The 72,089-nt window shown below is 44.6% G+C and overlaps 3 protein-coding genes across 11 annotated transcripts in view; 2 read left to right on the forward strand and 1 right to left on the reverse strand.

The window, feature by feature from the left end:
* The first annotated feature begins 21,727 nt into the window (after positions 1 to 21,727).
* LOC137541077 (E3 ubiquitin-protein ligase TRIM7-like) lies at positions 21,728 to 23,164 on the forward strand. Its single transcript, XM_068262219.1, has one exon. It carries the CDS (start codon positions 21,728 to 21,730, stop codon positions 23,162 to 23,164), a length of 1,437 nt encoding a protein of 478 aa, XP_068118320.1.
* Positions 23,165 to 27,230: 4,066 nt separating this feature from the next.
* Positions 27,231 to 30,455, forward strand: LOC137541078 (trichohyalin-like). Its single transcript, XM_068262220.1, has one exon. It carries the CDS (start codon positions 27,231 to 27,233, stop codon positions 30,453 to 30,455), a length of 3,225 nt encoding a protein of 1,074 aa, XP_068118321.1.
* Positions 30,456 to 55,341: 24,886 nt separating this feature from the next.
* SHISA6 (shisa family member 6) overlaps positions 55,342 to 72,089 on the reverse strand; it is a 434,141-nt gene continuing 417,393 nt past the window's right edge. For 7 of the 9 annotated variants that reach the window (XM_068261893.1, XM_068261890.1, XM_068261887.1 and 4 more), the window contains 2 exons: positions 63,444 to 63,596; positions 55,342 to 59,863 (listed from right to left, as the gene is read on the reverse strand). In XM_068261893.1, coding sequence (XP_068117994.1) covers positions 59,286 to 59,863; positions 63,444 to 63,596 — 731 coding nt within the window. In that variant the 3' untranslated portion in view covers positions 55,342 to 59,285. The remainder of the gene's footprint in view (positions 59,864 to 63,443; positions 63,597 to 72,089) is intronic. The other 2 variants (XM_068261891.1, XM_068261888.1) reach the window with 1 other exon arrangement.

Consider the following 72,089-nt stretch of genomic DNA (forward strand, 5'->3'; position numbering starts at 1 on the left):
GCGCATCGCATCGGTAAGAGCTCCCCATGATGACATGCGGTTACGTCATCACAGGGGGCGCGGTTACCATAGCGACAGACGCCGGGACAGGAAGTAGATAGAAGCTGTCAGGATCAAAGAAGGTACGTTGAAACTTTTCTCTCCGCGCCGCTCCGCCTGGTGCCCGCACGCCTGCCGCCAGCAGCAGAGCGAGGCCCCCGCAGTGTGAGGCCCCAAGCGGGGGCGTGGCTTGCTTGTATGCTGGCGGCGCCCCTGGTTTTCGTCGACTTCTAGGTACTTTTTCAATTAAAAAGTGCTGAAACATTATTTTAAAGAGAAGATGACCAATGATCTCCTAGGAGAAAACTCTGGAGAAAAAGTTAATTGCATATGGGATCCTTTTTTTGAAGCTATAACACAAAGCAGAAATAATGAACTTTCCTGCAGTAAGAGACGCCGAGTCAGTTCACAGCGGCAGCCCAAAGCAGCAGAGCAGGGCTACGGTAAGATGGCTTACAAAAGCCCTACTCTGCAGACTTGGCGTCTGCAGTGCAGGGCTTCGGGCGGCCATTTTCCCGTAGCCCTGCTCTCAGCGCAGGCAGGAAGTCACGTGACGTCGGGAAGGAAGAGGATCGTGGGAGCTGCGCGCCACAAGGAGGTCGGGACAGGAGGTCTTCTGACTGTAGGTGAGTAAATGGGTTTTTCTTTTTCAACAGGTGGTGCTGCTGATTGGGGTCATATCTGCTGAGGATTGTGCATATTGTGGTCAGATCTGCTGAGGATTGTGCATATTGTGGTCAGATCTGCTGAGGATTGTGCATATTGTGGTCAGAACTGCTGAGAATTGTGCATATTGTGGTCAGATCTGCTGAGGATTGTGCATATTGGGGTCAGATCTGCTGAGGATTGTGCATATTGGGGTCAGATCTGCTGAGGATTGTGCATATTGTGGTCACAACTGCTGAGTATTGTGCATATTGGGGTCATATCTGCTAACGATTGTGCATATTGGGGTCAGATCTGCTGAGGATTGTGCATATTGGGGTCATATCTGGTAACGATTGTGCATACTGGGGTCATATCTGGTAACGATTGTGCATACTGGGGTCATATCTGGTAACGATTGTGCATATTGGGGTCATATCTGGTAACGATTGTGCATATTGGGGTCATATCTGCTAACGATTGTGCATATTGGGGTCATATCTGCTACCGATTGTGCATATTGGGGTCATATCTGCTACCGATTGTGCATATTGGGGTCAGATCTGCTGAGGATTGTGCATATTGGGGTCATATCTGCTAACGATTGTGCATATTGGGGTCATATCTGCTAACGATTGTGCATATTGGGGTCATATCTGCTAACGATTGTGCATATTGGGGTCATATCTGCTAACGATTGTGCATATTGGGGTCATATCTGCTAACAATTGTGCATATTGGGGTCATATCTGCCAACGATTGCGCATATTGGGGTCATATCTGCCAACGATTGCGCATATTGTGGTCAGATCTGCCAACGATTGTCCATATTGTGGTCAGATCTGCCAAATTATTGAACGTGTTTTTTGTTCAAATCTGCTCACATTACGTGTATTTTCTTGAGAAAATCTGCACAATTATGTGAATTTTCTCGGGAAAGGGTCACCAAAACTTGGGCCCTCTGTCTTTGGGTTTCACTTTTAAAGGGAACCTGAGGTGAGAATAATATTGAGGCTGCCATATTTATCTCCTTTTAAGCAATACCAGTTGCCTGGCTGCTGTGCTGATCCTCTGCCTCTAATTCTTTCAACCATAGACCCTGAACAAGCATGCAGCAGGTCAGGGGTTTCTGACAATATTGTCAGAACTGACAAGATTAGCTGCATGCTTAATTCTGGTATAATTCAGTTCACTACTACAGCCAAATAGATCAGCAGGGCTGCCAGGCAACTAGAATTGTTTAAAAGGAAATAAATATGGCAACCTCCATATCACTCTCACCCTGGGTTCACTTTAAATTACAGTTAGCCCCGCCCTCATCCGGGCATGACCACGCCCATTTTTTTGCAGGTTGTAGCCACACCCAGGTCATCAGCTACCCCGGAAATTGGTCCAGCACCTGCATAGCACCCCCTAAAAAAAAATTCCTGGAGCCGCCACTGTTTGCAACTGAAGTTTTTAAACTCTTCCTGTACTGGAAAACAATAGGAGACTCTTTTCTTTGCTGCTGATGGTGTATTTGTTATCTGTAGTACACACACAATTCATGGTATCATAGGCTTATTTTCCCTTCAGTTTTGCTTTAAGGCAATAAGATTCACAAACAGAAGAAAAGACGTAGAGGCAATAAAGTGGAAAGCGAGGAAACGCGGCAGTAAATTAGGAGGTTTGGTAATTGGGAAGTCAGAGCAGCAAGGAATAAATCACTAGCAGGAGGAAGCTGCATTGGCAGAAGAGGCACAACATACAGCACAGGGAATACAACTCTTATTATAAGCAAACTATTTATTGTTTTCAGGAAGAATGACCTACTTACCTACAAACTGCGGCAGACCGTCCTCCGGAGACACCAGAAGAGCGAGAACCCCCCCGTAATACTGAAACATCAGGAGTGAGACAACACACCCCTCCCCGCAATACTGAAACATCAGGAGTGAGACAACACACCCCTCCCCGCAATACTGAAACATCAGGAGTGAGACAACACACCCCTCCCCGATATACTGAAACATCAGGAGTGAGACAACACACCCTTCCCCCGCAATACTGAAACATCAGGATTAAGACAACTCCCTATCCTCCCCCCCCCCCCAACAATAATACTGAAACATCAGGAGCGAGACAATCCTCACCTCTACTATCGGTTCCAGATACTTAAGTTATAAGCAAATATCTTGTTGTGTGTCTTTTTCATTTTTACTTTTGTTTTTTTTTAATATTGCTATGTATATTCTTTCTGCATTTGTTCCACTGTTTCGGTTATTAAATCTGTAATAAGTTGGTCTTGTGTGCACTAAGCAGAGAACGGACATCTCCTGGAGAGAGACTGCAGTGTATTGTGTTACAGATCAGTGCCAGATTGTATGCCCGGTTGTTTATTGCTACCGTGTGAGATTGCATTGTGAAGCCCGCAGCTGATCCAAGATGAGTAACGCAAGCCTGAGTGTGAGCAGCGTGACGGCAGTGCATGAAGTTGTCATATGTGCCATAGACATGGACAGATCACCTCCGGTACAGGAATCTGTGTGTGTGGATGGGGTCTGGCAGTATCGTCACAGACAACTGCTAGTGGTGGCTGAGTCCTGCAGAGTGTGGCTGAGAGCAACAGCCTTGTTTTATTTTAAATAAGGCTGCTCCTCCTCCCGATATGGTCACAACCGCCAGGACAGTATCAGTTACTTATTGGGGTGTGTTATAAACCTCCACAAATAAAGCAGAGGAAGTGCAATTACTGCCAAAGACGGAAACACTGAAAGGGAACACTGCAAGCCAACATTGCAGGCAAACAATGCAAGCAAAAACTACAGGCAAACCCTGCAAGCAAACACTACAGACAAACCCTACAAGCAAACTACAGGCAAACCCTGCAAGCAAACACTACAGGCAAACCCTGCAAGCAAACCCTACAAGCAAACACCACAGGCAAACCCTGCAAGCAAACACTACAGGCAAACCCTGCAAGCAAACACTACAGGCAAACCCTGCAAGCAAACACTACAGGCAAACCCTGCAAGCCAACATTGCACGCAAACAATGCAAGCAAAAACTACAGGGAAACACTACAGGCAAACCCTGCAAGCAAACACTACAGGCAAACCCTGCAAGCAAACCCTACAAGCAAACACCACAGGCAAACCCTGCAAGCAAACACTACAGGCAAACCCTGCAAGCAAACACTACAGGCAAACCCTGCAAGCAAACACTACATGCAAACCCTGCAAGCAAACACTACAGGCAAACCCTGCAAGCAAACACTACAGGCAAACCCTGCAAGCAAACACTACAGGCAAACCCTGCAAGCCAACATTGCACGCAAACAATGCAAGCAAAAACTACAGGGAAACACTACAGGCAAACCCTGCAAGCAAACACTACAGACAAACCCTACAAGCAAACACCACAGGCAAACCCTGCAAGCAAACACTACAGGCAAGCCCTGCAAGCAAACACTACAGACACACCCTGCAAGCAAACACTACAGGCAAACCCTGCAAGCAAACACTACAGACACACCCTACAAGCAAACACTACAGACAAACCCTGCAAGCAAACACTACAGGCAAACCCTGCAAGCAAACACTACAGGAAAACCCTGCAAGCAAACACTACAGACAAACCCTACAAGCAAACACCACAGGCAAACCCTGCAAGCAAACACTACAGACAAACCCTACAAGCAAACACTACAGGCAAACCCTGCAAGCAAACACTACAGGCAAACCCTGCAAGCAAACACTACAGGCGAACCCTGCAAGCAAACACTACAGGCGAACCCTGCAAGCAAACACTACAGACACACCCTACAAGCAAACACTACAGACACACCCTACAAGCAAACACTACAGACAAACCCTGCAAGCAAACACTACAGGCAAACCCTGCAAGCAAACACTACAGGAAAACCCTGTAAGCAAACACCACAGGCACACCCTACAGGCAAACCCTGCAAGCAGACACTGCAGGCACACCCTACAAGCAAACACTACAGGCACACCCTGCAAGCAAACCCTACAGGCACACCCTACAGGCAAACCCTGCAAGCAAACACTACAGGCACACCCTACACGCAAACCCTGCAAGCAAACACTATAGGCAAACCCTGCAAGCAAACACTACAGGCACACCCTACAAGCAAACACTACAGGCAAACCCTGCAAGCAAATACTATAAGCAAACCCTGCAAGCAAACCCTACAGGCACACCCTGCAAGCAAATACTATAGGCAAAACTGCAGGCAAACCCTACAAGCAAACCTTGCAAGCAAACTCTACAGGCAAATACTGCAAGCAAACACTACAGGCAAACACTACAGGCAAGCACTACAGGCAAACCCTACAGGCAAACACTGCAAGGAAACCCTGAAAGCAAATGCTACAGGCAAACACTGCAAGCAAACACTGCAAGCAAACACTACAGGCAAACCCTGCAAGCAAACACTGCAGGCAAACCCTGCAAGCAAACACTGCAGGCAAACCCTGCAAGCAAACTCTACAGGGAAATACTACAATCAAACACTACAGGCAAACACTGCAAGCAAACACTACAGGCAAACCCTGCAAGCAAACACTACAGGCAAACCCTGCAAGCCAACATTGCAGGCAAACAATGCAAGCAAAAACTACAGGCAAACACTACAGGCAAACCCTGCAAGCAAACACTACAGGCAAACCCTGTAAACAAACACCACAGGCACACCCTACAAGCAAACACTACAGGCAAACCCTGCAAGCAAACACTACAGGCACACCCTACAAGCAAAGCCGGCAAGCAAACACTACAGGCAAACCCTGCAAGCAAACACTACAGGCAAACCCTGCAAGCAAACACTGCAGGCAAACCCTGCAAGCAAACTCTACAGGCAAATACTGCAAGCAAACACTACAGGCAAACCCTGCAAGCAAACACTACAGGCAAACCCTGCAAGCAAACACTACAGGCAAACCCTGCAAGCAAACACTACAGACAAACCCTACAAGCAAACACCACAGGCAAACCCTGCAAGCAAACACTACAGGCAAACCCTGCAAGCAAACACTACAGACACACCCTACAAGCAAACACTACAGACAAACCCTGCAAGCAAACACTACAGGCAAACCCTGCAAGCAAACACTACAGGAAAACCCTGCAAGCAAACACTACAGACAAACCCTACAAGCAAACACCACAGGCAAACCCTGCAAGCAAACACTACAGACAAACCCTACAAGCAAACACCACAGGCAAACCCTGCAAGCAAACACTACAGGCAAACCCTGCAAGCAAACACTACAGGCGAACCCTGCAAGCAAACACTACAGGCAAACCCTGCAAGCAAACACTACAGACACACCCTACAAGCAAACACTACAGACACACCCTACAAGCAAACACTACAGACAAACCCTGCAAGCAAACACTACAGGCAAACCCTACAAGCAAACACTACAGACAAACCCTGCAAGCAAACACTACAGGCAAACCCTGCAAGCAAACACTACAGGAAACCCCTGTAAGCAAACACCACAGGCACACCCTACAGGCAAACCCTGCAAGCAGACACTGCAGGCACACCCTACAAGCAAACACTACAGGCAAACCCTACAAGCAAACACTACAGGCACACCCTACAAGCAAACACTACAGGCAAACCCTGCAAGCAAACCCTACAGGCACACCCTACAGGCAAACCCTGCAAGCAAACACTATAGGCAAACCCTGCAAGCAAACACTACAGGCACACCCTACAAGCAAACACTACAGGCAAACCCTGCAAGCAAACCCTACAGGCACACCCTGCAAGCAAATACTATAGGCAAACCCTGCAAGCAAACACTACAGGCACACCCTACACGCAAACCCTGCAAGCAAACACTATAGGCAAACCCTGCAAGCAAACACTACAGGCACACCCTACAAGCAAACACTACAGGCAAACCCTGCAAGCAAACCCTACAGGCACACCCTGCAAGCAAATACTATAGGCAAACCCTGCAAGCAAAACTGCAGGCAAACCCTGCAAGCAAACCTTGCAAGCAAACTCTACAGGCAAATACTGCAAGCAAACACTACAGGCAAACACTACAGGCAAACACTACAGGCAAACACTACAGGCAAACACTGCAAGGAAACCCTGAAAGCAAATGCTACAGGCAAACACTGCAAGCAAACACTGCAAGCAAACACTACAGGCAAACCCTGCAAGCAAACACTGCAGGCAAACCCTGCAAGCAAACACTGCAGGCAAACCCTGCAAGCAAACTCTACAGGGAAATACTACAATCAAACACTACAGGCAAACACTACAGGCAAACACTACAGGCAAACCCTGCAAGCAAACACTACAGGCAAACCCTGCAAGCCAACATTGCAGGCAAACAATGCAAGCAAAAACTACAGGCAAACACTACAGGCAAACCCTGCAAGCAAACACTACAGACAAACCCTACAAGCAAACACCACAGGCAAACCCAGCAAGCAAACACTACAGGCAAACCCTGCAAGCAAACACTACAGGCAAACCCTGCAAGCAAACACTACAGACACACCCTACAAGCAAACACTACAGACAAACCCTGCAAGCAAACACTACAGGCAAACCCTGCAAGCAAACACTACAGGCAAACCCTGCAAGCAGACACTGCAGGCACACCCTACAAGCAAACACTACAGGCACACCCTACAAGCAAACACTACAGGCAAACCCTGCAAGCAAACCCTACAGGCAAACCCTGCAAGCAAACACTACAGGCAAACACTACAGGCAAACCCTGCAAGCAAACACTACAGGCAAACCCTGCAAGCAAACACTGCAGGCAAACCCTGCAAGCAAACACTGCAGGCAAACCCTGCAAGCAAACACTGCAGGCAAACCCTGCAAGCAAACCCTGCAAGCAAACTCTACAGGCAAACACTACAGGCAAACCCTGCAGGCAAACCCTGCAAGGAAACCCTGAAAGCAAATGCTACAGGCAAACACTGCAAGCAAACACTGCAGGCAAACCCTGCAAGCAAACACTGCAGGCAAACCCTGCAAGCAAACACTGCAGGCAAACCCTGCAAGCAAACACTGCAGGCAAACCCTGCAAGCAAACACTGCAGGCAAACAAGCAAACTCTATAGGCAAACACTAAACACTGCAAGCAAACACTGCAAGCAAACCCTGCAAGCAAACACTACAGGCAAACCCTGCAAGCAAACACTACAGGCAAACCCTGCAAGCAAACACTGCAGGCAAACCCTGCAGGCAAACAAGCAAACACTGCAGGCAAACTCTACAGGAAAACTCTACAGGAAAACTCTACAGCCAAACACTAAACACTGCAAGCAAACATTGCAGGCAAACACTGCAGGCAAACACTAAACGCTGCAGGCAAACGCTGCAAGCAAACGTGGCATCACCGTTATGGGTAATTTAAATTATCCTAACAGTAACTCGGGTATATTGAAGTTTGTGGCCGCTTAAAGTGACAGATTTCTATCAACACTACGAAATAATGATTCCCCTTGCTGCCCATCTTTACTACAAAACTATGACTTTATTAAACATCGATCTGAACATGCATGAGAACATCCTCTGCTTGATGTAATCATTGTAGGTAGAACAGATATTGTAGTAACCGTGCAGGTTTAGGAGCACCCAGGGAATAGAGATCACAATATTGTACTCTTCATGTGGCATATAACAGTTTTAATCAAGTGGACAATTAACCTATAAATCTTTGAGAAATCAATTGTAAGCCACCTAAGTTCTCACTAATTCCTGTAGACCGGTATAGTCAATTACCAGCCAAGGGCACTAAAAATAAACAGCGAACTTTTAAACAGATTCCAAATGACTATCAGTATGTATCCAGCTTGTGGGGAAATTCTTTCTATGTACAGAAAAAAGGCCACTGTGGGAAAACAAATCTCATGAGTGTGACTAAGCATAAAAGGAATGTCTTTAGGGCTCTGGAGCATGAGGTGGTATGAAACAGTAAAAAGGTGATCAGATCTGCAAAGCTGAAAAACAGGTTGCTTCTGACATTTAACGGAATCTACAGAAAAGAGTTTATACATTTAAACAAAGTAACCAAGCAGCTTGGGGTGACCAAACCACTAGGAATGTATAGGGGGATAAAAGAGACTGAAAACCCGACCTACTAAAAAACAAAGCTTGGTGGAATTTGACTTCTTAAAACAGAAGGAAATTTGCAATGATTCAGCTATAAGGCCTAGTGCACACCGGAGCGTTTCCGCTGCGGTTTGCGATCCGCTTGCGGGTGCGGATCCGCTAGGGTAATGTATTTCAATGGGCTGGTGCACACCAGAGCGGGAGGCGTTTTGCAGAAACGCATACTCCCGTGCTGCTGCAGATTTTGGATTGCGGATGCGTTTCTGCCTCAATGTTAAGTATAGGAAAACCGCAAACCGCTCTGAAAAACGGCACTTCAGAGCGGTTTGCCAGGCGTTTTTTGTTACAGTAGCTGTTCAGTAAGGGCTCTTTCATATCAGAGCTTGCGTTGGAGAACGCTCAAAGCATACGTTTTGTTGTATCCGTTTTAATGCGTTTTGATATGCGTTGTATACTGCAGTGAGTGTGCGTTTTTAATCCGTTTTCAATGCGTTACAGCACATAGAAAAACGCAGGTAATTTTTTTTTCTTTTAGTTTTCAACTTTCTACATTGTTCCATTCTGGGACTGATTGCCTGCGTTAACGGATTAAAAACGCGCACAGTGTGCGTTTTACATTGACTAACATCGTAACGCATAAAGCTAGCGTAGACTGAAAAACTGGGCCTGGGTGCAGTGTAACGCAATGCACAAAAAGGCTGCGTTATATGTGAAAGCTAAAATGAAAGTCTATGGACTTTCATTTCACCTTGGTTAACGCAAATTTTCCCCTTTGCGTTGAAACGCAGAAAATCTGCCCTAATGTGAAAGAGCCCCACAGCTTTACTGTAACAATACATGAAATCTACTATACCAAAACCGCTACACAAAACCGCAAAACGCTAGCTGAAACGCTGCAGAAAAATAAGAAAAAGCGTTTCAAAATCTGCTAGCATTTTGCGGATCTGCTAGCGGTTTTTGGTGTGCACTAGGCCTAAGTGAACATTTGTGGTTACCCACAATGCTCCACTACTGTATATGCAAATTATCCCTTTTCGCCATTGTAAGCCAGACAAGCATCCAGAACCGCTGGTGTATAGCAAGCCTATAGCTTTAGATTTTACACAGCTATACCAACCCCACATGTAGACAACCTGTTTCGGGCTTTTGGCTCTCATCAGTGCATGGCAGGGATTGATGTGGTTGTATGGGATAGGGCTTGCTCCAGTACAACAGAGTAAGCAAGCAGCTCGGGGTGACCCAAACCACTAGGAATGTATAGGGGGATAAAAGAGACCGAAAAGCCCTCCTTCTATTACAGAGAATACAGAGAATATAGGACTTCCACAATATCAGGCAGGGAACTTGATTGTGGATAATCAAATTGTAATGATCTGCTCTGCTGTCTGCACAGGCAGACAGCTGTTTGACCATTCTTTAGGTCTGAATGCTACAGGTCTCTGGAAAAGAGACCTGTCTTCACTTTGCAAGTTTCAGAGTTGCTCTGCTGGTGAGGAATTTGCATACACTTGTCATGCAAATTGCTTAGCTGTTTCCTCTGATGGCTTGAAGTATAAAAACCATTTCTTCCCAGAATTCCTGGCTGGTCATGATGGTTTGTTCCTGCTAACTCTCCTGGAGTATCAGCCTTGCTATTGTTTGCTAAGATTATCTTAGAGTAATTCCTTGGGACTGCACTAGGCATCCCTTCTAGCGCAGTCAGGTTGTATTATCTGTTTTGCCTTGTTCTGTCTATCTGTTGCGATTGTCTTGTCACCAGCGGCGGTTGACAGAAAATCGTTCTGCCTGTACCCTGTCTTAGGGGTGCTTGCCAGAGCAGCGGTTGCTACTGGTAGCCCCATCTGTTTGTCTGTCTGGATCGCATCTGCTCTAGCGGCAGTAGCGGTGGGTCCTTCTGTGCTCTATCTGGGAGTGTAGGCCAGAGCTGCAGTTGCTGCTGGCTGCTCCTTCTGTCTGTCTTGTCTGATACGAACGCTTGCTGTAGGCTCGGTGAGGTAACCGTTTAGCAAGCGTTTGCATTCTCTATTTCGTGTTTGTGTTACATTGGTTAGTTAGGGTGGCACGCTTATCACTGGGCCCCTAACGTGCGGTGATCGTGTCTTAAACACGTTCGCTGTTTCGAATGAGTGCGGTGTTCGCGTTTAGCTAGCATTTGTTATTTCCCTTGATGTTCTGATCGTTGTTATTTGCTAGGTCTTTCTTGCTACACTTGTGCCCTGTCTAATTCGGTCTTGTGTCACTTTTGGCAATCGCCACTCTTGCAATTGCGTTCCCACTGCGTTTCCACTGTTGTGTGTTCACCGTCGCTGGGTGGCGACTAGATTGGTGGACACACATACATTCTGTCTCTGTGCTCTCTCTCTTTAAGGGCTATCTTGGCCTGCATTTGCTTCAAATCGTACAAGTCCCATCTGGCATCTGTGGCCGTGCAGAGGCTGTGTTCGTCTGCACTCCACAGCTCCATCTGCCGGTGGGAATTGTCCTCTACAGGTGCATTGCACCCAAGCTGGGTTCTGTCAAATTACACGCTTGTGGAGGATTTCCGCAGTGTCAGCGCGCATCTTGTGCGCTGACCACGGAAATAATTCCGCAATCATTACACAAATTAAGGCTGAGATATTAAAGGCATTCATGGCTTCTGTATTTACCAAAATGATTGTTGCATAATACAGATCTGGGTTCTTTGCAGTCTACCTCATTCAGCATAAATTGCCAGAAGCCTCCTTAACACGTCTGACTCGAGTCCCCAAGGCAGCTGATAACAACCACCTCAGCCGATAATCAGGTATGTGTACAGCGGCTCCTGACCACCAACCAGCAAGCGTTTTGCTTGGCGAATCTACCCATCTGCCCCCAGCGACGGCCAATTCTATTGTTCCTGCTGCTCCCCCGCCTGCTGCGTGACATCACACATGCACTGCTACGCCGTCCCTCCGCCCCCCAGCATGGCAATACAGCGCGTCCTCAGCTACACAGCTTATATGCGTCTGTGCAGCCCAGCCATGTCACCTAAGGGAACCAGTTCCTGATCCTCGATGGGGGGGCATCAATCACAGGTGTGTAAGCACCTTCACAAAGGAGGGTGTGCAGGGACATCTAAACTAAATCTAGATAATAAACCTGACCTAGTGGGATATTTTCCATGTTTTGTTGCCTCCCAACCTGGAATTAAAATGGATATGCACGTCAGCATGCATAACTACCTCCCCCCCCCCCCCCCCCCCCCAAGTCAGCACTTTGTGGAGCCACTTTTTGCAGCAAATACAGTGTCTGCAAGTCGGTTTGTATGAGTCTCTATGAGCTTGTCATATCTTGCCACTGGGATTTCTGCCCATTCCTCAAGGCAAAACTGCTCCAGCTCCTTCATGTTGGATGTTTTTTGCTTGTGAACAGCAATCTTCAAGTCTGGCCATAGATTTTCTGTTGGATTGTGGTCTGTAAATTGACTAGATCATTCCAACACATTTACAGTGTGTTGCAAAAGTATTCGGCCCCCTTAAAGTTTTCCACATTTTGTCACATTACAGCCACAAACATGAATCAATTTTATTGGAATTCCACATGAAAGACCAATACAAAGTGGTGTACACATAAGAAGTGGAAGAAAAATCATACATGATTCCAAACATTTTTTACAAATAAATAACTGCAAAGTGGGGTGTGCGTAATTATTCAGCCCCCTTTGGTCTGAGTACAGTCAGTTGCCCATAGACATTGCCTGATGAGTGCTAATGACTAAATAGAGTGTAACGGTGTGTAATCTAATGTCAGTACAAATACAGCTGCTCTGTGACGGCCTCAGAGGTTGTCTAAGAGAATCTTTGGAGCAACAACACCGTGAAGTCCAAAGAACACACAAGACAGGTCAGAGATAAAGTTATTGAGAAATTTAAAGCAGGCTTAGGCTACAAAAAGATTTCCAAAGCCTTGAACATCCCACGGAGCACTGTTCAAGCAATCATTCAGAAATGGAAGGAGTATGGCACAACTGTAAACCTACCAAGACAAGGCCGTCCACCTAAACTCACAGGCCGAACAAGGAGAGCGCTGATCAGAAATGCAGTCAAGAGGCCCATGGTGACTCTGGACGAGCTGCAGAGATTTACAGCTCAGGTGGGGGAATCTGTCCATAGGACAACAATTAGTTGTGCACTGCACAAAGTTGGCCTTTATGGAAGAGTGGCAAGAAGAAAGCCATTGTTAACAGAAAAGCATAAGAAGTTCCGTTTGCAGTTTGTCACAAGCCATGTGGGGGACACAGCAACCATGTGGAAGAAGGTGCTCTGGTCAGATGAGACCAAAATGGAACTTTTTGGTCAAAATGGAAAACGCTATGTGTAGCGGAAAACTAACACTGCACATCACTCTGAACACACCATCCCCACTGTCAAATATGGTGGTGGCAGCATCATGCTCTGGGGGTGCTTCTCTTCAGCAGGGACAGGGAAGCTTGTCAGAGTTGATGGGAAGATGGATGGAGCCAAATACAGGGCAATCTTGGAAAAAAAACCTCTTGGAGACTGCAAAAGACTTGAGACTGGGGCGGAGGTTCACCTTCCAGCAGGACAATGACCATAAACATAAAGCCAGGGAAACAACGGAATGGTTTAAAACAAAACATATCTATGTGTTAGAATGGCCCAGTCAAAGTCCAGATCTAAATCCAATTGAGAATCTGTGGCAAGATCTGAAAACTGCTGTTCACAAACGCTGTCCATCTAATCTGACTGAGCTGGAGCTGTTTTGCAAAGAAGAATGGGCAAGGATTTCAGTCTCTAGATGTGCAAAGCTGGTAGAGACATACCCTAAAAGACTGGCAGCTGTAATTGCAGCAAACGGTGGTTCTACAAAGTATTGACTCAGGGGGCTGAATAATTACGCACACTCAACTTTGCAGTTATGGATTTGTAAAAAAGGTTTGAAATCCTGTATGATTTTCGATCCACTTCTCACGTGTACACCACTTTGTATTGGTCTTTCACGTGGTAGTCCAATAAAATTGATTCATGTTTGTGGCAGTAATGTGACAAAATGTGGAAAACACCAAGGGGGCCGAATACTTTTGCAAACCACTGTAAATGTTTCCCATTCAACCTCTCAAGTGCTTTAGCAGTATGTTTGAGGCAATTTTCCTGCTGGAAGGTAACATTTTGTCCCAGTCTCAGGTCACTGTCAGACTGACACATGTGTTGCTTAGTGGTGTTTGGAGAGCTCCTTGGTCTTCATGGTGTGATGCCTCTTGCTTGGTGGTGTTTGGAGAGCTCCTTGGTCTTCATGGTGTGATGCCTCTTGCTTAGTGGTGTTTGTAGATCTCTTTGGTATTCATGGTGTGATGCCTCTTGTTTAGTGCTGTTTGGAGGTCTTCTTGCTGTGATGTCTCTTGCTTAGTGCAGTTTGGAGAGCTCCTTGGTCTTCATGGTATGATGCCTCTTGCTTGGTGGTGTTTGGAGAGCTCCTTGGTCTTCATGGTGTGATGCCTCTTGCTTGGTGGTGTTTGGAGAGCTCCTTGGTCTTCATGGTGTGATGCCTCTTGCTTAGTGGTGTTTGTAGATCTCTTTGGTATTCATGGTGTGATGCCTCTTGTTTAGTGCTGTTTGGAGGTCTTCTTGCTGTGATGTCTCTTGCTTAGTGCAGTTTGGAGAGCTCCTTGGTCTTCATGGTGTGACACCTCTTGCTTGGTGCTGTTTGGAGGTCTTCTTGGTGTGAGGTCTCTTGCTTAGTGGTGTTTGGAGAGCTCCTTGGTCTACATGGTGTGGTGCCTCTTGCTTAGTGGTGTTTGGAGAGCTCCTTGGTCTTCATGGTGTGATGCTTCTTGCTTAGTGCTGTTTGGAGGTCTTCTTGGTGTGATGTCTTTTGCTGCCTCAGCAATGGCAACATTCACACTGACATAGACAAGACTAACAGGTAGGAGCGTAACTAATGGCAACCGCTACTTTTGTTACATCCTCAAGAACAAGGCAAGAAGGAATACTACCAGTCACCAACATGGTGCTGGCAGAATCCAAGCCATCAAGATCAGAAGGACTTCACTGACCCCCGCAGGTCAGGAAACGTCCAGCAGGCATGAAAACACATAGCAAGGCATTATACAATTTACAATAACAACTTTCACAGCATGAACCCAACGACAACTTAGAGAGCTGAACGCTAAGTCAGGCGGGGTCTGAAATGGGAGGCAGACTTTTATGTCGGCATCAGCCAGTGGATGCAGGCATGCAAATCTCCACACAGCTGAATGTTAATTACGCCATCCTGAGCCAGCTTGATCACAAGCTGCCAGCTGAAAAACTTTCATAACAAATACATGCAATACTATGCAACGACATGCATGTAGGAAATCCATTCCAGGGATACCTGGCTGCAGTTCAACTGCAGCAAACAAAGGGAAGTGTTATGACAGCATCCTGAGCTGCTCTGAACTGCAGAGTGATTACAAATGACAATGAGACTCACTGCGAATGCGCAACTGAATGCAAGCAGATTAGTCAGAACTGCCCGGTTGCAGTCCCACTGCAACCGACAGAACATGCTACAGGAGAGATCCTGACACTTCTTATGCAGGGGCACCTATACCTGGCCACCTACCTACCTATACGGAGGTGGTTTCTTTTCTTGGTCACACTGCAGCTATAATGTGTAGTGCAAATGGTCAGGCACATCCTCCCAAGTTTGCCTCAGCCAAAAAAAAGTCTAGAACTGGCCCTGTACATGAATATTGATATATGTGAACACTGCTGTATGTGAAGATCGATATATATGTGAACTACAATATACGTGAACATTGCTATACAGTGCTGCCCATAATTATTCATACTCCTGGCAAACTTTGACTTAACCTGCTGAGCGGTCTGGACGAGCTCAGCTCGTCCAACACCGCCAGAGGCTGCCGCTCAGGCCCTGCTGGGCCGATTTGCACCAAATAAAAAGCAGCACACGCAGCCGGCACTTTGCCAGCCGCGTGTGCTGCCTGATCGCCGCTGCAGCGCGGCGATCCGCCGCGTGCAGCGGCGAAAGAGGGTCCCCCCAGCCGCCCGAGCCCAGCGTAGCCGGAACAAACAGTTCCGGCCAGCGCTAAGGGCTGGATCGGAGGCGGCTGACGTCAAGACGTCGGCTGACGTCCATGACGTCACTCCGCTCGTCGCCATGGCGACGAGGGAAGCGAAACACGGAGGGCCGCTCATTGCGGCCTTCCGTGTTATCTCTTGCCGCCGGAGGCGATCGGAAGATCGCCTCCGGAGCGCCCTCTAGTGGGCTTTCATGCAGCCAACTTTCAGTTGGCTGCATGAAATAGTTTTTTTTTTATTTAAAAAAAACCCTCCCGCAGCCACCCTGGCGATTTAATCAGAACGCCAGGGTGGTTAAAGGGAACCAGAGACGCCGGAATCTTAAAAAGAAAAAAAGATTTTATACATACCTGGGGCTTCTTCCAGCCCCATAAGCCTGCATCGCTCCCACGCCGCCATCCTGCGCTTCCTGGATCGCCGGTACCGGGTCCCGTCACTTCCGGCGGATGCGGCCAAATGTCAACATCACAGGGGCTCCCTCCATACCCTTACGCGTGCGGCTGCGCAGTATGCAGCTGCACGCATACGGGTATGCCGAGAGCCCCTGTGATGCGGACAATTGTCCGCATGCTGCCGCCGACTGGCCGAAACTACTGGACCCGGTACCATGGGATACAGGAAGCGGAGGAGGGCGGCGTGGGAGCGATCCGTGCGTATGGGGCTGGAGGAAGCCCCAGGTATGTATAAAATCTTCTTTCTGGGGCCTCTGGTTCCCTTTAAAGTTACTTTTATTCAACCAGCAAGTAATTTTTTGACAGGAAATGATATAGGGATCTCCCAAAAGATAATAAGACGATGTACAAGAGGCTGTATTGTGGAAAAAAAAAACATTTCTCAGCTTTTTATTTACATTTGAGCAAAAAGTATCCAGTCCAAAATTATTCATACCCTTCTCAATAATCAATAGAAAAGCCTTTATTGGACATTACATCAATCAAACGCTTCCTATAATTGCAGACCAGCTTTTTGCATGTCTCCGCAGGTATTTTTGCCCATTCATCTTTAGCAATGAGCTCCAAATCTTTCAGGTTGGAGTGTCTTCTTGCCATCAACCTAATCTTTAGATCCCCCCACAGATTCTCAATTAGATTCAAGTCAAGACTGTGGCTGGGCCACTTCAAAACGTTAATGTTGTTGTCTGCTAACCATTTCTTCACCACTTTCGCTGTGCGTTTCGAGTCATTGTCATGCTGAAAAATTCACTGGTGCCCAAGGCCAAGTTTCTCTGCAGACTGCCTGATGTTGTCGCTGAGAATCCTCATGTATTGCTCTTATTTCATGGTGCCATTTACTGTGATTAGGTTACCTGGTTCATTGGTTGAACCCCCCCCCCCCCCAAGCCATAGGTTCCTACCACCATGTTTGACAGTGGGGATGGTGTTCTTTGGGTTGAAGGCTTCTCCTTTTTTACGCCAAATGAAGGAAACATCATTGTGAGCAAACAATTCAATTTTTGTTTCATCTGACCATAACACAGAAGAGACCAGAAGTCTTCTTCTTTGTCCAGATGAGCATTTGCAAAGGCCAAGCAAGTTTTTGTATGCCTTATCTGGAGAAGTGGCGTCCTCCTTGGTCTGCATCCGTGGAACCCAACAGTGTGCAGTGTCCATTGGATTGTCTGCTTTGAGACATTGCCACCAGCAGAACAGCACAGTCAAAATGAACTTCCGCACATTCATGCAAATCCTCATGCGAATCCATTTACAAAAATCATGCAGCAATCAATGCTGTCCCTACAGCTAAGTTAAAAGCTGGGATCTTTGTTACAAGAATAAAGTCTCTTGCGTAGCCACCTACACCGCGTAGACCAGGGATGTCAAACTGCTCCTTCGAGGGCCGAGGTCCTTACACATTTTTGGCACAGCTCAAATGAATTGATGGGTCTGAATCAGGAAAGGTGTTGTCCATCAGGTAGATTATATTCCTATCTTTCTCAGTCCTTCCTAAACACTGGCATGGATCTGGCCCTCCAGGCCTGGAGTTCCACACATGTGGCGTAGAAATAGCCCAGTGTCGTATGTGTCCTAACTCTGGCCCTGGAACATGCATAGCACAAACACGCACGCATTCAGCGCATCAAAACCTATCTGAGGAATAGGAGCACAGTAAGGATATGTGCTCCTATTCCCTAGATAGGTTTTGATGCACTGAATGCGTGCATGTTTGTGCTATGCATGTTACAGGGCCAGAGTTGGGACAGATACGACACTGGGCTACCTCTACGCGGTGTAGGTGACTACACAAGAGACTTTATTCTTGTAACCAAGATTCCAGCTTTTAACTTAGCTGTAGGGACAGCATTGATTGTTGCATGATTTTTGTGAATGGATTCGCATGAGTGTGTGGACGTTGCTGTTTTGCTTGCCACACCCCTTCCAGCACCTCCCTATTACATCTGCAAGTGTTTAAAAGTCCTAGCTCGAGGTGAGGAGCCTGGATTTTGTGTTTTTTTATATTGCCACCAGCAGAGCCCATTCCCCTGGATGACCTTGGTGGTGATCCTTGGATTCTTTTTCACCTCTCTCACTATCCTCCTGGCCAGCACAGGTGTCACCTTTGGCTTCTGGCCACGTCCTCTGAGATTTTCCACAGTGCGGCACATCTTGTATTTTTTAATAATACTTTGCACTGTAGCCACTGGAACTTGAAAACACTTAGAAATGGCCTTGTAATCCTTTCCTGACTTGTGAGCAGCCACAATGCACAGCCGCAGGTCCTCACTGAGCTCCTTTGTCTTAGCCATGACTGTCCACAAACCAACTGCAGAGAGCTGCTGTTTTTCACCTGTTGAGTTAATTAAAACAGCTGTTCCCAAATAATCAGGGTAATTAGGATGCTTTAGAACAGCTTGGACTATTTGGAATGGTGTAGAACTTTGGATTTTCCCACAGACTGTGACAGTTCGTGAATAATTTTGGACTGGACACTTTTTGCTCAAATGTAAATAAAAGCTGAGAAATGCTTTTTTCCACAATAACGCCTCTTGTACATCGTCTTATTATATTTTGGGAGACACCTATGTCATTTCCTGTCAAAAAATTACTTGCTGGTTTAATAAAAGTAACTTTAAGCCAAAATTTGCCAGGGATATGAATAATTATGGGCAGCACTGTATACCTGGAAATGGATATACATGAAGATTGACATACCTGAACAAAGATATACGTGAGCATTGATATGAGTAAACATTGATGTACGTGATATGTGCATAAAAAATCCTTATAAAAAAATGCAGTTTTTGTAATATGAAACAGGGAAGTACCGTTTACCTGAATTCTCAGCTTCTTATTTCCTCCTCATCAATGTTCCTGTTCACGCCAGGCCTGGAGCTAATGCTGAAACATGTCCCAGACCAGCAACCACTCTTCTCACCTAGAAAGCTTCTGTACTCCACCCCAACCACATCGCTTCCATCTCCCCCAGAGAACAAGATTATTCAAAGCCGTATCCCTTTGGCAAACTGGTGGGCATCTCCTGGAAAGGGGCAACACCTGGACTCTGTTGCTGCCTTTCCAGAAGGTCTAAAGGGAACCTAACTCCAGGAGATCTTTATGGTCTGCAGTTTGGCAGCCTCGGCTAACCTTCCCTAAAGAGACTGGACAGAGCTTCAACTTCTGTCTCCCCCCACTCTGTGGCTCCTCATCCACAGCAGAATCCTCAGACACGGACTCAGAAGAGAACCCACCCTACAGACCAGAACAAGGGGATCCGCCTCATAGTCAACAGTCCCATCTTCAAAAGTTCTGATCAGTGTAGGGAAGGAAGACCTCCAGGGTCCCTGAAAGAGGAGATGCAAGGAGACAACTAGGAACCACTGGAGTATTAGAATAACCTGTGTATGGTGTTCTGCTCCACAAATGATGCCACCTACTTAAAGAGGAACTCCAGCCTAAACAAACATACTGTCATTAAGTTACATTAGTTGTGTTAATTAAAATAGATAGGTAATATAATCTCTTACCCACCCTGTTTTAAAAGAACAGGCAAATGTTTGATTTCATGATGGCAGCCATCTTTTTGGTTGAAAGGAGGTGACAGGGAGCATGAGACACAGTTCCAACTGTCCTGTGTCCTGAGCACCTTTCCCAGTTGCTAGGCAACGTGAACCACAACATAGGAAATCCCATCATGCTCTGCACAGCATCAGGGAAAACTTTGGTAAGAAAAACAAAGTCCTGATGCTGTGAAACTGTTAAATAAACACCAAGCCTTTTCAGTTCTGCTGAGTAGATTTTTAGTCCGGAGGTTCACTTTAACAACTCCTGCAAAGCAGATAGGGGGTCTCAGTCCATAAAGCTTATAAGCTTTTATCTGAGATGTGACCGACTGGCAAGAGATGAAACTGCTGCAGAGTTTCGGGGACAAGCAGCACCGATATAGCTGGTCATGACTACAAATAAAAATGTCTCCATTTCTGGTAAGAAGAAGAAACTAGACCATCATTTCATATTGTCAGCAAGCAGCCGGAGGTCACTGAACTGATCTGTCATCGGCTTACCTGACAGTTATGCAAATGAAGACATTTTTCATAACATATGACTGAAGCCAGTTTACCCCGAGGCTGTAAAACCGGTTGTGAAACCCTGAGGGGTGATCTGTGAGTGCTGCATGTGTATGTAGGTCAGGTGCTTGCCAATGCCTAGCTACACTGTTTATCATTATCTGAGGTGCTGTACAACCACCGTCCCACACCTGCTGACTACACACCGTTCACTGTCCATGTCATTGTCCTGTAACCCCCCCAGTGTCAGCGTGTCATTGTCCTGTGACCCCCCAGTGTCAGCGTGTCATTGTCCTGTCACCCCCCCCCCAGTGTCAGCGTGTCATTGTCCTGTCACCCCCCCCCCCGTGTCAGCGTGTCATTGTCCTGTCACACCCCCCCCCCCCCCCCCCGTGTCAGCGCGTCATTGTCCTGTCACCTCCCCAGTGTCAGCGTGTCATTGTCCTGTAACCCCCCCAGTGTCAGCATGTCATGGTTCTGTGACCCTCCCCCCCCCCAGTGTCAGCGTGTCATTGTCCTGTGACCCCCAGTGCCTGCGTGTCATTGTCCTGTGACCCCCCAGTGTCAGCGTGTCATTGTCCTGTAAACCCCCCCCTCAGTGTCAGCGTGTCATTGTCCTGTGACCCCCCAGTGTCAGCGTGTCATTGTCCTGTAAAACCCCCCCTCAGTGTCAGCATGTCATTGCCCTGTGACCCCCCCCCCCATGTCAGCGTGTCATTGTCCTGTGACCACCCCCCCCCCCCCAGTGTCAGCGTGTCATTGTCCTGCAACCCCCCCAGTGTCAGCGTGTCATTGTCCTGTGACCCCCCCCCCAGTGTCAGCGTGTCATTGTTCTGTGACCCCCCCCCCCCGCCAGTGTCAGCATGTCATTGCCCTGTGACCCCCCCCCCCCCAGTGTCAGCGTGTCATTGCCCTGTGACCCCCCCCCCCAGTGTCAGAGTGTCATTGTCCTGTAACCCAGCCCCCAGTGTCAGCGTGTCATTTGTCCTGCAACCCCCCCCCCCCCCAGTGTCAGCGTGGCATTGTCCTGTGACCCACCCCCCAGGAGCCACTATGTCCTTGCTCTGAAATTTCCAGCTATCAGACACTGGTGGAGAAGCTTCCTTCTAGCAGATGGGACTTTCTCAGGTGTTTGGCATTAAGCCTAGCATGTTTCTCTGCATCATAGTTCTATGTACTCCCCTGCAGACTTTCCGCATAACTTTTTACAATTTGCATAATATGTATCTGCTGCAAGGCACCATCGCGCTCTGCTCACCTATGCGACAGGATTCTGATTTGGTCTATAATCCCTCCCCTCCCCTCCCCTTGAGGATAAAACACAAAGTGGTGCTACAGGTTTGTCAGAATGCTGCCTGGACACCGTGTGCTCTTCAGACAATGATGGCATATCGGGAAAGTGTCTATGAGCGTATTCTCCTCGGGTCACGAAATTCAAAATCTAGATTAAACAACTATGGACAGAATAATCTGAATCGACGGGAGAGTCTGTTGAAGGATGACAATGGGAATTCTTCACAGTCAGTCGTCAACTGCACCTACTGCATCAACTTAGCAGTTCCAGCTGTGAAGTCCTGTCTGCTCTGTGAAGCTGCTCTGTGTGAAGACCATGTTGATGTACACAGCCAGTCGCCACAGCATGTCCTCACCTTCCCCTTCAAACCTTCAGAACAGCCGCAGAGCTTCAAGTGCTCCACACACAGCAAGGTGATGGAGTACTACTGCTTTGAGGATGCTGCCTGCCTCTGTGTGTCCTGCTGCCTGGCTGGAGAGCACAGAGGCCACAAGGTCGAGCCACTGGATAAGGCCTGTGATATAAAAAAGGGGGATTTGAGAAAACACCTGGAGAAACTGTTTTCACAACAAAGGAGCACAGAGAGTAGACTCCTGAAACTCCAGCAGCAAAAGGAAGAGGTGGAAGGTAGAGCAGCTCTTGTAACAGAGAGGGTCAGTGCCATGTTCTGCAACCTTAGGAGACAGCTGGAAGAGCTGGAAAGAAGAGTCCTGCTTGAGATTGCAGCAGAAGAAATCAGGATCACTCAGCCATTCACAGTCCTCATCGAACAGCTGGAGATACAACAGCAAGAGCTGTCCCAGAACATAAGTCGTATCGAGGAGCTCATCAACTCTGCAGATCCCATCAGCACCTTGACCAAGATACCAAAGACTGGAATGGTATCTTGGATGATTGAAGACAGAGACAATCCGATCTGTGATCTTGAAGACCTAGATGAAGGATTTATCTCTGCGGCATTGCTCAGATCTTTCAATGAGTTGATGGACACAGTCAAGAAAGCTACAAGCACTTCGGAACTGCTGCTAGACCTAGAAACTGCTGCTAATGATGTGTATGTATCTGGTGACAAAAAAACTCTTTCATGGACAAAAATAAACCAACAACGACCAAAAATTCCCAACAGATTCAAAAGCCTTCAAATCCTGAGCAGCAGCACCTTCAACTCTGGCCGCCATTACTGGGAAGTGCAGGCCAGCCAGACAGGGGATTGGACTATAGGGGTGTGCTACCCCAGTGTCGAGCGGAAAGGAAGCACCTCAATCTTAGGGAACAACAGCAAATCCTGGTGCTTGAGCTGGAAAGATAAAAAACTGTTCATACAGAACGACCAAAAATCCAAGCATTTCCTCAACCCCTTCCACTGTTTCAGAGTCGGAATCTACTTGGACTATGAAGCCGGGAAGCTGTCCTTTTACAAGGTGGATGAGCCCATTCGACACCTCCACACCTTCATAGTCACCTTCACTGAACCCCTACACGCTGCCTTCTCTATACAGCATGGCTGGCTGAGAATCAAGACTTAAACCCATTCCTTCACCAGGGGTGATCCAAGATACCACATTGCCTTCAATCTCACTGGAGGAGCAGGTCAAACCAAGGGGACAGATTCTAGCTTGTCCATGCATGTCCCGTTTCTACAGGACAGAGACAGGAAAAGTGTTAAGAAAAAGAAGAGTGTTCTTGTGTGTGGCAACGCTATACAGGGTGTAGTCATGGTCTTTATAGGCTTGTAAATGAGTGAACTGTACACAAGTACAATGCATTCATATATTCAGGTAGGTGGTCCTCCACCAAACACTGGAGAATTGTAAGGTGGCCCCTGGCATATTGCAATCCCCAATGATGGGTTATTATAAGAATGAACCTTGATTCTTTTTGTTAGGTAATGGTGACCTCTATTATTATAATGTAATTATGCGATATCTCCTATATAGAAGGTTGTGTGGTGATGGTGGTTCGGAGGGGAATCAGGACATTTGGGTGCCTGGGGCTAATTGGAATATTTGGGTGTCCCATAGATGCTAATGCAAAATATCTGCTATTGGGCACCTAGAGCAGAAAATTGGGAGCCCGATAAATAGCAGGCGCCAGGCCCATCCAACCGAAAATTTTCATTTTAATATATATGGTTTTCAAATTGTTTTAGAGAATTATTTTGTAAATTGAAATGTATTGACTTAGAAATGCATATTTTTGTATTTACATTATTTACGATGGAGGGAGGGGTTTCAGGGTTAGGCGTCAGGAAGGGGGGTTTAGGGTTAGGAAGGGGGGTTTTAGGGTTAGGTATCAGGAAGGGGGTTTTTAGGGTTAGGCGTCAGGAAGGGGGGTTTAGGGTTAGGCGTCAGGAAGTAGGGTTTTAGGGTTAGGCAGAGTTAGGCGTCAGGAGAGGGGTTTAGGGTTAGGCATCAGGAAGGGGGTTTTAGGGTTAGGCGTCAGGAAGGGGGGTTTAGGAAGGGGATTTTAGGGTTAGGGGTCAGGAATGTGGGTTTTAGGGTTAGTCATCAGGAAGGGGGGTTTATGGTTAGGAAGGGGGGTTTAGGGTTAGGCGTCAAGAAGGGGGGTTTTAGGGTTAGGCATCAGAAAGGGGGTTTTAGGGTTAGGAAGGGGGGTTTAGGGTTAGGAAGGGGGGTTTAGGGTTAGGCATCAGGAAGGGGGGTTTAGGGTTAGGCGTCAGGAAGGAGGTTTAGGGTTAGGAAGGGGGGTTTAGGGTTAGGCATCAGGAAGGGGGGTTTAGGGTTAGGCGTCAGGAAGGGGGGTTTTAGGCTTAGGCATCAGGAAGGAGGTTTAGGATTAGGCATCATAAGGTGGGGGGGGGGGGGTTACGGTTAGGCACCACTGGGGGGTGGGGGGTTAGGGTTGGGCATCAGAAAGGGGGAGTTTTGGGTTGGGCACCACCAGGGGGATGTTAGGGGTAAGGGTTAAGCATCAGTGGGCGGGTTCTGTGTGAGAGTATGGTTAGGTTTAGTTGTAGTAAAATATTGGTAATACAGGTAGTCCCCGACTTACGAATGCCCGACTTACGAACAACCCGCCGATACGAACGGCATGGATTCTGTGTTTCCATGGGAACAAGTAAAAAAAATTTAAATTGGACTTGTAGTTTTTTTCTAAGAAAAAATGGCTTTTAAACTTGTATAAGCAGGTACAGAGGGCAGAGGTGACACAGAGGGGGACACTGGAGGCACAGAGGAGGTACAGAGGGCAGAGGTGACACAGAGGGGGACACTGGAGGCACAGAGGAGGTACAGGGGGCAGAGGTGACACAGAGGGGGACACTGGAGGCACAGGGGGAACAGAGGAGGTACAGGGGGCAGAGGTGACACAGAGGGGGACACTAGAGGCACAGGGGGGCACAGAGGAGGTACAGAGGGCAGAGGTGACACAGAGGGGGACACTGGAGGCACAGGGGGGGGGGGGGGGGGGTCTTCCAAAACAAAAAAATATGAGCATGCATAATTACGGCTAGTAAACCACCATTGGTAAAACAAGGGGGGGGGGGGGGGAATAGGTCTTAGACCTGAATAAACACTAAAGCAACCAGAAAAGAAGGACACCCCAATATTATCAATATCAATAATGCTCAATACCATATGAGGAATTACTGGTCAAGAGGCAAAAAGGTAAATGTAGAAAATCTTTATTAAATGCCAACCACAATAATAAAAACAATTAAAAACAAAGCAGCCATGCCTGGGTCTTAAGGCCCCTATTATGATAAATAGCCCATCTGAGCCCTGCAATATGTATGATAAATAATGCTTTATATATAAATAATAAGTATGAATAAACCAACACTGTATCACAGTTAAAAGGAGGGAGAGACGCACATAAGAATACTATAGGGATATAATACAATATCTCACAATTGCCCGCATCTGCATCAATTGAATGACAAGGTGCTAGCGAAAAAGTGCTAAAGTGCTATATAAAAATACAGATTTACTATATAAGTTTCAAAAGGTATCGTGCAGACACTAAAACAGGTGAAGAATATACTCATGTATCAATCACTGAATAGTATTATTAAGAACCTCTAAACATGTTGCTGAATTACGGTTGTCAATATTCCCAGAGTGTGAATACATAAGGTGAATAGAAAAATGAGAGGTTGAGGTGAGCATGTGATATAGAAATAGGTATGAGGAAAGAATGAAGCAGAGTAGAGAATACAGGTATGAGGAAAGAATAAAGCAGAGTAGAGAATACAGGTATGAGGAAAGAATGAAGCAGAGAAGAGAATACAGGTATGAGGAAAGAATGAAGCAGAGTACAGAATACAGGTATGAGGAAAGAATGAAGCAGAGAAGAGAATACAGGTATGAGGAAAGAATGAAGCAGAGAAGAGAATACAGGTATGAGGAAAGAATGAAGCAGAGTAGAGAATACAGGTATGAGGAAAGAATAAAGCAGAGTAGAGAATACAGGTATGAGGAAAGAATAAAGCAGTGTAGAGAATACAGGTATGAGGAAAGAATAAAGCAGAGTAGAGAATACAGGTATGAGGAAAGAATGAAGCAGAGTAGAGAATACAGGTATGAGGAAAGAATGAAGCAGAGTAGAGAATACAGGTATGAGGAAAGAATGAAGCAGAGTAGAGAATACAGGTATGAGGAAAGAATAAAGCAGTGTAGAGAATACAGGTATGAGGAAAGATGAAGCAGAGTAGAGAATACAGGTATGAGGAAAGAATAAAGCAGAGTAGAGAATACAGGTATGAGGAAAGAATGAAGCAGAGTAGAGAATACAGGTATGAGGAAAGAATGAAGCAGAGTAGAGAATACAGGTATGAGGAAAGAATAAAGCAGTGTAGAGAATACAGGTATGAGGAAAGATGAAGCAGAGTAGAGAATACAGGTATGAGGAAAGAATAAAGCAGAGTAGAGAATACAGGTATGAGGAAAGAATGAAGCAGAGAAGAGAATACAGGTATGAGGAAAGAATGAAGCAGAGTAGAGAATACAGGTATGAGGAAAGAATGAAGCAGACAAGAGAATACAGGTATGAGGAAAGAATGAAGCAGAGTAGAGAATACAGGTATGAGGAAAGAATGAAGCAGAGTACAGAATACAGGTATGAGGAAAGAATGAAGCAGAGAAGAGAATACAGGTATGAGGAAAGAATGAAGCAGAGAAGAGAATACAGGTATGAGGAAAGAATGAAGCAGAGTACAGAATACAGGTATGAGGAAAGAATGAAGCAGAGAAGAGAATACAGGTATGAGGAAAGAATAAAGCAGAGTAGAGAATACAGGTATGAGGAAAGAATAAAGCAGAGTAGAGAATACAGGTATGAGGAAAGAATAAAGCAGAGTAGAGAATACAGGTATGAGGAAAGAATAAAGCAGAGTAGAGAATACAGGTATGAGGAAAGAATGAAGCAGAGCAGAGAATACAGGTATGAGGAAAGAATGAAGCAGAGTAGAGAATACAGGTATGAGGAAAGAATGAAGCAGAGTACAGAATACAGGTATGAGGAAAGAATGAAGCAGAGTAGAGAATACAGGTATGAAGAAAGAATGAAGCAGAGAAGAGAATACAGGTATGAGGAAAGAATGAAGCAGAGTAGAGAATACAGGTATGAGGTAAAATGAAGCAGAGTAGAGAATACAGGTATGAGGAAAGAATGAAGCAGAGAAGAGAATACAGGTATGAGGAAAGAATGAAGCAGAGTAGAGAATACAGGTATGAGGAAAGAATGAAGCAGAGTATAGAATACAGGTATGAGGAAATAATGAAGCAGAGTAGAGAATACAGGTATGAGGAAAGAATAAAGCAGAGTAGAGAATACAGGTATGAGGAAATAATGAAGCAGAGTAGAGAATACAGGTATGAGGAAAGAATGAAGCAGAGTAGAGAATACAGGTATGAGGAAAGAATGAAGCAGAGTAGAGAATACAGGTATGAGGAAAGAATGAAGCAGAGAAGAGAATACAGGTATGAGGAAAGAATAAAGCAGAGTAGAGAATACAGGTATGAGGAAAGAATAAAGCAGAGTAGAGAATACAGGTATGAGGAAAGAATAAAGCAGAGTAGAGAATACAGGTATGAGGAAAGAATGAAGCAGAGTAGAGAATACAGGTATGAGGAAAGAATGAAGCAGAGTAGAGAATACAGGTATGAGGAAAGAAGGAAGCAGAGTAGAGAATACAGGTATGAGGAAAGAAGGAAGCAGAGTAGAGAATACAGGTATGAGGAAAGAAGGAAGCAGAGTAGAGAATACAGGTATGAGGAAAGAATGAAGCAGAGTAGAGAATACAGGTATGAGGAAAGAATGAAGCAGAGAAGAGAATACAGGTATGAGGAAAGAATGAAGCAGAGTAGAGAATACAGGTATGAGGAAAGAATGAAGCAGAGAAGAGAATACAGGTATGAGGAAAGAATGAAGCAGAGTAGAGAATACAGGTATGAGGAAAGAATAAAGCAGAGTAGAGAATACAGGTATGAGGAAAGAAGGAAGCAGAGTAGAGAATACAGGTATAAGGAAAGAATAAAGCAGAGTAGAGAATACAGGTATGAGGAAAGAATAAAGCAGAGTAGAGAATACAGGTATAAGGAAAGAATGAAGCAGAGAAGAGAATACAGGTATGAGGAAAGAATGAAGCAGAGTAGAGAATACAGGTATGAGGAAAGAATGAAGCAGAGAAGAGAATACAGGTATGAGGAAAGAATGAAGCAGAGTAGAGAATACAGGTATGAGGAAAGAATGAAGCAGAGTAGAGAATACAGGTATGAGGAAAGAAGGAAGCAGAGTAGAGAATACAGGTATAAGGAAAGAATAAAGCAGAGTAGAGAATACAGGTATGAGGAAAGAATAAAGCAGAGTAGAGAATACAGGTATAAGGAAAGAATGAAGCAGAGAAGAGAATACAGGTATGAGGAAAGAATGAAGCAGAGTAGAGAATACAGGTATGAGGAAAGAATGAAGCAGAGTAGAGAATACAGGTATGAGGAAAGAAGGAAGCAGAGTAGAGAATACAGGTATGAGGAAAGAAGGAAGCAGAGTAGAGAATACAGGTATGAGGAAAGAATGAAGCAGAGTACAGAATACAGGTATGAGGAAAGAATGAAGCAGAGTACAGAATACAGGTATGAGGAAATAATGAAGCAGAGTACAGAATACAGGTATGAGGAAATAATGAAGCAGAGAAGAGAATACAGGTATGAGGAAAGAATGAAGCAGAGAAGAGAATACAGGTATGAGGAAATAATGAAGCAGAGAAGAGAATACAGGTATGAGGAAAGAATGAAGCAGAGAAGAGAATACAGGTATGAGGAAAGAATGAAGCAGAGTAGAGAATACAGGTATGAGGAAAGAAGGAAGCAGAGTAGAGAATACAGGTATGAGGAAAGAATGAAGCAGAGTAGAGAATACAGGTATGAGGAAAGAATGAAGCAGAGAAGAGAATACAGGTATGAGGAAAGAATGAAGCAGAGTATAGAATACAGGTATGAGGAAAGAATGAAGCAGAGTAGAGAATACAGGTATGAGGAAAGAATGAAGCAGAGTAGAGAATACAGGTATGAGGAAAGAATGAAGCAGAGTAGAGAATACAGGTATGAGGAAAGAATGAAGCAGAGTAGAGAATACAGGTATGAGGAAAGAATGAAGCAGAGAAGAGAATACAGGTATGAGGAAAGAATGAAGCAGAGTAGAGAATACAGGTATGAGGAAAGAATGAAGCAGAGAAGAGAATACAGGTATGAGGAAAGAATGAAGCAGAGTAGAGAATACAGGTATGAGGAAAGAATGAAGCAGAGAAGAGAATACAGGTATGAGGAAAGAAGGAAGCAGAGTAGAGAATACAGGTATGAGGAAAGAAGGAAGCAGAGTAGAGAATACAGGTATGAGGAAAGAATGAAGCAGAGTACAGAATACAGGTATGAGGAAAGAATGAAGCAGAGAAGAGAATACAGGTATGAGGAAAGAATAAAGCAGTGTAGAGAATACAGGTATGAGGAAAGAATGAAGCAGAGTAGAGAATACAGGTATGAGGAAAGAATGAAGCAGAGTAGAGAATACAGGTATGAGGAAAGAATGAAGCAGAGTAGAGAATACAGGTATGAGGAAAGAATAAAGGAAAGTAGAGAATACAGGTATGAGGAAAGAATGAAGCAGAGTAGAGAATACAGGTATGAGGAAAGAATGAAGCAGAGTAGAGAATACAGGTATGAGGAAAGAATAAAGGAAAGTAGAGAATACAGGTATGAGGAAAGAATAAAGCAGAGAAGAGAATACAGGTATGAGGAAAGAATGAAGCAGAGTAGAGAATACAGGTATGAGGAAAGAAGGAAGCAGAGTAGAGAATACAGGTATGAGGAAAGAATGAAGCAGAGTAGAGAATACAGGTATGAGGAAAGAATGAAGCAGAGTAGAGAATACAGGTATGAGGAAAGAATGAAGCAGAGAAGAGAATACAGGTATGAGGAAAGAATGAAGCAGAGTAGAGAATACAGGTATGAGGAAAGAATGAAGCAGAGTAGAGAATACAGGTATGAGGAAAGAATGAAGCAGAGTAGAGAATACAGGTATGAGGAAAGAAGGAAGCAGAGTAGAGAATACAGGTATGAGGAAAGAATGAAGCAGAGTACAGAATACAGGTATGAGGAAAGAATGAAGCAGAGTAGAGAATACAGGTATGAGGAAAGAATGAAGCAGAGAAGAGAATACAGGTATGAGGAAAGAATGAAGCAGAGTAGAGAATACAGGTATGAGGAAAGAATGAAGCAGAGTAGAGAATACAGGTATGAGGAAAGAATGAAGCAGAGTAGAGAATACAGGTATGAGGAAAGAATAAAGGAAAGTAGAGAATGAATGGCGCAGGGCTCACCTAAATGACGCAATGAAAGGACCCAGGGATGGCTGTGTCGGCGCTACCCGCGCCGTCCGACTGGTTCCGCCGAAGCTGCAAAGGGACTGGATGCACAGGGGGGCACAGAGGAGGTTACAGGGGACAGAGATGGCACAATGTTCCGACGTAAGAACAGATTCAGCTTAAGAACAAACCTACAGCCCATATCTCGTTCGTTAACCAGGGACTACCTGTACAGTGTATATCAATGTTTTAATATCCTCATTGCGACTGTAAAGATTTCTTTGTTTTCTTTGTTATAGGCCGGTTTTCCTGGCCCCCTTCTTTAATGTTTGTATTTGATGTGTTGTGGAGGATGTGTTGTCCAGCACAGGTTTCCTGTAACTGTCCAGAACATAACAATTATATAATGGATATTAGACTTACATTTCACAGACGAGAACCATTACTGAAGGGTGAGTTCTCTGGAAGGCTCTGCTCTCTCATTTCCTGTAGAGATGGAGGCCACACAAAGAGGGACACCCTGGAAATGACAGCCAGTCCCTGGGGGCACAATGAAGTCCAGCCTGCATCCACTCCAGAGTCCAGCTTTCCAACACAGATGGGGAATTGTGGAAGAGGGAACATGGGTGGCCTTTCTAATTATTGTGCTTCTGACTTTCTTTGTGTGCCCTTCAACATACTCTAGAGGAAATCTAGGCCGGAGTTCTGCCTGGAGGTATCTATATCTCTTCAGGCATGGAAGACCAGTTACAGGTGAAACTCGAAAAAATTGTGCATAAGTGCATTTATTTCAGTAATTTGACTTAAAAGGTGAAATTAATATATGAAATAGACTCATAACAAATAAAGGCTTCAAATCTCTTGCTTTGCATGTGATAATGTTGATTATGGTTCCAGCTTACGAGATCCCCAAAATCAACATCTCCGATCATTAGAATGTTGTGGAAAGGTTCCATATTCTCAGCTCAAAGTGTCCGACTCTAATCAGCTAATTTATCCCAAACACCTGCAAAGGGCTCCAACTTCATATACAGTATTAGTTTCACCTTTTATGTTCAATTACTGAAATAAATTGACTTTTGCACCATATTCTAATTTTTCAAGCTTCACCGGTACGTGGGACTAATTCTCCAAAGTTATATATATTTATTAACAGCTATATTAAAATCTGTATCCAGGTGTTGTGCTCTGATTGCAGATTTGTTAGTGGCCATCTCAGTCCATATTGATGATGATATTGATATCCATATTGATACAGTTACCGGTATGTATCGATGAAATGAGGAAACCGACCAGTCAGCGATCAGATGACACAACACGGATGTCTTCCACTAGCAGCACCACCAGCTGAGATGTTGGGTGGTTGGTATTGGGTGCTCCTCTGTCTGCTCTAGCAGTAGCTACATGAAGTTTATAAATAAATATGACAATATCATTATGACATTATCACTTGCAGATCTGCTGCCTCCAGCTATATAGACAAAGTTCCTCCATGTTTGGAATAATATCTTTGGAAGCCATACTGGTACCCAACGGGCTGGTGATGATTACCACCGTCTGGTGAAGAGATGTGCGGTTATACCGGACAACTAGGGATGGTCGGAATGCCAAATTCCGATTCCGCGGTAATTCCGCATTCCGTCATGTACCGATTACCGATTCCGCTTTCCGCTACCAATTTCCGCATTCCAAGGCGGAATTTCCGCCGGAAATCGCGGAAATTCCGCCCGACTTTAACATCAATTTTCTCAAAAACTATAAGGTCTTTTTAAAAACTTATTTTTGCATCTTGCTCAGAAGGTTCTGTTTAATAAACCCTGAAAATTTGGTGTTTCTAGGACTTACGGGGGCTTTGCCATTAACTGCTAAAGTCGGCGGATTTTTACTGTAATGTAAAATGCAGAAAATAGGCAGATGCAGATTTTCTGCATTTTACATTACAGTAAAAAACCGCCGACTTTAGTGGTTAATAGAAAAGCCCCCTTAAGTCCTAGAAACACCAAATTTTCAGCGTTTATTAAACCAAATCTTGTGAACAAGATGCAAAAAAAAGTTTTCAAAAAGACCTTATAGTTTTTGAGAAAATCGATGTTAAAGTCGGGTGGATTTTCCGCGATTTCCGGCGGAAATTTCCGTGATTTCCGGCGGAAATCCGCCTACGGCACTAGCATTACCGATTTCCGCATTCCGATACGGAAATGCAATTTCCGATCGGAATTTCGGAAATTGCATTTCCGCGGAATCCGAATGAGCATCCCTACGGACAACCCATCGGGGTCTCCAGTGTGGGGCACCTTCAGACAGACCAGATGTCAGGTCATCTGATAATGGAGTGTGGCAGATTATTCTCATAATTCCAGAATGAGATATCATTATTGTTCTACAATCCCACCATGCATGTGTCACCACCTTGCCCTATCACAGTTGGCTTCATCCAATGTGTGACATGTAGGACAATCTCTGTGATTTGCTGTAACGTGTGAAATAAAGTCATTAAATGTTTACTCGCAGCTGGTGTTGTGTCATTGTTATTGTAGAAGGTCTATCTCTAGCAGAACTCGCACTCATGTCCAGGAGGAAAAAGCAAAGGCTTGCTCCCCCCACTGGGCTATACTCTTATGACAAGCTGTGTTAATCCTCCCCCTCATCTCTGGCTCCCCCTACCGGGCTATACTCTCATGACAAGCTGTGTTACTCCTCCCCCTCATCTCTGGCTCCCCCTACCGGGCTATACTCTCATGACAAGCTGTGTTACTCCTCCCCCTTATCTCTAGCTCCCCCTGCTGGGCTATACTCCATGGCAAGCTGTGTTACTCCTCCCCCTCATCTCTGGCTCCCCCTGCTGGGCTATACTCTCATGACAAGCTGTGTTACTCCTCCCCCTCATCTCTGGCTCCCCCTGCTGGGCTATACTCTCATGACAAGCTGTGTTACTCCTCCCCCTCATCTTTGACTCCCCCTGCTGGGCTATACTCATGGCAAGCTGTGTTACTCCTCCCCCTCATCTCTAGCTCCCCCTGCTGGGCTATAATCTCATGGCAAGCTGTGTTACTACTCCTCCTTATCTCTGGCTCCCCCTGCTGGGCTATACTCATGGCAAGCTGTGTTACTCCTCCCCCTCATCCAGGCCCGTTTCTAGGGGCCGTGCAGCTGTGCGGCAGCCCTGAGCGCAGATGGAGAAAGGGCGCTGCGACCTCACCCTCCCTCTCCCCAGGGGACTGCAGAGTAATTAGCACAGGGAAGCACTGTATATAGGGCAGACTGGCCAGGGGGGGAAGGGGGGCAATCTCCCCCCAGGCCGCCTTTCATTCAGTGATTTAGGGCCAGTCTGGTGTCTGGTGTTTTCAGGTTTGTTGTTGTAAGGCAATGTGAAACTTAAGGCTAGCTGATAAAAGTGCAATCAGAGGACAGGCAAGCTGGTAAATATACACAGCATGATGCAGAGCTTGCCTGGAGGGTCCATGGGTAAAACATCTGTCTGGTATCTCCCCATTGTTATTATGACTGCATGTGTGGATAAGGTGTTATACAAGTTGAAAAGTTTTTGACAGTCCCTAGACTCCAGGAGGGCTACTTTCTGACTTGTGTGAGAGACTGGCAGGGACAGGAGTCCTATTACAGGCAAGTAGCCTCTGTGTGATGTGCAACACAGATAAGCTCTCTGCTCCATCTCAGGCTATTCTCAATTTCTCTCCACTCTCCTCGCTAGTGCACGCCAAAATCGCAATAGCAATCGCTAGCAATTTGTGAGTGTGATTTTGTGAAGCGATTTTCAGAGCGATTTTTTTAATGAATTGCATGCAGTGTGTTTGTGATTTTGAAAAAATCACAACACTGCTATGAGAACACCGTCATAGGGCAACATTAGCCAAGCGCTTTTCAAATCACTATCGATTTGAAAAACACCCAGACACACTATTGGTGGGCACCAGCTTTCCCTCATTCACCTTTGTTTCCCTCTTCCCCTAGTGCTGACTGGCTGTGTCTTCTTGTCATACAGGAAAGCTAAGTAAAAGTGCAATCCTGGTGAGGGGTGCTTTCTGACTTGTGTGAGAAACTGGCAGGGACAGGAGTCAAATTACAGGCAAGTAGCCAGTCTAATGTGGGACTGCAATACAGATAACCCCCCCCCCCCCCAACCCCATGCATGCCTGTACTTTACCTGTCATGCTGTCCCTAGAGTGTTCTTTCTGTATTTTCACATTGGCGCTCCACGTGACTACTGGCATATACGACATGGGGTGCGTGTGTGATGTCATTTGGGCTGGGGCTGCCATGATAATGGGCCTCTAGTTTGTGTTTCCCCCCAGGCCAAAAGGTCCTAGTCCTCCCTCACCTCCCTGGTTCCAATCGGCACTCACTCGCCGCCGGTCTCCTCTCTGCATAGCCGCTGATACATACGCTGCTTCCTGTTTAGCAGGAAGCAGCGTGTGTATCAGCGTCTATGCAGAGAGGAGAAGACCGGCGGCGAGTGAGCGGCAAGTGGAACCAGGGAGGTGAGTAGCTGTATACAGCGCTTCCCTGCGCTAATTACTCTGCAGTCCGAGGGGGGGAGCATGGAAGGCGGCCCGGGGAGAGGAAGGAAGGGAAAGGTCGGGCTGCCCTCTTCGGCTGTGGCTACCCCCTCCATTATGAGGGAGGCCACCTACCTACCTAACTTATACTGGGGGAAGCTACCTATCTAAACTATACTGGGGGCACCTACCTATATAATCTATACTGGGGGAAGCTACCTATCTAAACTATACTGGAGGCACCTACCTATCTAACTTATGCTGGGGGCAACTATTCTGGCTACTTATATTAGAGGCACCCACTTAGCTAACCTATACTGGGGTCACCTACCTATCTAACCTATGCTGGGGGCAACTATTCTGGCTACCTATATTAGAGGCACCCACCTAGCTAACCTACCTATCTAATCTATACCAGGGGCAACTGCCTATCTAACCTATAATGGGGCTGGGGGTAACTATAGCTTGGAACCTGCCTGCCCTCATCTCTTGCTCCCCCTGCTGGGCTATACTCTCATGACAAGCTGTGTTACTCCTCCCCCTCATCTCTGGCTCCCCCGGCTGGACTATACTCTTAAGACAAGCTGTGTTACTCCTCCCCCTCATCTCTGCCCCCCCCTGCTGGGCTATACTCTCATGACAAGCTGTGTTACTCCTCCCCCTCATCTCTGGCTCCCCCTACTGGGCTATACTCTCATGACAAGCTGTGTTACTCCCCCTCATCTCTGGCTCCTCCTGCTGGACTATACTCTTATGACAAGCTGTTACTCCTCCCCCTTATCTCTAGCTGCCCCTGCTGGGCTATACTCATGACAAGCTGTGTTACTCCTCCCCTCATCTCTGGCTCCCCCTGCTGGGCTATACAATCATGACAAGCTGTTTTTAGTGGCTGGAGTCCAGGGCTGCGGCATTGGGCTTGGAATACTGGAGAAGATTACGAGACAAACATGAGATGGATTCTGTCTGCATACTGCAGCCCTTGCCCGGTTCATATCAGACTGCAGCCCTTGCCTGGGTGATATCAGAGACTGCAGCCCATGCATAGTTACATAGTTACTTGGGTTGAAAAAGACAAACGTCCATCAAGTTCAACCAGAAAACGAAGTACAACACCAGCTTGCTCCCTCACATATACCTGTTGATCCAGAGAAAGGCGAAAATAACCTTACAAGGCATGGTCCAATTAGCCCTAAAAGGGAAAAAAATACTTCCCGACTCCAGATGGCAATCAGATAAAATCCCTGGATCAACATCACTGGGCATTACCTAATAATTACAGCCATGGAGGTCTTTAATTGCAAGGAAAGCATCTAAGCCCCCTTTAAATGCAGGTATAGAATTTGCCATAACGACTTCCTGTGGCAATGCATTCCACATCTCAACCACTCTTACTGCAAAGAACCCTTTCCTAAATAAAAGGCTAAAACGTTTTTCCTCCATGCGCAGATCATGCCCTCTAGTCCTTTGAGAAGGCCTAGGGACAAAAATCTCACCCGCCAAGCTATTATATTGCCCTCTGATGTATTAATACATGTTAATTAGATCCCCTCTAAGGCGTCTTTTCTCTAGACTAAATAAACCCGGTTTATCTAACCTTTCTTGGTAAGAGAGACCTTCCATCCCACGTATCAATTTTGTTGCTCGTCTCTGCACCTGCTCTAAAACTGCAACATCTTTCCTGTAATGTGGTGCCCAGAACTGAATTCCATATTCCAGATGTGGCCTTACTAGAGAGTTAAACGGGGCAATATTATGCTAGCATCTCGAGTTTTTATTTCCCTTTAATTCATCCCAAAATTTTCTTTGCTTTAGCTGCAGCGGCTTGGCATTGAATACGATTATTTAACTTGTCGATGATTACTCCTAAGTCCTTCTCCAAGTTTGATGTCCCCAACTGTATCCCATTTATTTTGTATGGTGCTAGACCATTGGTACGACCAAAATGCATGACTTTACATTTTTCAACATTGAATTTCATCTGCCATGTATGTGCCCATATAGCCATCCTATCCAGATCCTGTTGCAATATGTCCCTATCTTCCTTACAGTTGATGATTCTGCACAATTTTGTATTATCTGCAAAAATAGCAACATTGCTCACTACTGCATCTACTAGGTCATTAATAAATACATTGAAGAGCACTGGACCCAGAACAGACCCCTGTGGGACCCCACTGCTAACAGTCTCCCATTTTGAGTACGATCCATTGACCACAACTCTTTGTTTTCTGTCCATTAGCCAGTTCCCTAACCAAGCACACAGACTCTTCCCCAGTCCTTGCATCCTCAACTTTTGCACCAGACGTCTGTGGGGAACAGTGTCGAAGGCCTTTGCAAAGTCCAAGTATATCACATCTACAGCATTCCCAATATCCCTATTAGCATTCACTACCTCATAAAAGCTGAACATGTTAGTCAAACAGGACCTGTCTTTAGTAAACCCATGTTGATGCTGAGAAATAAGATTACTTTCTACTATGAAGTCATGTATAGTATCTCTTAGTAACCCCGAAAATAGTTTGCATACAACTGATGTTAAGCTTACAGGTCTATAATTTCCTGGATCTGATTTTTTGCCCTTCTTAAATAATGGGAAAACGTGGGCTGTACGCCAATCCTGGGTCATATCAAACTGCAGCCCTTGGCTAGGTGATATCAGAGACTGCAGCCCTTGCCTGGGTCATATCAGACTGCAGCCCTTCCCTGGGTCATATCAGATCATAGTTAGGATCACTAATAATTTGGTGATGTAGATTTTCAGCTGTAATAATTCCAGTTGTCCTCTGTCTGATCACGAATAGTGCTTTCTGGGAATGTGTGTGTGTGTGACTGCAGATTAGCTGACCTCTCAGCAGCACGCACCATGATCTGATTTTACGCAAGTGATGTCTCCCTGCCTAGGTTTGCTGGACATTGTTGTGCCACCTCATGACCTCAGGCACATTGCGGGTGACATCAGCGCTCGTCCTGGGTGACTGCTGCATTCTGCAATCTGGCTGCCTCCAGGTGACAGGTGTACTTTACTGTGTAATGCAAACAAATCAGTGAGGCGGAGAAATGCAGAACTTCACGTTTTCCTGCAGCTATTCTCTAATTGTGTTATTAATATCTGTTCCAACCCACAAGGCAAATCTCTCATGTAACCGACTACCGACGGCGCGCAAATCTGTCCCGTGACTCCAATCCCACAGCTGCTAAAAGTTCATCATCAATGATGCCCAGTCACCCCATATATAATGTCATCTGTATAATATATCCACCCACCCTATAACTACATATTACTGACACCAGTCACCCCATACCAACACAGCTATATATAATGTCATCTGTATAATATATCCACCCACCCTATATCTACATATTACTGACACCCAGTCACCCCATACCAACACAGCGCTATATATATAATGTCATCTGTATAATATATCCACCCACCCTATATCTACATATTACTGACACCAGTCACCCCATACCAACACAGCTATATATAATGTCATCTGTATAATATATCCACCCACCCTATATCTACATATTACTGACACCCAGTCACCCCATACCAACACAGCGCTATATATATAATGTCATCTGTATAATATATCCACCCACCCTATATCTACATATTACTGACACCAGTCACCCCATACCAACACAGCGCTATATATAATGTCATCTGTATAATATATCCACCCAACCTATATCTACATATTACTGACACCAGTCACCCCATACCAACACAGCGCTATATATAATATCATCTGTATAATATATCCACCCACCCTATATCTACATATTACTGACACCAGTCACCCCATACCAACACAGCTATATATGATGTCATCTGTATAATATATCCACCCAACCTATATCTACATATTACTGACACCAGTCACCCCATACCAACACAGCGCTATATATAATGTCATCTGTATAATATATCCACCCACCCTATATCTACATATTACTGACACCAGTCACCCCATACCAACACAGCGCTATATATAATATCATCTGTATAATATATCCACCCACCCTATATCTACATATTACTGACACCAGTCACCCCATACCAACACAGCTATATATGATGTCATCTGTATAATATATCCACCCAACCTATATCTACATATTACTGACACCCAGTCACCCCATACCAACACAGCTATATATAATGTCATCTGTATAATATATCCACCCACCCTATATCTACATATTACTGACACCAGTCACCCCATACCAACACAGCTATATATAATGTCATCTGTATAATATATCCACCCACCCTATATCTACATATTACTGACACCAGTCACCCCATACCAACACAGCTATATATAATGTCATCTGTATAATATATCCACCCACCCTATATCTACATATTACTGACACCAGTCACCCCATACCAACACAGCTATATATAATGTCATCTGTATAATATATCCACCCACCCTATATCTACATATTACTGACACCAGTCACCCCATACCAACACCGCTATATATAATGTCATCTGTATAATATATCCACCCAACCTATATCTACATATTACTGACACCAGTCACCCCATACCAACACAGCTATATATGATGTCATCTGTATAATATATCCACCCACCCTATATCTACATATTACTGACACCCAGTCACCCCATACCAACACAGCTATATATAATGTCATCTGTATAATATATCCACCCACCCTATATCTACATATTACTGACACCAGTCACCCCATACCAACACAGCTATATATAATGTCATCTGTATAATATATCCACCCACCCTATATCTACATATTACTGACACCAGTCACCCCATACCAACACAGCTATATATAATGTCATCTGTATAATATATCCACCCACCCTATATCTACATATTACTGACACCAGTCACCCCATACCAACACAGCTATATATAATGTCATCTGTATAATATATCCACCCACCCTATATCTACATATTACTGACACCAGTCACCCCATACCAACACAGCTATATATAATGTCATCTGTATAATATATCCACCCACCCTATATCTACATATTACTGACACCAGTCACCCCATACCAACACAGCTATATATAATGTCATCTGTATAATATATCCACCCACCCTATATCTACATATTACTGACACCCAGTCACCCCATACCAACATAGCTATATATAATGTCATCTGTATAATATATCCACCCAACCTATATCTACATATTACTGACACCAGTCACCCCATACCAACACAGCTATATATAATGTCATCTGTATAATATATCCACCCACCCTATATCTACATATTACTGACACCAGTCACCCCATACCAACACAGCTATATATAATGTCATCTCTATAATATATCCACCCACCCTATATCTACATATTACTGACACCAGTCACCCCATACCAACACAGCTATATATAATGTCATCTGTATAATATATCCACCCACCCTATATCTACATATTACTGACACCCAGTCACCCCATACTAACACAGCTATATATATAATGTCATCTGTATAATATATCCACCCAACCTATATCTACATATTACTGACACCAGTCACCCCATACCAACACCGCTATATATAATGTCATCTGTATAATATATCCACCCAACCTATATCTACATATTACTGACACCCAGTCACCCCATACCAACACTGCTATATATAATGTCATCTGTATAATATATCCACCCACCCTATATCTACATATTACTGACACCAGTCACCCCATACCAACACAGCTATATATAATGTCATCTGTATAATATATCCACCCAACCTATATCTACATATTACTGATACCCAGTCACCCCATACCAACACAGCTATATATAATGTTATCTGTATAATATATCCACCCAACCTATATCTACATATTACTGACACCAGTCACCCCATACCAACACAGCTATATATAATGTCATCTGTATAATATATCCACCCAACCTATATCTACATATTACTGACGCCAGTCACCCCATACCAACACAGCTATATATAATATCTGTATAATATATCCACCCAACCTATATGTACATATTACTGACACCCAGTCACCCCATACCAACACTGCTATATATAATGTCATCTGTATAATATATCCGCCCAACCTATATCTACATATTACTGATACCCAGTCACCCCATACCAACACAGCTATATATAATGTTATCTGTATAATATATCCACCCAACCTATATCTACATATTACTGACACCCAGTCACCCCATACCAACACAGCTATATATAATGTCATCTGTATAATATATCCACCCAACCTATATCTACATATTACTGACGCCAGTCACCCCATACCAACACAGCTATATATAATATCTGTATAATATATCCACCCAACCTATATGTACATATTACTGACACCCAGTCACCCCATACCAACACTGCTATATATAATGTCATCTGTATAATATATCCACCCAACCTATATCTACATATTACTGACACCAGTCACCCCATACCAACACAGCTATATATAATGTCATCTGTATAATATATCAACCAACCTATATCTACATATTACTGACACCAGTCACCCCATACCAACACCGCTATATATAATGTCATCTGTATAATATATCCACCCAACCTATATGTACATATTACTGACACCCAGTCACCCCATACCAACACTGCTATATATAATGTCATCTGTATAATATATCCACCCAACCTATATCTACATATTACTGACACCAGTCACCCCATACCAACACTGCTATATATAATGTCATCTGTATAATATATCCACCCAACCTATATGTACATATTACTGACACCCAGTCACCCCATACCAACACAGCTATATATATAATGTCATCTGTATAATATAACCACCCAACCTATATCTACATATTACTGACACCAGTCACCCCATACCAACACAGCGCTATATATAATGTCATCTGTAAAATATATCCACCCAACCTATATCTACATATTACTGACGCCAGTCACCCCATACCAACACCGTTATATATAATGTCATCTGTATAATATATCCACCCAACCTATATCTACATATTACTGACGCCAGTCACCCCATACCAACACAGCTATATATAATATCTGTATAATATATCCACCCAACCTATATCTACATATTACTGACACCCAGTCACCCCATACCAACACAGCTATATATAATATCATCTGTATAATATATCCACCCAACCTATATCTACATATTACTGACACCCAGTCACCCCATACCAACACAGCTATATATAATATCATCTGTATAATATATCCACCCAACCTATATCTACATATTACTGACACCAGTCACCCCATACCAACACAGCGCTATATATAATGTCATCTGTATAATATATCCACCCACCCTATATCTACATATTACTGACACCAGTCACCCCATACCAACACAGCGCTATATATAATATCATCTGTATAATATATCCACCCAACCTATATCTACATATTACTGACACCCAGTCACCCCATACCAACACAGCTATATATAATATCATCTGTATAATATATCCACCCAACCTATATCTACATATTACTGATACCCAGTCACCCCATACCAACACAGCTATATATAATGTCATCTGTATAATATATCCACCCACCCTATATCTACATATTACTGACACCAGTCACCCCATACCAACACAGCGCTATATATAATGTCATCTGTATAATATATCCACCCAACCTATATGTACATATTACTGACACCCAGTCACCCCATACCAACACAGCTATATATATATATAATGTCACCTGTATAACATATACACCTAACCTATATCTACATATTACTGACACCAGTCACCCCATACCAACACCGCTATATATAATGTCATCTGTATAATATATCCACCCACCCTATATCTACATATTACTGACGCCAGTCACCCCATACCAACACCGCTATATATAATGTCATCTGTATAATATATCCACCCACCCTATATCTACATATTACTGACGCCAGTCACCCCATACCAACACCGTTATAGGTTGGGTGGATATATTATGCAGATGACATTATATATAACGGTGTTGGTATGGGGTGACTGGCGTCAGTAATATGTAGATATAGGTTGGGTGGATATATTATACAGATGACATTATATATATATCTACATATTACTGACACCAGTCACCCCATACCAACACCGCTATATATAATGTCATCTGTATAATATATCCACCCAACCTATATGTACATATTACTGACACCAGTCACCCCATACCAACACAGCTATATATAATATCTGTATAATATATCAACCAACCTATATCTACATATTACTGACACCAGTCACCCCATACCAACACAGCTATATATAATGTCATCTGTATAATATATCCACCCAACCTATATCTACATATTACTGACACCCAGTCACCCCATACCAACACAGCTATATATAATGTCATCTGTATAATATATCCACCCAACCTATATCTACATATTACTGACACCCAGTCACCCCATACCAACACAGCTATATATAATGTCATCTGTATAATATATCCACCCAACCTATATCTACATATTACTGACACCAGTCACCCCATACCAACACCGCTGTATATAATGTCATCTGTATAATATATCCACCCACCCTATATCTACATATTACTGACGCCAGTCACCCCATACCAACACAGCTATATATAATGTCATCTGTATAATATATCCACCCAACCTATATCTACATATTACTGACACCCAGTCACCCCATACCAACACACCGCTATATATAATGTCATCTGTATAATATATCCACCCAACCAATATCTACATATTACTGACACCAGTCACCCCATACCAACACCGCTATATATAATGTCATCTGTATAATATATCCACCCACCCTATATCTACATATTACTGACGCCAGTCACCCCATACCAACACAGCTATATATAATATCTGTATAATATATCCACCCAACCTATATCTACATATTACTGACACCCAGTCACCCCATACCAACACAGCTATATATAATATCATCTGTATAATATATCCACCCGACCTATATCTACATATTACTGACACCAGTCCCCCCCATACCAACACAGCTATATATAATGTAATCTGTATAATATATCCACCCAACCTATATCTACATATTACTGACACCCAGTCACCCCATACCAACACAGCTATATATATAATGTCATCTGTATAATATATCCACCCAACCTATATCTACATATTACTGACACCCAGTCACCCCATACCAACACAGCTATATATAATGTAATCTGTATAATATATCCACCCAACCTATATCTACATATTACTGACACCCAGTCACCCCATACCAACACAGCTATATATATAATGTCATCTGTATAATATATCCACCCAACCTATATCTACATATTACTGACACCAGTCACCCCATACCAACACAGCTATATATAATGTAATCTGTATAATATATCCACCCAACCTATATCTACATATTACTGACACCCAGTCACCCCATACCAACACAGCTATATATATATAATGTCATCTGTATAATATATCCACCCAACCTATATCTACATATTACTGACACCAGTCCCCCCCATACCAACACAGCTATATATAATGTAATCTGTATAATATATCCACCCAACCTATATCTACATATTACTGACACCCAGTCACCCCATACCAACACAGCTATATATATAATGTCATCTGTATAATATATCCACCCAACCTATATCTACATATTACTGACACCAGTCACCTCATACCAACACAGCTATATATAATATCATCTGTATAATATAGCCACATCTATTTACCCACCCTATATCTACATATTACTAATATATAACCGATACCAATACACCTATACACACTGTGTACATGCAATGTTATCTGTCTATATTATATCTACAGCAGAGTTCCAGTTATCCAGAACTCAACTAACCAGATGTCCCAAACAACCAGGACAAAACTCTGGCAGTAATCAGTGGTGAAGGCCAACTTTTTAGGCTTCTTGTAGTCTCTGCTGTGCTTTTACACTGGATTCCTTGGCCCCAACAAGGCTAATATACTTCCAATTCCAGTGTATGATATGTATACAGAGTCAGGGGTTGTACTGTATTAGCGAGGCCCATTTCTAACACTCAGTCGCAAGCAACCTGAAAGCACAGTTAGCCAGCATCAGCCAATCCCCGTGAGTGCCGGGTAACGGGGACTTTGCTGTATATCTAAATCCACAGCTACAAGGAAGGGAGTAAAAAGGCGCCCAATGGAGTATAAAAAAGTTAAAAGGTTGAGGTGGCTTACCTCATAGACGACAACTCACTTTGAGCAGAAATGTTTATTAACAAGCACAGGCAACGCGTTTCGTGGGATCTAGCCCACTTCATCAGGCCAAACAAAGTGCCACTGCAGTCTGATAGCCACATTCGGGGCACCTCTTTACTCCCTTCTGTGTCATACTCCCCCCCACGTTCCAGTGAGGGGAGCTACATGCACCATACTTGAGGTGGAATCCACACCACATCATAGTTTTAGAGTGCACGAGGTTCTTTACCAAGAGAGCGACCGTCTCCAGGATTACTGGCATACCTGAGTGGAGTCAGGTATAAGATACTCCACCTGCTTGAAATGGTCGGTTGCACCGTGTGTAACCCACCTTTGTGAGTATTCCCTTTTCAAACACTTTACTTATCCATCTACCTGTGATATACTGCACAATTTGGGCTCCCGTTGTCTGTGTTTTTTCCCAGTACCCTACACAGCTACAAGGTGCCTACATCATTACTGACATACAATACGGATACCAACACAGCTATACACACAACTATACACATCCAATGTCTATCTATCTATCTATCTATCTATCTATCTATCTATCTATCTATCTATCTATCTATCTATCTATCCTACTGCATCTATCTCCTATCTTATGCTTCACACACACTTGAGATAAAAGTCTTTGGAAAATGCAAGATCACAGACCAATTTTACCCCCTTCCATGTAGTATGAGAGCCATACCTACACAGTCTATTCTATGGAGCTGAACTCCCCATCAGACAGAAATCTTACCCCCTTCCATGTAGTATGAGAGCCACACCTACACAGTCTATTCTATGGAGCTGCACTCCCCATCAGACAGAAATCTTACCCCATTCCATGTAGTATGAGAGCCATACCTACACAGTCTATTCTATGGAGCTGCACTCCCCATCAGACAGAAATCTTACCCCATTCCATGTAGTATGAGAGCCATACCTACACAGTCTATTCTATGGAGCTGAACTCCCCATCAGATAAAATCTTTGCAAGATGCTGCACACAAAGATGCTGTACAGACACAAAAGATCAGTATCTGCAAAAGATCTGTTCCTGCCAAAGATCCGTTCCTGCAAAATGCATTCATAGTCTATGAGATCTGCAGATCCTCATACACACCTCGTTTAACAGACAATCATCTGCAGATCATCTGCAGATCAGATCCACCAGGATGGATCTTCAGATCTGCAGATAATTGCCAGATATGCAGATGAAGTCTGTTAAAACAAGTGTGTATGAGGATCTGCAGATCTCATAGACTATGAATGCATTTTGCAGGAATGGATTTTTTGCAGGAACAGATCTTTTGCAAATAATGATTTTTGAGTGTGTACAGCATCTGTGTGTGCAGCATCTTGCAAAGATTTCTGTCTGATGGTGAGTGCAGCTCCATAGAATAGACTGTGAAGGTATGGCTCTCATACTACATGGAAGGGGGTAAGATTTCTGTCTGATGGGGAGTTCAGCTCCATAGAATAGACTGTGAAGGTATGGCTCTCATACTACATGGAAGGGGGTAAGATTTCTGTCTGATGGGGAGTGCAGCTCCATAGAATAGACTGTGTAGGTGTGGCTCTCATACTGCATGGAAGGGGGTAAGATTTCTGTCTGATGGGGAGATCAGCTCCATAGAATAGACTGTGTAGGTGTGGCTCTCATACTACATGGAAGGGGGTAAGATTTCTGTCTGATGGGGAGTGCAGCTCCATAGAATAGACTGTGTAGGTATGGCTCTCATACTACATGGAAGGGGGTAAGATTTCTGTCTGATGGGGAGTGCAGCTCCATTGAATAGACTGTGTAGAGTATGGCTCTCATACTACATGGAAGGGGGTAAGATTTCTGTCTGATGGGGAGTGCAGCTCCATAGAATAGACTGTGTAGGTGTGGCTCTCATACTACATGGAAGGGGGTAAGATTTCTGTCTGATGTGGAGTTCAGCTCCATAGAATAGACTGTGTAGAGTATGGCTCTCATACTACATGGAAGGGGGTAAAATTGGTCTGTGATCCTGCCTTTTCCAAAGGCTTTTATCTCAAGTGTGTATGAAGCATTAGTGTGAGGCGTCAAGTAGCTAGATTGTGCGGGTGGGGTGGGTGGTTGGAGCAGAGTTTAGGTTAAGGCAGGTAGTGTGTGTGTGGCGGGTGGTTAAGGGCTCAGCGTCAGGGGGAGAGTTCTGTGTGAGAGTGGGGTTAGGTTTGGCCATAGTAAAATATTGGTATTTAATACAATATTTTGCAGTCAGCATTCCTGGGCGCCCAAATTTCCAGGTGCCTTTATTGGACGGACACCATGTGATTAGCCTAAAATCTCTGTGGCAGTCAGATTTCCGTGGTACTATACTGATTCTCTGATTGACACAATTCATGTGATTGGTCTGGCCTTGGTAATGCGGTATTTCCATGGAATTCCACCACGGAAAGCCAATTTCCGATCTGGAACTGGGAAATCGAAATACCACAGAATTTAGAAGCTCCTCCCTAGTGGCCGGGTCAGCTCAGTAGAGATGTCGCGAACGGTTTGCCTGCGAACTGTTCCAGGCAAACTTTGGGGGTTCGCGTTCGCCTGCATCAGGCGAACTTTTGCGGAAGTTCGATTCGCCCCATAATGCTCTATTGAGCAAAACTTTGACCCTCCATATCACTGTCAGCAGCCACATTATTGCCAAACACACTGCTCTCACTGCTGGAGGCCCGCCCCCCCTCCCTCCTCCAAGCAAGGTCCTTATACCATTTGACTCAGTTGTCTGCCTACACTAATTAGTTATGGGACAGCTGCTACACACTCTGCTAGGGAGATTTTAATTAGCCTCTTGTGGGTCACCTCCCACCTCCCTCCTCCCTTTCTACCTATTCCCTCCTCCCTCCTACCGGAGGGAGGAGGGTCTCTTCTACCAGGGAATTATACTATTTTAAAAACCAGTATACATCATACCATGGCTGGGAATCGAACCCAGCTCTCACTGTGTGGTGGGCAAGTCACCCTAACCACTGTACCACTACAGTAGTAAGTGAAGCTGGCCTAAAATGTACCATTTATGCTCAATGCAATAGAAACAGGTTGCTTACAGGGAACCTTAACTGAGAGTGATATGGATGTTTCCTGTAAACAATACCAGTTGCCTGGCAGTCCAGCTGATCTTTGTGACTGCAATAGTGGCTGAATCACACCCTGAAACAAGCATGCAGCTAATCCAGTCTGACTTCAGTCAGAGCACCTGATCTGCATGCTTGTTCAGGGGCTGTGGCTAAAAGTATTAGAGACACAGGATCAGCAGGCGATTCAGGCAACTGGTATTATTTTAAAAGGAAAAATCTATATCCTTCTCCGTTTAGGTTCCCTTTAAGGATTTGTAGCATAAAAGCCAACTCACATTGGCTGGGATTTGAACCTGGGTCTCACTGTGTGGTGGGCATGCACCCTAACAACTGTACCAACTGAAGCTGGCCTAAAAACTACCATTTATGCTCAATACAAGAGACAAATTAGACAAGACAAATAACATTTATATCACACTTTTCTCCTGGCGGACTCAAAGCACCAGAGCTGCAGCCACTAGGGCATGCTCTATAGGCAGTAGCAGTGTTAGGAAGAGAGAGAGATATGAATCTACCTGGCTATCTGGTGTTCTCTTTGGACAACTGTTGAACACAAAAGAGAAGGCCATGTCTGGCTACATATCTGTAAGCAGTGGCTGCATGGTGTAATGGATAAGGGCTCTGCCTCTGACACAGGAGACCAGAGTTCAAATCTCAGCTCTATCTGTTCAGTAAGCCAGCACCTATTCAGTAGGAGACCTTAGGCAAGTCTTCCTAACACTGCTACTGCCTATAGAGCATGCCCTAGTGGCTGCAGCTCTGGTGCTTTGAGTCCGCCAGGAGAAAAGTGTGATATAAAGGTTATTTGTCTTGTCTACTTTTTCTCTTGTATTGAGCATAAATGGTAAATTTTAGGCCAGCTTCAGTTGGTACAGTGGTTAGGGTGCATGCCCACCACACAGTGAGACCCAGGTTCAAATCCCAGCCAATGTGAGTTGGCTTTTATGCTACAAATCCTTAAAGGGAACCTAAACGGAGAAGGATATGGATTTTTCCTTTTAAAATAATACCAGTTGCCTGAATCGCCTGCTGATCCTGTGTCTCTAATACTTTTAGCCACAGCCCCTGAACAAGCATGCAGATCAGGTGCTCTGACTGAAGTCTGACTGGATTAGCTGAATGCTTGTTTCAGGGTGTGATTCAGCCACTATTGCAGTCACAAAGATCAGCTGGACTGCCAGGCAACTGGTATTGTTTACAGGAAACATCCATATCACTCTCAGTTAAGGTTCCCTTTAAGCAACCGTTTTTTATTGCATTGAGCATAAATGGTAATTTTTAGGCCAGCTTCACTTACTACTGTAGTGGTACAGTGGTTAGGGTGACTTGCCCACCACACAGTGAGAGCTGGGTTCGATTCCCAGCCATGGTATGATGTATACTGGTTTTTAAAATAGTATAATTCCCTGGCAGAAGAGACCCTCCTCCCTCCGGTAGGAGGGAATAGGTAGAAGGGTAGAATGGAGGAGGGAGGGAGAGAGGAGGGAGGGAGAGAGGAGGGAGGGAGGAGGGGGGAGGTGACCCACAAGAGGCTAATTAAAATCTCCCTAGCAGAGTGTGTAGCAGCTGTCCCATAACTAATTAGTGTAGGCAGACAACTAAGTCAAATGGTATAAGGCCTTGCTTGGAGGGAGGGTGGGCGGGTCCTCCAGCAATGATGTGTATTTCACTCAATCAGGTGTGCCTCCAGGTATTAGAGCTCTTGAAACATGGTTTCTATTATTTTTCTAGCCAGTAGAATTTTTTAAAATTTTCAAAGTTCTCCTCCCCATTGAAGTCTATTGCGGTTCGCAAACTTTTTCGCGAACCGAACCTTTCGCGGAGGTTCGCTAACAGGGTTCGCGAACCGAAAATCGGAGGTTCGCGACATCTCTACAGCTCAGTGGGTCAGATAGACGGAGACTCTACAGAATAATACAAAGTGTAGCCTCACTGACACGAAATAACGAAATAGCATAAACCACATTCAGAGATGGAACTCTGTCTGGACTCATTGCACCAGAGTCTCAGATTATTCTGTAATCATTTTTCTTGTCTAGGTACCTATTGAGGAGATCTCCATTGCTTCCTGGCCTTGCCAGTAATCATCATTGGGAAAGGAAGTGAGGAGGAAACCTATGTCAGAACAGACAAGAAACCTTATTGGCTGGCCTCTTCCTCCACATTTTACAGTAACAGTTTTGCTGAAGTTACACCAAAGTTCAGGGACATATGAAAGCAGTCTTACCTGATTGGCAGAGCAGATCCTCAGGAGTTCTCTGAAGATCCAGGAGGACTTCTTCCGAAGGCAAGCTGCCACGTTGGCTGAGAGGAGACCTGCAGAGTGCCACTACCACAGTCTGCCACCCCCTCCTCTGCCAGACAATCCATTATCCATACATTTTCACCTGCGTCAGGCAAGGAACCGGTAATACCGGGGAGGGACATCTTGTGCTGCACGGAACTCCTGGATCTCTGGAATTCATTTCTGAACATTGGTCACCGCAGCAGAGATGTCCCAGAAAATATGTGAGCAAAATGTCCATCTCATCTCTCCTAAATCATGTTACACGGTGAGCATCTTCTTCCGCACCCCAATATTCTCCACGCCTCACTACTGCACCCAATATTCTCCATGCCTCACTTCTGCACCCCAATATTCTCCATGTTCCACTACTGCACCCCAATAGTCTCCATGTTCCACTTCTGCACCCCAATATTCTCCATGTTCCACTACTGCACCCCAATATTATTTATGTCTCTACTGCACCCAATATTCCCCATGTTCCACTTCTGCACCCCAATATTCTATGTGTCTACTGTACTCCAATATTCCCCATGTCTCACTTCTGCACCCCAATATTCTCCATGTTCCACTACTGCACCCCAATATTTATGTCTCTACTGCACCCAATATTCCCCATGTTCCACTTCTGCACCCCAATATTCTCCATGTTCCACTACTGCACCCCAATATTCTCCATGTTCCACTTCTGCACTGCAATATTCTATGTGTCTACTGTACTCCAATATTCCCCATGTCTCACTTCTGCACCCCAATATTCTGTCTATACTGTACCCAAATTTTCATTTTCTACTGTACCCCAATATTCTCTACTCTATCCGAATATTCAGAGTCTGTCTACTGCTCCCCAATCTTTGCGCCCCTCTACTGCACCCCAGTATTCTCTACTCCATACCAATATTCCCCATATGTTCCACTACTGTACTCCAACATTCTCTGTACCCCTATACTACACCCCAATATTCTCCATGCCTGACTACCGCATCCAAATCTGTCACAATTTCTACTGTACCCCAACATTCTCTACTCCATCCCAATATTTCCTGTGTGCCTCTACTGATGCCCAATATTATTCTGTATCCCTCAACTGCACCCCAATCTTCTCTACTCCACTACAATATTCTCAGTATCCCTCTACGACACCCCAATATTATATACTCTACCCCAATATTCTCTACTGCACATCAATATCCCCTTTGTCCCCCTACTCCACCCCAATATTATCTGTGTGCCTCTAGTGGAACCCAGTATTGCCCGTGTCTCTCTTCTGCACCCCAAAATTCAGTCTACTGCACCCCATTTTACTATACCCCAATACTCTCTACTGTACCTCTACTGCACCCCATTTTGCTATACCCCAATACTCTACTGTACCTCTACTGAACCCTAAGTATTTCCTACTGTACCTCAATTTTCAGTTTCCATCTACTGCCCTCTACAGCACCCCAAAAATTCTGCCGAAACAGCAGCATTCTTACACTTTATTTCCATATAAAGCAAAAACACAAATACTACTCAGGAGGCAAATCTAACAGAACTCCCCAATGCCAGTGCCAGTCTTTAACCAGCACAATATCTGAAGAGGGACACCACCCAGAACATGACATTCAGGTCCAAAAACCAAATCACCTGGCCACCCAGACAGACTACGACCAGAATTACTCGGCTGTGATAGACACACAGAGCAGAAACAAGGGGTTAATCTAGAGCAGGACAGAATCAAAACTCCATGAATGGACTTGGTTCGAGGAAATAAAAGCTATACTCTACAAAAATCACCACCACCCACCAACCCTGCATAAATAGTTTTATTTTAGTTTGATAACATTATGCAATACCAACATGCACTGGTACTTAGTCCAAGTTTTTTGTCTCTGTCATACAGTGTATATGCCTTGTTATAGCCTGAAGTGGGATGTGTCCGCGAAACGCGTTGCACTTGTTTGGAGTATGGAAATAAATTGTTTTGTTGAAAAAAAAAACCAACAAGTTACTTGTGTCTACTTCGAGGAGGTAAGTCCACTGCCGCCTCCTCCTTTTTAAAACGTTTTACCTTCTTTTCTACCACAAGTGCTTGAGAAAGGGCATGTAGCCCGAAACGTTGTGCTTTTTTGTCTGCTGTATAACCGCATGCATTATTACAATAAATTCTGAAGATTATTCGCGCAAGGGTTGAGTCCGGAATCGATTGATTGTGTATGGACTGGATTATGATTGGAGGCTTGTTGGACCTCCTACGATGATCTGTGACTCCCCGAGATTAACAGAGTGATTCCTGAGGTCTGTGGACAACCCCCGTTGCCTATGTACAACTGCACATTCAGGGAGAGGCGGAGATTGACTGGACTGGAGACAAAGCTACAGAGCAAAGCTCTGCCTTTCCCGGGCAGCAAAATTCACTACCTGGAAAGTCATGGAATTTTGCCCTGGGATTTTGGGGGATAAATACCTTATTCTGCCACGCTGTTGCCGCGAATCAGCCTTGATCTTACCGATTAACATAAGAGAGTCTGAAGCCAAAATAATTTGCTTTTTTTATTGCTCACTTTAAGGAGTTAAATTATAAGTTAAAGGAATACTGTAGGGGTCATGGGAAAATGAGTTGAACTTACCCGGGGCTTCTAATGGTCCCCTGCAGACATCCTGTGCCCGCGCAGCCACTCACTGATGCTCCGGCCCCGCCTCTATTTCACTTCTGGAATTTCAGACTTTACAGTCTGCAAACCACTGCGCCTGCTTTGCTGTGTCCTTGCTCCCGCTGATGTCACCAGGAGTGTACTGCGCAGGCCCAGTATGGTCTGTGCCTGCGCAGTACGATCCTAGTGATAACAGCGGGAGCGAGGACACGGCAACGCAGGCGCAGTGGTTTTCAGACTTCAAAGTCTGAAATTCCAGAAGTGAACTGGAGGCGGGGCTGGAGCATCGGTGAGTGGCTGCGCGGGCATAGGATGTTTGCAGGGGACCATTAGAAGCCCCGGGTAACTTCAACTCATTTTCTCCAGACCCCCCTACAGTACTCCTTTAAGTTAGAAATGGAAAGATAAATTAAGAGTTAAGTTAGAGATGGAGAGATAAATTGTGAGTTGATAAGTAAGGGGAGATATTTCATCAGAAAAGCTTTGTGAATCAGTCTTCAGTCTAATATCAAGAGATAAACATAGCAGAATAAAAACTACAGAGGTGAAATGAAGTACAATTCCTCCTACAGAGACTTTTTTTTGGGATTTTCTGAGGACAGAACTGTTTTCTCATAGCACATGTAAATTACCACCTGTTATTTCACTGTTAAATCTGTTGGAATAGTACATTATGTTCTCTATCATCTCACTTTATTTTCTTCCAAATAAAGAATCTGGAAGAATGCAGCTGAAGCAATTAACGCTAAGTCACCTACAAGAGCCGCCCATTAACGGGATCTCCTGCAGGATAGCTGGGAGGAGCTTTCTGAATAATATGTGATTCTGCACATTAATGTGACCTCCTGGAGGAGAGCAGGGAGGAGCTTTCTGAAGAATCTCTAATTCCGCTCACTGATGGGACCTCCTGCAGGAGAGCTAGGAGGAGCTTTCTGAAGAACCTGTGATTCTGCCCATTAATGGGACCTTCTGCAGAAGAGCTGGGAGGAGCTTTCTGAAATATATGCGATTCCGTCCATTAATGAAACCTCCTGCAGGAGAGCTGGGAAGAACTTATAAAGCCACCTACAAGAGCTGCCCAGAAATGTGACCTCCTGCAAGAGAGCTGGGAGGAACTTTCTGAAGAACCTGCGATTCTGCCCATTAGTGAGACCTCCTGCAGGAGCACTGGGAGGAGCTTTCTGAAGAACCTGCGATTCTGCCCATTAGTGAGACCTCCTGCAGGAGCGCTGGGAGGAGCTTTCTGAAGAACCTGCAAATCTGCCCATTAGTGAGACCTCCTGCAGGAGAGCTGGGAGGTGCTTTCTGAAGAACATGTGACTCTGCCCATGAATGGGACCTCCTGCAGGAGAGCTGGGAGGTGCTTTCTGAAGAATATGTGACTCCGCCCATTAATGAGACCTCCTGCAGGAGAGCTGGGAGGAGCTTTGAAGAATATGTGACTCTGTCCATGAATGGGACCTCCTGCAGGAGAGCTGGGAGGTGCTTTCTGAAGAATATGTGATTCTGCCCATTAATGAGGCCTCCTGCAGCAGAGCTGGGAGGAGATTTCTGAAGAATATGTGACTCTGCCCATGAATGAGACCTCCTGCAGGAGAGCTGGGAGGAGCATTCTGAACAATGTGATTCTGCCAATCAATGAGACCTTCTGCAGGAGAGCTGGGAGGAGCTTTCTGAAAAATATGTGACTCTGCCCATTAATGGGACCTTCTGCAGGAGAGCTGGGAGGAGCTTTCTGAAGAATAGGTGATTTCCATGGTAGAGAGAATGTTATGATTGTGTCCAGCAGTTCTATCTACCACATATGGTTCCTCTGATCGGGAAAAGGTTTACATTTTGGATTCTACATGGATTCCATGATTTGTGTTCTGGGATTCCATTACAGGCATGAGTAGACATTGAAATGCTTGAGATTCAATAAAGAAACCTGAAAATATTGGAATGTTGCGAAGCTTTTGACGGGTGGAGCATAAATACGACGTTCCTGAGAGAGTTGATGATGTACAGGTATGCATGACGACATAGAAATAAATAGAAGGATAAGCTTTGGTGTTTCGGGAGGGTCCTTTATTCAGATGTACAATGTCCACAGTATATCATCGGCCATCAGGCCAGTCCCCGCTCAGCGCAGGAAAGTCACCACAGCTTATCCCGCCATCAGATCACACATTATACACAACATAGAGAACACAGGGCTCCCTCTAATGTACATGTCAGCAGGTTAGTATACTATGAAACGGAGGTGCCAGAGTAGTATATATAATATATATATATATCACAAGTAGAAAGACAGACAATGCATTCCAAATGCCAACTATATCACCATATCTTGTGTCACTATTCCTTAACAGTCAGTCCTGTCCTTGACGGTCACTAATTTCTGTAACTGTCAGTCCTGTCACCAACTGTCACTACTCTAACCATCAGTCCTCTTACCCACCGTCAGTCCTGTCATTAACTATATTTTTTGTCCTTAACGTTCACTACTCTCACTAATGGTCTATTCTGTCACTAACTGTCACTACTCTAACCGTCAGCCCTTTCATTAACCATCAGTCCTCTTACCAACTGTCAGTCCTATCGTAAACCATCAGTCCTGTCCTTAACTGTCAGTACCCCCATTAGTCGTCATTCTTTTCATTAAGTGTCACTCCTCTCACTAACCATCAGTCTTCTTACAAACTGTCAGTCCTGTCATTAACTGTCAGTCCACTCACTAACCGTCAGTACTCTTACCAACTGTCAGTGAGAGTAGTAATGGTTAATGACAGGACTGACAGTTGGTAAGAGAACTGACAGTTAGTGATAGTAGTGACAGTTAATGACAGAACGGTCAATCCTATTACCAACAGTCAGTCTTGTCCTTAACAGTCACTGCTCATTAACCGTCAGCCCTTCCACTACTTGTCAGACCTCTCATTAACCATCAGTTCTTTCATTAACAGTGAGTCCGCTTACCATTTGTCAGTCCCGTCCTTAACTGTCACTCCACTCACTAACCTCCAGTTTTCTTACCAACTGTCAGTCCTGTTATGAACGGTCACTACTCTTGCTAACCATGAGTCCTGTCATAAACTGTCATTTCTCTCATTAACTGTCACTCCACTCACTGTAAGTCCTTAACTGTCACTCCACTCAGTAACCGTCAGTCCCCTTACCAACTATAAGTCTTGTCATTAACTGTCACTACTCTCACTAACTTACCAATTGTCAGTTCTGTCATTAAGAGTCAGTCGTATTATTAACGGTCACTACTCTTAGGCCTCTTTTCCACGGACCGCTGATAGGCAGTGAAATGCCTCTCAAACTCTCTCAACTGCTCACTGCTGCCTAGTAACTGCTTGTTGCTGCCTGGTAACTGCTTGTTGCTGCCTGGTAACTGCTCACTGCTGCCTGGTAACTGCTCACTGCTGCCTGGTAGCTGCTTGCTGAGCACACAGCTCAACAGTTTGTGGAAAGGAGGCCTTACTATCCATCCTGTCATAAACCGTCACACTTCTCATTAACTGTCACTCCCCTCACTAACCATCAGTCCTATCATTAACTGTCAGCCCTCTCACTAATGGTCAGTCCTGTCATTAACCGTCAGCCCTCTTACCAACTGCCAGTCCTGTAATTAACTGTCAGTCCTGTTATTAACTGTCACTCCTCCCACTAACCATCAGTCCTGTCATTAACCGTCATTTCCTCTCATTAACTGTCAGTCATCAACCGGCAGTCCTGTCATTAACCAGCCTATGTTAAGGCAATATAAAACATACATGAATTCACAGCTTATATTTTATTGTGTTCCATCTAATTTAAATAATAATAAAAAGGTAGGAGCTTGTAGAATGATTTGTGTGGGGATGGTAAGTGCGGTCTATTCTGGTGTGTCCTTTACTCCTGAAAATTAAGTTATTGCTGGTGTTTCATGTTATGATCAGATCATCTGAAAGAAAAGAAAATAGAACAAAAAAAAAAATAACTGAAAAAGGAAAGATCCGGAACCCAGACGGGCTTCTCTGGCCAATCACTTTAATTGTCGTTATAAGCACAGTATTATAAATCATGTCATATTTCTATCAGAGCCATTTCCAAAACAACACAAAGAAACAATAGATTATTTCACAAAAGTATAAAAAAAAAAAAATCAACAAATGAATAAAACCAACAAAGTTTTGTTCCTGCTAATTAATAATAATAGTAATAATAATATTAATAATGTCGTACGGTGACGATCAGGAGTTAATAATAAGTACATTCAGCGATATAAATGATCCTTTATAGAGAGTGTAGTACGTCTGGAAGTCTATAGTTATCACTGGGGCTATTGCTGTACGGTCCCATTTTATTTGTTTTAACGATTATAGATCACACTTCGGGGATTTTTTTTTTGTACATATATATTTATGTATTTATTTTTTTACAAAATATATCATCAATGATGATTAAAAAAATCACATCTAGAAAATGTTAAGATCGAGTTGTATGTCTGTGAGGGAACTGCTGAGAAATGTAAACAGATTCTTTTTTTTTAGGTTCTGGATGTACATCTGAAATGTAAGAAGTCCAGGGTGCATGGGGGCGTGGCTGCCATGTTTCAGAGAAATACGTCGGGCGGGGGCGGTCCTACAAAGTTATGGCACAAAAGATTACTTACGGAGCTCCGCCCCAACGCCTGGATTAAATCTACAGTGATGCAATATGGCCTCTGTTCCCAAGTTAAAGATCACCCGTTATTCTATCAAATGATGGAAATTGGGCACAAGGAACTTCTGTGACAGGATCCATACACTTCTAAAGGGTAGTTCATCCCACTGCTAGCAGTAAAGCTGCCCCTTAAACATAGGCTTCATAGAACAACTAAAATGTAATTACAACAAGGTCATTTCACATAGGTCCACGTCACACGCTTTTAAACTCTATATTCAAAAAATTTTCAAGTTGTATCTAATACAATGGCCAAGTTTCCCAATTACAAAAGGGTGATTTGATTATGATGGGTGGGATGCCACCAGAGCAAAGATTAGAAACCTCTTAAAAAGTCCTTTTAACTCTGAACAATTTCCCAGGATGTTCTTTGCCAGCAGGTGGCCCTTCGCGTGTCCTGTATACACCACGTTGTCTTTGTTCTTGTAGAAAAAAAAAGCTTACGGTGGAAGGCATGTACGTTTCCGAGTAATCGATATAAAAGGTCCATAAGGTATAGCATGAGAAACAATGACATCCGGTCACTTATTGGCTAGAACTGTCCGGTAAGAAAACAAAGTCCACTCCTGATCTACTGACCACGTCTATTTACACCAGGGTCCTTGCCATAAAAATAGGATGGATGAAGTATGGACTCTTATTAGTAGTATTGTGCTTATTGAGACACACCCACTAATACCTACATTAAAAGGGCGAACGATTTATAGGCACTAATAAAATATTCCATTAAAGATTATCCTCCTTCTGGACTGATTTGTCTCTCCACCACACTAGGGAGCTTTCAGAACCTTACTGCCACCAAGGAGATGATGGACACCACGTGAGCTGGTGAGTATGTAGCATGGAGGTGTCAGAAGATATAGACTGACTCTTATGGTGGCCACAGTCATGGGAACAGTTGTGTAGATTTCTCCAGTCCTGAAAGTCTACAGCTGTTGCCATTGATCAATAATTCATTCTCTGGATTGCCTGCTGATCAATATTGATTCTTGATTGGCGGCCTCACTGGTAGGCTGAAGCATATTTGCACTGGAAAGCCCTTCAAGTTCTCCTGAAGACCATGTTTCGACTTAGTTCATAGAAAACGGGTGATGTCCCAAAGTCCACTCTGCTAAATCCAGTTCTGCTTCCCAAGACTACATAAAGACACTTGCTGAATGGGATGAGAGTGATGGACATGGATATTGACTTATGGAACATGAACAAAGAGGTCTTCTTGGCCCACAAGGCCACGGTAGTGTGGTGTCATGGGACTGCTTTAGTCTGTTAACGAATATCTACAATTCACATTGGTTTATCAAACAGTCACCTCTGTTTTGCTAGCTGTGCGATATTGTTGATGGTGACCTGGGATATAGTGCAGTTGCTCGACGGTGTTGTGCCTCCGAGAAGCAAAGGCTTGTCGCTTGGCAGCAGTTTGGTTCAGACCCAACGTGTTATACAAGTTATTTGAGGCACTGGGATGGGAGTGCATCTTTGTCATCCGGTAACGATCCAAGACTGGTGTGGAAACAAAGACATCTGTCTGAGAAATGGCTCTTGACATGGACTTCTCTGATTGAAACTCAGACCTCTTCAGGGTCATGGCCTTATCTGGGGAAAGTAGAGGATCTTGGGAATGGAGGCGTTCAGCTGACAGGAGCTGCTCATCGGACAGGATCCGGTCATATGGCAGGCCGTAGCCTTCGTCAGGCATGTTCTTCTCTGGAGAAAGGACTCTGTCCTGAGACATGGCCCTCACAGGCCTTCTTGGCCTCTCTCTGTAGTTGGACTGATCCTGAGTCATTTTGATGACGTTGAGGGGAAGCGTTCCCCGAGCGGCCAGGTCTGGAAGATGCCGTCTTCTCGTGTAATAGTCATCAGCTTCCTTATCGGCTGAAATAATTATAAACAAACACATTTAGAAAACTGCTTCATAACTCAATACACAATACAAAGCCAAGCGATGATGATGGAATAATGGAACTGCACACAGCAGATAAAAAACACACACACATTCGTGTCTGATGAATTCACCGACATACGAGGGGTACAGTACAAGGTGTGGCAATCCTGAGCTAAGCACCCCGTCATCTGAGGAGCCCACAAACATCCAAGGGGTATAGTACAAGGTGTGGCAGTTTTGTGCTAAGCATCCCTCATCTGAGGACACCACAGAAATCTGAGGGGTACAGTACAAGGTTTGGCAGTCCTGAGCTAAGCACCCCTCATCTGAGGACACCAGAGACATACGAGGGGTACAGTACAAGGTGTGGCAGTCCTCTGCTAAGCACCCCTCCCTCATCTGAGGACACCACAGACATCTAAAGGGGTACAGTACAAGGTGTAGCAGTCCTGTGCTAAGCACCCCTCATCTGAGGACACCAGAGACATCTGAGGGGTATAGTACAAGGTGTGGCAGCTCTGTGCTAAGTACCCCTCATCCGAGGACACCACAGACATCTGAGGGGTACAGTACAAGGCGTGGCAGTCCTGAGCTAAGCACCCCTCATCTGAGGACACCACCGACATCTGAGGGGTACAGTACAAGGTGTGGCAGTCCTGTGCTAAGCACCCCGTCATCTGAGGACACCACAGACATCCGAGGGGTACAGTACAAGGTGTAGCAGTCCAGTGCTAAGCACCCCTCATCTCAGGACACCACAGACATCCGAGGGGTACAGTACAAGGTGTGGCAGTCCTGTGCTAAGCACCCCTCATCTGAGGACACCACAGACATCCGAGGGGTACAGTACAAGGTGTGGCAGTCCTGTGCTAAGCACCCCATCATCTGAGGACACCACAGACATCCGAGGGGTACAGTACAAGGTTTGGCAGACCTGTGCTAAGCACCCCGCCCTCATCTGAGGACACCACAGACATCCGAGGGGTACAGTAAAAGGTATGGCAGTCCTGTGCTAAGCACCCCTCATCTGAGGACACCACAGACATCCGAGGGGTACAGTACAAGGTGTGGCAGTCCTGTGCTAAGCACCCCTCATCTGAGGACACCACAGACTCTTGAGGGGTACAGTACAAGGTGTGGCAGTCCTGTGCTAAGCACCCCTCATCTGAGGACACCACAGACATCCGAAAAGTACAGTACAAGGTGTGGCAGTCCTGAGCTAAGCACCCCTCATCTGAGGACACCACAGACATCCGAAGGGTACAGTACAAGGTGTGGCAGTCCTGAGCTAAGCAACCTCTCATCTGAGGACACCACAGACATCCGAGGGGTACAGTACAAGGTGTGGCAGTCCTGTGCTAAGCACCCCCTCATCTGAGGACACCACAGACATCCGAGGGGTACAGTACAAGGTGTGGCAGTCCTGTGCTAAGCACCCCCTCATCTGAGGACACCACAGACATCCGAGGGGTACAGTACAAGGTGTGGAAGTTCTGTGACAAGTACCCCCTCAACTGAGGACACTACAGACATCTGAGGGGTACAGTACAAGGTGTGGCAGTCATGTGCTAAGCACCCCCATCATCTGAGGACACCACAGACATCTGAGGGGTACAGTACAAGGTGTGGCATTCCTGTGCTAAATACCCCATCATCTGAGGTCACCACAGACATCCGAGGGGTACAGTACAAGGTGCAGCAGTCCTGAGCTAAGCACCCCTCAGGACACCACAGACTACCTATACTGGGGCAACTATACCAGGCTACCTATACTGGGGCAACTATACCAGGCTACCTATACTGGGGCAACTATACCAGGCTACCTATACTGGTAGCACCTATATTTGGCTACTTATACTGGTGGCACCTATACCTTGCTTCCTATACAGGAAACACCTATACCTAGCTACCTATAATGAGGACACCTACACCTAGCACCCTATACTGGAAGCACCTATATCTGGCTTCCTATAGTAAAAGTATCTATACCCGGCTTCCTATACTGATTGCACCTATACCTAGCTACCTATCCTGGGGGCATAGACACTTGGCTAATTATACCAGGGGCACCTATACTTGGCTACCTATAATAGAGGCACCCATGCCTGGCTACCTATACTGGGGTCACCTATACCTGGCTACCTATATTGAAGGCACATACACCAGGCTACCTATACTAGGGTCACCTTTGCCTGGCGATCTATACTGGGGGCGCCTTTCCCTGGCTAGCGATACCTGGGAGGGGCACCTATACCAGACTAGCTATATTGGAGGCACAGACACTAGGCTAGTTATACCAGGGGCACCTTTACCTGGCCATCTATACTGGAGGCACCCATGCCTGGCTACCTATACTAGGGTCACCTATACCTGGCTACCTATATTGGAGGCACATGTACCAGGCTACCTATACTGGGGGCACCTATGCCTGGCGATCTATACTGGAGGCACCTATACCTGGCTCGTTATACTGGGGGCGCCTTTACCTGGCTAGCTATACTGGGGGCAACTATACCAGACTAGCTATACTGGGGGCACCTATACCAGACTAGCTATACTGAGGACACCTATACCAGGCTACCTATACTGGAGCACCCATACTTGGCTACCTGTAATGGGGTCACTTCTACTTGGCTACCTATAGTGGGAGCACCTACAACTGGTTTCCTATACAGGGGCACCTATACCTGGCTACCTAAACTGAGGGCACCTAAAACCTCGCAAGCTATACTGGGGGCACCTATACCTGGCTACCTATACTGCGGGCACCTACACCTGGCTTCCTATACTGGGGGCACCTACACCTGGCTACCTATACAGGTGGCACCTATATCTAGCTACCTACATACTCTGAGGGTGTATTTAGTGGTTTTGGTTGCACCGCAGCTATAATGTGTGGTACAAAATGTTGGGTGCCAAATTCGGGAGGGGGGGGGGTGGGGCGCATCCTCATAAGTTTTCTTCAGGCAGCAAATAGTCTAGAAGTGGCCCTGCTGAGCGGCACCAAGCTCTCCGCGTGTGAGATGTAGTTTTCTAATGTTAGCATCACTTTCAGTTACTCTCCCCTGTCCTTGCCAACTGGCCCAGAGAGATGGGGAGATCCCAGGTCCCACACATTATCTATTACCCGTACAAATCACTGTATGTACAGCTTGTGACACTGCAGTTGTCAAGCACTATTGTACTATGCTAACCCTCTACACAGTTATTCAACAGTAATCAATATTAACATGGCTATGCCATTCTGTGCTGCGGGAGGACTCTGCTTCTTCCTTTAACTCTCCTCTCCTGATACACTCTGTGCTGCAGGAGGAGTCTGCTCCTTCTTCTATCTAACCCTCCTCTCCTGAAACACTCTGTGCTGCTGGAGGAGTCTGCGAACTCCTCTTTCTATCTCTCTTCTCCGCAGTCTGTGCTATGGGAGAGAAGTATGTGGGGATAGGGTGACAGTAGTGATGATGGAACGCTCAGTGATGGGGATATGGCCACACATTTCCTCAGACATTTGCACACAGAAGCCATGTGATGAGATGAAGGTGTCAGAAAATGAATTTAGCGAGCGACACCTACTTAAGCGCCTGAGAGAGGAATATTTACTTGGATTGGTTTTGACGGCAGATTCGTAGGAAGGCGGCAGGTGGGAGAGGTTCTGGAAGGATCGGGAGAAGGACAGATCGTAGGGCTCAGTCGCAGAGGTCAGGATGTTGTTCATACGAGGCTTTTCTGTGAAAAGATAAAAGGAGATCATCACGTCAGCATCATTCTAGCATTGTACAATAAATACGAGGAACATTACAACGTTATACATCTCTACAGAGACAGGTGAGGCAGCATATGTACAATGTACGATGGAGGAGAGACATTACAGCATTATACAACTCTACAGAGACAAGTGAGGCAGCATATGTACGATGTACGATGGAGGAGAGACATTACAGCATTATACAACTCTACAGAGACAAGTGAGGCAGCATATGTATGATGACTGATGGAGGAGAGACATTACAGCATTATACAACTCTACAGAGACAAGTGAGGCAGCATATGTATGATGACTGATGGAGGAGAGACATTACAGCATTATACAACTCTACAGAGACAAGGGAGGCAGCATACGTACAATGTACGATGGAGGAGAGACATTACAGCATTATACAACTCTACAGAGACAAGGGAGGCAGCATATGTACGATGGAGGAGAGACATTACAGCATTATACAACTCTACAGAGACAAGTGAGGTCACATATGTACGATGTATGATGGAGGAGAGACATTACAGCATTATACAACTCTACAGAGACAAGTGAGGCAGCATATGTACGATGTATGATGGAGGAGAGACATTACAGCATTATACAACTCTACAGAGACATGTGAGGCAGCATATGTACGATGTACGATGGAGGAGAGACATTACAACATTATACAACTCTACAGAGACAAGTGAGGTCACATATGTACGATGTACGATGGAGGAGAGACATTACAGCATTATACAACTCTACAGAGACATGTAAGGTAGCACATGTACGATGTACGATGGAGGAGAGACATTACAGCATTATACAACTCTACAGAGACAAGTGAGGCAGCATATGTAAGGTGTACGATGGAGGAGAGACATTACAGCATTATACAACTCTACAGAGACAAGTGACCTCGCATATGTACGATGTACGATGGAGGAGAGACATTACAGCATTATACAACTCTACAGAGACAAGTGAGGTCACATATGTACGATGTATGATGGAGGAGAGACATTACAGCATTATACAACTCTACAGAGACAAGTGAGGCAGCATATGTACGATGTACGATGGAGGAGAGACATTACAGCATTATACAACTCTACAGAGACAAGGGAGGTTGCATATGTATGATGGAGGAGAGACCTTACAACATTATATATCTCTACAGAGACAAGTGAGGCAGCATATGTACGATGTACGATGGAGGAGAGACATTACAGCATTATACATCTCTACAGAGACAAGTGGGGCAGCATATGTACGATGTACGACGGAGGAGAGACATTACAACATTATACAACTCTACAGAGACAAGTGAGGCAGCATATGTACGATGTACGATGGAGGAGAGACATTACAGCATTATACAACTCTACAGAGACAAGTGAGGTCGTATATATACGATGTACGGTGGAGGAGAGACATTACAACATTATACATCTCTACAGAGACAAGTGAGGCAGCATATGTACGATGTACGATGGAGGAGAGACATTACAGCATTATACAACTCTACAGAGACAAGTGAGGTCGTATATATACGATGTACGGTGGAGGAGAGACATTACAACATTATACAACTCTACAGAGACAAGTGAGGTAGCATATGTACGATGACTGATGGAGGAGAGACATTACAACATTACACAACTCTACAGAGACAAGTGAGGCAGCATATGTACGATGTACGATGGAGGAGAGACATTACAGCATTATACAACTCTACAGAGACAAGTGAGGTCGTATATATACGATGTACGGTGGAGGAGAGACATTACAACATTATACAACTCTACAGAGACAAGTGAGGTAGCATATGTACGATGACTGATGGAGGAGAGACATTACAACATTACACAACTCTACAGAGACAAGTGAGGCAGCATATGTACGATGTACGATGGAGGAGAGACATTACAGCATTATACATCTCTACAGAGACAAGTGAGGCAGCATATGTACGATGACTGATGGAGGAGAGACATTACAGCATTATACAACTCTACAGAGACAAGTGACCTCGCTTATGTACGATGTACGGTGGAGGAGAGAAATTGCAGCATTACACAACTCTACAGAGACAAGTGAGGTCGCATATGTACGATGTACGATGGAGGAGAGACATTACAGCATTATACAACTCTACAGAGACAAGTGACCTCGCTTATGTACGATGTACGATGGAGGAGACACATTACAACATTATACAACTCTACAGAGACAAGGGAGGTTGCATATGTACGATGTACGATGGAGGAGAGACATTTCAGCATTATACAACTCTACAGAGACAAGTGAGGCAGCATATGTACGATGTACAATGGAGGAGAGACATTACAGCATTATACATCTCTACAGAGACAAGTGACCTCGCTTATGTACGATATATGATGGAGGAGAGACATTACAACATTACACAACTCTACAGAGACAAGTGAGGTCGCATATGTACGATGACTGATGGAGGAGAGACATTACAACGTTATACAACTCTACAGAGACAAGTGAAGCAGCATATGTACGATGTACGATGGAGGAGAGACATTACAGCATTATACATCTCTACAGAGACAAGTGAGGTCGCATATGTACGATGTACGATGGAGGAGAGACATTACAACATTATACAACTCTACAGAGACAAGTGAGGTCGCATATGTACGATGACTGATGGAGGCGAGACATTACACCATTATACAACTCTACAGAGACAAGTGAGGTAGCATATGTACGATGTACGATGGAGGAGAGACATTACAGCACTATACAACTCTACAGAGACAAGTGACCTCGCTTATGTACGATGTATGATGGAGGAGAGACATTACAACATTACACAACTCTACAGAGACAAGTGAGGCAGCATATGTACGATGTACGATGGAGGAGAGACATTACAGCATTATACAACTCTACAGAGACACGTGAGGCAGCATATGTACGATGTACGATGGAGGAGAGACATTACAGCATTATACAACTCTACAGAGACAAGTGAGGCAGCATATGTACAATGTATGATGGAGGAGAGACATTACAGCATTATACAACTCTACAGAGACACGTGAGGCAGCATATGTACGATGTACGATGGAGGAGAGACATTACAGCATTATACATCTCTACAGAGACAAGTGAGGTCGCATATGTACGATGTACGATGGAGGAGAGACATTACAACATTATACAACTCTACAGAGACAAGTGAGGTAGCATATGTACGATGTACGATGGAGGAGAGACATTACAGCACTATACAACTCTACAGAGACAAGTGACCTCGCTTATGTACGATGTATGATGGAGGAGAGACATTACAACATTACACAACTCTACAGAGACAAGTGAGGCAGCATATGTACAATGTATGATGGAGGAGAGACATTACAGCATTATACAACTCTACAGAGACACGTGAGGCAGCATATGTACGATGTACGATGGAGGAGAGACATTACAGCACTATACAACTCTACAGAGACAAGTGAGGTAGCATATGTACGATGTACGATGGAGGAGAGACATTACAGCACTATACAACTCTACAGAGACAAGTGACCTCGCTTATGTACGATGTATGATGGAGGAGAGACATTACAACATTACACAACTCTACAGAGACAAGTGAGGTCGCATATGTACGATGACTGATGGAGGAGAGACATTACAGCATTATACATCTCTACAGAGACAAGTGAGGCAGCATATGCACGATGTACGATGGAGGAGAGACATTACAGCATTATACATCTCTACAGAGACAAGGGAGGCAGCATATGTACGATGTACGATGGAGGAGAGACATTACAGCATTATACATCTCTACAGAGACAAGTGAGGCAGCATATGTACGATGACTGATGGAGGAGAGACATTACAACGTTATACAACTCTACAAAGACAAGTGAGGCAGCATATGTACGATGTACGATGGAGGAGAGACATTACAGCATTGTACAACTCTACACAGACAAGTGAGGCAGCATATGTACGATGTACGATGGAGGAGAGACATTACAGCATTATACAACTCTACAGAGACAAGTGAGGCAGCATATGTACGATGTACGATGGAGGAGACATTACAGCATTATACAACTCTACAGAGACAGGTGAGGCAGCATATGTACGATGTACGACGGAGGAGAGACATTACAGCATTATACATCTCTACAGAGACAAGTGAGGTCGCATATGTACGATGTACGATGGAGGAGAGACATTACAACATTATACAACTCTACAGAGACAAGTGAGGTCGCATATGTACGATGACTGATGGAGGAGAGACATTACACCATTATACAACTCTACAGAGACAAGTGAGGTAGCATATGTACGATGTACGATGGAGGAGAGACATTACAGCATTATACAACTCTACAGAGACAAGTGACCTCGCTTATGTACGATGTACGATGGAGGAGACACATTACAACATTATACAACTCTACAGAGACAAGTGAGGCAGCATATGTACGATGTATGATGGAGGAGAGACATTACAGCATTATATAACTCTACAGAGACAAGTGAGGCAGCATATGTACGATGTATGATGGAGGAGAGACATTACAGCATTATATAACTCTACAGAGACAAGTGAGGCAGCATATGTACGATGTACAATGGAGGAGAGACATTACAGCATTATACATCTCTACAGAGACAAGTGAGGCAGCATATGTACGATGTACGATGGAGGAGAGACATTACAACATTATACAACTCTACAGAGACAAGTGAGGCAGCATATGTACGATGTACGATGGAGGAGAGACATTACAGCATTATATAACTCTACAGAGACAAGTGAGGCTGCATATGTACGATGTACAATGGAGGAGAGACATTACAGCATTATACAACTCTACAGAGACAAGGGAGGCAGCATATGTACGATGTATGATGGAGGAGAGACATTACAACATTATACAACTCTACAGAGACAAGTGAGGCAGCATATGTACGATGTACGATGGAGGAGAGACATTACAACATTATTCAACTCTACAGAGACAAGTGAGGCAGCATATGTACGATGTACGATGGAGGAGAGACATTACAGCATTATACAACTCTACAGAGACAAGTGAGGCAACATATGTACAATGTACGGTGGAGGAGAGACATTACAGCATTATACAACTCTACAGAGACAAGTGAGGCAGCAGATGTACGATGTACAATGGAGGAGAGACATTACAGCATTACACAACTCTACAGAGACAAGTGAGGCAGCATATGTATGATGTACGATGGAGGAGAGACATTACAACATTATACAACTCTACAGAGACACGTGAGGCAGCATATGTACGATGTATGATGGAGGAGAGACATTACAGCATTACACAACTCTACAGAGACACGTGAGGCAGCATATGTACAATGTACGGTGGAGGAGAGACATTACAGCATTATACAACTCTACAGAGACACGTGAGGCAGCATATGTACAATGTACGGTGGAGGAGAGACATTACAGCATTATACAACTCTACAGAGACAAGTGAGGCAGCATATGTATGATGTACGATGGAGGAGAGACATTACAACATTATACAACTCTACAGAGACACGTGAGGCAGCATATGTACGATGTATGATGGAGGAGAGACATTACAGCATTACACAACTCTACAGAGACACGTGAGGCAGCATATGTACAATGTACGGTGGAGGAGAGACATTACAGCATTATACAACTCTACAGAGACAAGTGAGGCAGCATATGTATGATGTACGATGGAGGAGAGACATTACAGCATTATACAACTCTACAGAGACAAGTGAGGCAGCATATGTACGATGTACGATGGAGGAGAGACATTACAACGTTATACAACTCTACAGAGACAAGTGAGGCAGCATATGTACGATGTATGATGGAGGAGAGACATTACAGCATTATACAACTCTACAGAGACACGTGAGGCAGCATATGTACAATGTACGGTGGAGGAGAGACATTACAGCATTATACAACTCTACAGAGACAAGTGAGGCAGCATATGTATGATGTACGATGGAGGAGAGACATTACAGCATTATACAACTCTACAGAGACACGTGAGGCAGCATATGTACAATGTACGGTGGAGGAGAGACATTACAGCATTATACAACTCTACAGAGACAAGTGAGGCAGCATATGTATGATGTACGATGGAGGAGAGACATTACAGCATTATACAACTCTACAGAGACACGTGAGGCAGCATATGTACAATGTACGGTGGAGGAGAGACATTACAGCATTATACAACTCTACAGAGACAAGTGAGGCAGCATATGTATGATGTACGATGGAGGAGAGACATTACAGCATTACACAACTCTACAGAGACAAGTGAGGCAGCATATGTACGGTGTACGGTGGAGGAGAGACATTACAGCATTACACAACTCTACAGAGACAAGTGAGGCAGCATATGTACGGTGTACGATGGAGGAGAGACATTACAGCATTATACATCTCTACAGAGACAAGTGAGGTCACATATGTACGATGTACGATGGAGGAGAGACATTACAACATTATACAACTCTACAGAGACAAGTGAGGCAGCATATGTACGATGTACGATGGAGGAGAGACATTACAGCATTATACAACTCTACAGAGACAAGTGAGGCAGCATATGTACGATGTACGATGGAGGAGAGACATTACAACGTTATACAACTCTACAGAGACACGTGAGGCAGCATATGTACGATGTATGATGGAGGAGAGACATTACAGCATTATATAACTCTACAGAGACAAGTGAGGCAGCATATGTATGATGTACGATGGAGGAGAGACATTACAGCATTGTACAACTCTACAGAGACAAGTGAGGTCGTATATATACGATGTACGGTGGAGGAGAGACATTACAACATTATACAACTCTACAGAGACAAGGGAGGTTGCATATGTACGATGTACGATGGTGGAGAGACATTACAGCATTACACAACTCTACAGAGACAAGGGAGGTTGCATATGTACGATGTACGATGGAGGAGAGACATTACAGCATTACACAACTCTACAGAGACAAGGGAGGTTGCATATGTACGATGTACGATGGAGGAGAGACATTACAGCATTACACAACTCTACAGAGACAAGGGAGGTCGCATATGTACGATGTACGATGGAGGAGAGACATTACAGCATTATACAACTCTACAGAGACAAGTGAGGTCGCATATGTACGGCGTACGATGGAGGAGAGACATTACAACATTATACAACTCTACAGAGACACGTGAGGCAGCATATGTACAATGTACGGTGGAGGAGAGACATTACAGCATTATACAACTCTACAGAGACAAGGGAGGCAGCATATGTACGATGTACGATGGAGGAGAGACATTACAGCATTATACAACTCTACAGAGACAAGTGAGGCAGCATATGTATGATGTACGATGGAGGAGAGACATTACAGCATTATACAACTCTACAGAGACAAGTGAGGCAGCATATGTACGATGTACGGTGGAGGAGAGACATTACAGCATTACACAACTCTACAGAGACAAGTGAGGCAGCATATGTATGATGTACGATGGAGGAGAGACATTACAGCATTATACAACTCTACAGAGACAAGTGAGGCAGCATATGTATGATGTACGATGGAGGAGAGACATTACAGCATTATACAACTCTACAGAGACAAGTGAGGCAGCATATGTATGATGTACGATGGAGGAGAGACATTACAACATTATACAACTCTACAGAGAAAAGTGAGGCAGCATATGTACGATGTATGATGGAGGAGAGACATTACAGCATTACACAACTCTACAGAGACAAGTGAGGCAGCATATGTACGATGTATGATGGAGGAGAGACATTACAGCATTACACAACTCTACAGAGACAAGGGAGGCAGCATACGTACGATGTACGGTGGAGGAGAGACATTACAGCATTATATAACTCTACAGAGACAAGTGAGGCAGCATATGTACGATGTACGATGGAGGAGAGACATTACAGCATTATACAACTCTACAGAGACAAGTGAGGTCACATATGTACGATGTACGATGGAGGAGACATTACAGCATTATACAACTCTACAGAGACAAGTGAGGCAGCATATGCATACCCCCCAACCGTCCCGTTTTCGTCGGGATTCTCACGATTTGGGGGGGCCCTCCCGCTATCCCGGGCCCCCCCTCTTGAATCCCGACAGCTGGGCAGAAATATAGGAGGAAAAAATGATCGAGGCTCCAGCCGCGGTAATGAGGGATGCGGGAGCCGGCTTCACTACTTCCTCTCTCCCTCCCTCTCTCTGAACGCCCCCCTGATGGGTCTGTGTCCCCCCCTTGTTAGCAGAGTGAGCGCAGCGGAGCAGCCAGCCGAGTCCTCTTACCGCAAATCCACTCGTACTGTCTAGCATTGGACCTCCATGTGCTTCCTGTTTACTATGATGTCACAGGAAGCAGAT

Source organism: Hyperolius riggenbachi, chromosome 12 (genome assembly GCF_040937935.1).
Source record: "Hyperolius riggenbachi isolate aHypRig1 chromosome 12, aHypRig1.pri, whole genome shotgun sequence".
Lineage (NCBI taxonomy): Eukaryota > Metazoa > Chordata > Amphibia > Anura > Hyperoliidae > Hyperolius > Hyperolius riggenbachi.

Bases quoted from the DNA above. Each gene is read 5' to 3' on its own strand.
- LOC137541077 (XM_068262219.1), top strand. From the start codon at position 21,728: ATGGCATATCGGGAAAGTGTCTATGAGCGTATTCTCCTCGGGTCACGA.
- LOC137541078 (XM_068262220.1), top strand. From the start codon at position 27,231: ATGAAGCAGAGTAGAGAATACAGGTATGAGGAAAGAATGAAGCAGAGA.